At 42.0% G+C, this 72,089-nt stretch overlaps 1 protein-coding gene and 2 long non-coding RNA genes across 5 annotated transcripts; all 3 read left to right on the plus strand.

Moving 5' to 3' along the window:
* Window positions 1–3,338: 3,338 nt before the first annotated feature.
* Window positions 3,339–6,365, plus strand: LOC118364391 (uncharacterized). Of its 2 annotated transcripts, XR_008086368.1 has the most exons (3): window positions 3,339–4,895; window positions 5,004–5,084; window positions 5,139–6,365. It is a non-coding gene; the product is annotated as an uncharacterized LOC118364391 (long non-coding RNA). The 2 variants fall into 2 exon arrangements; XR_008086364.1 differs by having other exon boundaries at window positions 3,339–5,084.
* A 3,646-nt stretch (window positions 6,366–10,011) lies between these two features.
* On the plus strand, window positions 10,012–44,788 carry LOC118364396 (alpha-tectorin-like). 2 transcript variants are annotated; one of them, XM_035745908.2, is made up of 25 exons: window positions 10,012–10,090; window positions 10,206–10,284; window positions 10,452–10,475; window positions 17,761–17,882; window positions 18,882–19,160; window positions 19,345–19,440; window positions 20,009–20,162; window positions 20,408–20,808; window positions 22,251–22,830; window positions 22,943–23,526; window positions 25,278–25,848; window positions 27,777–28,378; window positions 28,800–28,957; window positions 29,211–29,611; window positions 30,439–30,635; window positions 31,918–32,316; window positions 32,643–32,926; window positions 33,448–33,719; window positions 33,917–34,036; window positions 34,216–34,400; window positions 36,314–36,483; window positions 38,313–38,561; window positions 39,395–39,557; window positions 40,020–40,122; window positions 44,090–44,788. In XM_035745908.2, the coding sequence occupies exons 2-25, from the start codon at window positions 10,239–10,241 to the stop codon at window positions 44,194–44,196; spliced, it is 6,267 nt and encodes a 2,088-aa protein (XP_035601801.1). In that variant the 5' UTR covers window positions 10,012–10,090; window positions 10,206–10,238; the 3' UTR covers window positions 44,197–44,788. The 2 variants fall into 2 exon arrangements, with proteins under 2 accessions (XP_035601801.1, XP_035601809.1); XM_035745916.2 differs by having other exon boundaries at window positions 33,920–34,036.
* Window positions 44,789–52,627: 7,839 nt separating this feature from the next.
* On the plus strand, window positions 52,628–63,256 carry LOC118369003 (uncharacterized). The gene is made up of 3 exons (XR_004822490.2): window positions 52,628–52,921; window positions 60,445–60,551; window positions 60,646–63,256. It is a non-coding gene; the product is annotated as an uncharacterized LOC118369003 (long non-coding RNA).
* Window positions 63,257–72,089: the final 8,833 nt, after the last annotated feature.

Here is a 72,089-nt window from a genome sequence, read left to right on the forward strand (position 1 = left end):
GGGTTTCAGGTGTCTCCGGAAGGTGGTGATTGACTCCGCTGTTGAATACCATAATATGAAGGTGTCACACAATCTTTGACAGCTATGAGTTCACATTTATTAATGTTAAGATATAGACCAGACGCTTTGGAAAAGGATTGTATCACATTGATCGATATGGGAATTTGGTTAGCGTCTTTCAGAAAAAGTGTAGAATCTGCCAGCTGGCTTATAATAATTTCTTTACCAGCTATGGAAATACCTTGTACAGGACTATTATTTAAAGAATTTGCAAGAAGTTGGGTGATTAATAAAACGGGTACGGAGAGATAGGCAAGGTTGTCCTAATTCCTCTCTTTAACTCAAATCTAGGTGAGGTGCCATATTTCAATTTGATAGAGCTGTTACCATTTACATAGTGTCTTAATAGCCTTACAGAAAAAAAATCCCTAAAGCCGAGTCTCAAGGGAGTGGAAGAGAAAATGATGCTCTACTGTGTCAAATGCTTTATAAAAATCTTAAAAAATAATATGAAGCTATCCTCAGTTATTAGGTCTGAGTAGTCAAGTATGTCTAATACTAGTCTGACATTGTTAGAAATATGTCTGTTCCTCATGAAGCCAGACTTTCATCAATGATGGGTTCGATTCCCGGGACCACCCATACGTAGAATGTATGCACACATGACTGTAAGTCGCTTTGGATAAAAGCGTCTGCTAAATGGCATATATTATTATTATTATTATTATTATATTAACTACAAATGTGGCGCCATTTTGTAGTTTTTTTACTAACCCTAACCAGTTTGTTTTTAATCAATATCTTTGACCAACATCGTTCTAATTGATGTGTAGAATGATCTGTACATTCATCAGGACATACATAACGCTGTACTGCATCAACACATGCCAATTCAATGTCTGAAGAAGTGCACTTTCTGAAATGTGTTTTTCATCATAACTATTTAAGTTTGACATGTGTGATTCTTTTGATTTAATAAGGACCCCTTACTAAACCTTCATGTCAAATAACGTTCGGATAGGTTTATCGATTGTTGATTTTTTAAAATCATAAACGTTTGGGGGAAAAGTCAACTGTTGGTGGTGCTACTGAGCACTCGATGGCCACCAGGGGTATGGGATTGCATAATTATGTTTAATTCATGCATAGAAAAGCATTTGTTTGGGGTGGGGGGGGGAGGACTCTATGATGAGAGTTGAACTCTTCCAAAAGGTTTCCGAGGGGTGTATAAAGGTTCATGGCAGAGAAGTGTATGTATAGAAATACTTATATTAACATTGTTACATCGATATTGACGCATCTAGAAGTTCAAAAATAGACATTCAACAGTCTATATGTGGCCTTTCAACCCATGACGTACATGGCCGCATAACCGCACCTCTATTGCCATGGTCCTCGGCACATCATATTCCTGTTAAGCAACAATGATGAAAATTAACTCACTGCCTATTCAAAAAAAGCAGTTGTGAAATTATTTGCCTTTCACCTTCATTAAATATTTTCCGTGGACAACTAGCCTAGAGACCGAGCAGATAGACGGTCTGCCTTTATGCGCTAAACATGTTGCATGCCAATATCACTCAGGGGTAGGCCTATATCCAACATATTTAATGCAGGTAAAGTAATATATGTAACAGCATTATATATACTGTATATATAATCTGTTGATTTACACGTAGGCCTATGTATTATAATATATAGCCTAGCTGCGCCTAGCCTCTGGGCCTATAATAAACTTGGATATGAATTGCGAAGTTCATCGTCAGTTGGCCAAAATGCTGTCCCAAAATGCAACATTCTCATCACAAATCTAATCATGCATCTTGTGAAAAAAAACTGCAAAGGAATATACTTTCTGGCCTAAAAGCCTGTTTTCCACATGTTTGTCCAAATACTTATGGCTTCTTCAAATTGGGGGGACTATATACATAAAATGATTTCCTCTCTAAATTGTGAAAAGGTGACCTGTACTATCGCCTCATGAAACATTTGATTTCAAATCCAAATTGCTGGAGTTTAGAGTTAAATTGTACATTTTAACTTCACTGTGCAAATACATATGATGTTGAGTGTACAGTATATCCTCAATACATATGGTGTAGAGTGTTCAGTATATACTCAATACATATGGTGTTGAGTGTACAGTATATCCTCAATACACTATGAGATTAGTTGAAGTAAACATACCATCCAGAGCATGGCTTCCACCTCACTTTTTACTCCTGACCCTTTATTATGAAACAAATAGAAATGTCTGTTTTATTTTAAAGCTGCACTATGCAGAAATCGCTCAACAATGTCATGGTAGCTAATATCAGCTGTTTGAAGCTGTTGTAGAGAAACCAAAGTCTCAATAACGGGAAGCATAGAAATAACACACACTGTAGGACAGATCTACCGCTTCTTAGACTTGCTTTCAAGTAGAATGATGATCTGTAACTAACATTTCTATGTGAATTTGGTCGGGCCACCCAGAAAGTTACATATTGCCACTTTAACTACAAGTTCTATGCACTGCAGGTTAACTACAATTGGTGTTGCACTAGGATGTTAATGTTCTGCAGATTTACCTCCTTTGAAGGTCTTTTGGCAAGAATCTTGAGAATAGGGAAAATCGTTTGCCCCGGATGCACTGGACACTCTGAAACAATAAATGCATTAATATATTTAATCACCACCCACCAGAACATGAATAAAGTTAGCAGGACAGTCAATTGCATTATTCATTTTACATCTATGCCTAGCCTTAAGACTACACTCTTATAAATGGTTATTTGGCTGTCACCATAGGAGAACCCTTTTTGGTTCTGGATAGAACCCTTTTGGTTCCATGTAAAATCCAACAGAGTTCTACCTGGAACCAAAAAGGGTTCTCCTTTGGGGACAGCCGAAGAACCCTTTTGGAACCCTTCTTTCTAAGAGTGTACAGTATGCCTGCCTCCTGAAAAGTAGGGGACCATCAATCACTGGAATGGTTTTATACATGTATTAAAAACATAATTGAAATGATTGTTTATTCATAAATGTTAATGATGTCAATATAAGTTAGATACTAATTTACCTTTTTGCATGTAGTCATATTTCCTCTTCCTTGGTCGGGGTAGGATGGGGTTGGATGGGGTTGACTGTGTCATGCTCAGCGAGTTGGAGGGTTTTTTGAGGGTGACAGGGAGACAGGACTTTCTCCCCATCTTCTTTGGTTTGGTGTGGGTGAAGCTGGTCTCCTGGGTGGTGGGGGATATCAGGGGTTTACCCTGGTTGAGGATGAGGGTGTAGCTGGTCTCCTGGGTGGTGGGGCATATCGGGGGTTCAACCTGTATTGAGGATGAGGGTGTAAAAATCATACAATGTGATTGTCTAGATTTTTGTTTTAGATTCCGTCTCTCACAGTTGAAGTGTACCTATGATAAAAAGTACAGACCTCTACATGCTTTGTTATTAGGAAAACCTGCAAAATCGGCAGTGTATCAAATACTTGTTCTCCCCACTGTATAATGCATGTTAGAACCAGGTATAAACGGGGCAAATAGAGGTAAGAAGGGCTCAAGGAAAGGGTGTGATGTGTGAGTATGTGAGTGGGAAAGCAGGTGAGTGAGCGAGCAGGTGTTGCACGTATGTGTTTGTACGAGTGTGTGAAACAGAAGAGGTGTGTGTGGGAATGGTGGAGGGGGAGGTAAGGGTAGGCCATGGTGAAGAGGTGGGTTTTTAGGCAGGACTGAAAGATGATGATGGGGACTTCCAGAGCCTAGGAGCAACCCTGGAGAAGACCCTGTCACTGAAACTCTGGAGCTTGGACCTGGGGATGACAAGGTGGCCAACTGTGGTTGAGCGGAGAGAGCATGGGGGCTGGTAGGAGAGAATAAGGTCAGAGAGGTAAGGGGTAGCAAGATGGGGGGAGAGATTTTTAGGTCAGGAGGATCTTGTAATTAATGCGGTGGGAGACAGGGAGCCAGTGGAGTTCAAAGGATGGGGGTGATATGCTGCCAGGGTGATTTAGTGGGTTAGAAGACTGGCTGCCAGGGTGATTTAGAAGACTGGCTGCCAGGGTGATTTAGAAGACTGGCTGCCAGGGTGATTTAGAAGACTGGCTGCCAGGGTGATTTAGAAGACTGGCTGCCAGGGTGATTTAGAAGACTGGCTGCCAGGGTGATTTAGAAGACTGGCTGCCAGGGTGATTTAGAAGACTGGCTGCCAGGGTGATTTAGAAGACTGGCTACCAGGGTGATTTAGAAGACTGGCTGCCAGGGTGATTTAGAAGACTGGCTGCCAGGGTGATTTAGAAGACTGGCTGCCAGGGTGATTTAGAAGACGTGCTGCCAGGGTGATTTAGAAGACTGGCTGCCAGGGTGATTTAGAAGACTGGCTGCCAGGGTGATTTAGAAGAAGGGCTGCCAGGGTGGGTTAGAAGACGGGCTGCCAGGGTGGGTTAGAAGACGGGCTGCCAGGGTGGGTTAGAAGACGGGCTGCCAGGGTGGGTTAGAAGACGGGCTGCCAGGGTGATTTAGTGGGTTAGAAGACGGGCTGCCAGGGTGATTTAGTGGGTTAGAAGACGGGCTGCCAGGGTGATTTAGTGGGTTAGAAGACAAGCTGCCAGGGTGATTTAGTGGGTTAGAAGACGGGCTGCCAGGGTGATTTAGTGGGTTAGACGACGGGCTGCCAGGGTGATTTAGTGGGTTAGAAGACGGGTTGCCAGGATGATTTAGTGGGTTAGAAGACGGGCTGCTGAGTTTCTAACCATTTGGAGCTTATCGAGGGAGTTTGTGTTAGTGCCGTGGGGGGAGTGAGTTGCAATAGTCTGAGTAGAAGGGTGGTAGGTGTAGGTCTGAGTAGAAGGGTGGTAGGTGTAGGTCTGAGTAGAAGGGTGGTAGGTGTAGGTCTGAGTAGAAAGGTGGTAGGTGTAGGTCTGAGCAGAAGGGTCGTAGGTGTAGGTCTGAGTAGAAGGGTGGTAGGTGTAGGTCTGAGTAGAAAGGTGGTAGGTGTAGGTCTGAGCAGAAGGGTCGTAGGTGTAGGTCTGAGCAGAAGGGTGGTAGGTGTCGGTCTGAGCAGAAGGGTGGTAGGTGTAGGTCTGAGCAGAAGGGTGGTAGGTGTCGGTCTGAGCAGAAGGGTGGTAGGTGTCGGTCTGAGCAGAAGGGTGGTAGGTGTAGGTCTGAGTAGAAAGGTGGTAGGTGTAGGTCTGAGCATTAAAATGTACTTAATTTGTAAGTGGATTACATCATAAAAAAATAAAGGTGGTGTACAACATTTTAAATGACGTGAATGATGCATAACAAGATGACCATTGGATAGATACACATTCACTGTGGATGGGAGCATTGCTGTCTGGTGGTCCCAATTCATCCATTGTTTGGAATTATTTTCTCCATAAGATCTAAAACGGTCTAATTTAGAAAGGCTTTGCAAAGACAAGTTGAACTAGCTCTATTAGGCAGGGGTGTCAAAATCATTCCACAGAGAACACCTGGACAACCTAACCTAGGTGAGGGGAGTTCCTTAGTCATTTGTAACCTTCATTTATCAATTAAGGGTGGAGCAAAAACCGGCAGAAAATCGGACCTCCCATAGTAGGAGTTTGACCCGTGGATTAAAGTAATTAACCACTCAAACTAGTTTAATCAGGTGTGTAGGTGTTGCCCATGTAGAGGACTGCTAATTCTTATGTAGGTGACATTACACTACTATAGCTGGGACAACGTATTTTCATAGTAAAACAGGTTGGGCCCCATACAGGATATCTCTCACACACACACTCACTTTGATCATCCAGAACACTGTCACAACAGGATTACTCCTAGCCACAGGTGCTAGCCGGCAGTTCGGCCACAACTCCCCTGAAGATAGGGACGCACACACATTACACACGGACTCTTTAGGACAGGACAGGGACGCATACGCTCTTACACACTGACCCCAGAAGACAGGGACGACGCACATACAGTACACACATAGCTGCCGAGGACACCCAGATGAGACACCCACAGATTGGCAGAAAGCCTAGATTTAGAGACAAACTAGCACACACACATAATCTCCCTCCCAGCCGAACATTGTGTGACTGAAGATAGCGCACACACCAGATCTCCTTTTCAGCTGAACATGGTGTGACGACCAAGAACAGGCATGGCAGGATTCTACGATGACGGACAGACAACAGAGCCAATGCCGGATGACTACACCCCAGCCTGATCCAATCCGAAGATCCGATCTCCTAGAAATCAACCTACTTTCTGTTGTGTATATGATGCTTGTACTCACTGTTAGCAAGGTTTATTTCTGCTAGACTCTGATGAGCTAACAGAGGGGCCCGTATATACGCTGTACCAGATATCTTCACTCTGAATAAACCTGTCGCTTGTCGTACAATCTACCACCTTGTCTGCATCGATCCTTGACCGACTCACCCTTTATCTTATCCCATTATCAACACCCAGAACAAAGCCCTGCGCCCACCATGAAACTCCAGACTGTAGCCTAGCTCGCTAAAGCTAGCTGAAACTTCGGCCTATAGCTAAGATTTTAATTGAAAACCTTGACAGATCAGTGAAAATGCATAGTAGTTTGAGAAATGTCGTAAAAAAAAAATCTATCTCCATAACATTACATACTAGCAATTACAACCACATGGTTTATTTGCATACTTCACTTACCGGGAAAGAGAATGATGGCATGGGAGGATCGGGTACGTTCCAAGTTGCCTTCTTAGTTGAAGTTCATGATGCGCATTTGTGTTGTAGGTCAAATTACACCGATTCTGCAAAGAATAAGAATATACATTCAAACTGCCTGGGAAAGCGTTTCTTAGATTCGTTTAATTTGATATTCTTATATAAACTGAACAACACAGAATGTAACCTCCCCTGCAGCCGATTGTGTTGACGAGCTCCGCATTACATTGGCTTGAAGTTGCAGATGTACATTACTGATCTTGGGTCAGTTTTCCGTTATTTTCTCGTACGACTTGGGGAGAGAAAGCAACATCACCTGCAAGGGTTTTGATCGGCAAACATATGTTTTCTGACTGCAATGAGCGCAACACCCAAAAATACTAAGTGAAATCAAGCATAGAAAACAGTATTTGCCATTGATAATGTATTTAAATGTTCCGTGGCAAAGATCCCAAAGACTCCCGTTACTTGGAGTAATCTCTGAACTGTTTCAAAATGCCTACCTGTTGAATATAATTTTGTCTGCAGCAAATAAATGTATCGGAAGAGTGGAGTGGAAGATTAAGTACAGTACACTTCTTTCAATGGAAAAATCACCCTTAAAATAAATCTGAAGACAGACATAGGCTATGTATGTAGGCTGCTATTACACATACTATTGCCTCGTTCAGGTGCAGAGGAGAGGTGTGCGCAACATAGAGGCTCTTCATTTCATGTAACAACTTTGTGCTGCATCTATTCACTGCAGTTATTTCATCTCATCCAATATTAAAAGACAAAAAACGGCAGCAGTGTGTCCCTTTTGTCAACACGCACCACAACACAATGCAGAACCGAAGCCAGAATGCAGTAGCCAGCGCATTCATACATAGGCACCGCCCGGCTACACTAACAATTAAGTTCCATTCATGAACATAGTAGCTTAATTACTTGTGATTGTGTTAGTGTCTGGGAGAAATTGCATTAAATTAAGTCAGATATACATACAAGTAAGTAAGTTATAAAGATATGAATAGTAAGAAACAATGGTGAAACTATTAAGAAAGCAATAGTAATTTACATGATAACAGGAGAATCTTTTCTTTAAAAATACAGTGTCAAAGCCCTGTAAGTAGACTGAAACTATAAAGAAATTACCAATAAGTTACATAAGAATTACTTAACTACAGTGCTGAAATAACAACGACAAGGTAACTAACTACCAGCTACAAGCAAAGACCCAAAAGGTACGTTTTGGGTATCCTCCCCATCCAATACATTTTAAGAAAGTTTAAGCTAATTTGCTGCATTTCTATACCAATTAATAACTCTTAAATGCTATTTGGAGAACAGCAAAAATAAGCAAAAATTACCATAGCCATTATCATATTGGTTGGTGTAGCTTCATTCACCTCAGTTGACACAAACTATACACTACACATTAACTCGGCACCTAAATTAAAAATGGTAATTTACTACATACAGAATGATCTGTTAGTAGAACAAGTATTTTATTAGCAAAAGTGAACAAATACGCTTGCTGTAAATAACTTTTTGTTGTTGTTGCAGTTTTACAATTCATTTCCTGCAATTCTACACATTTTTCCAAGACTTCTGGCATGTTAATAAGATATCTGAGCGAGAGAGTGACTAACAACATATATGGGGGCCCCCTGGATGTCAGGGCCCCTGGGCACGTGCCCTGCGTGCCTGTCCGATAACTCGGCCATGGTTACCACTTAAAGCTGCAATACTTAACTTTTAGGGCAACCAACCAAATTTACATAGAAATGTAAGTTAAAGATCTGTCACTCATTGAATGGATGTCTAAGAAGCTGTAGATCTGTTCTATATGCATTATTTCTATGCCCCCGGTCTTCAGTTTAGTTTTTGCCTCTTTTACTTTAGGTTTTGTACACCAGCTTCAAACCGATGAAAATACAATATTGTTGGTTAAGGGAAAGATATTTTGCAGCGGTTTAGATGTTACAATGATTCTCTACACTATACTTGCTTGTTTTGTCACAAACTGAAATTAGCAAAACTATTATTAAATTTTTTTGCAACGAGAAAATAGCGGAGCGAGTTCTGCATCGTGCATCTTTTTAAGTTTAAATAGCTGTCTAGACTAACTATGTCATGGACATCTTCGTCACCAGATATCAACCCATTTGAACACTTATTCTGATTCTGAAGCGGCACCTGAGATATAATTTCCCCCCACAATTAACAAACGCGCCTTGGAGACCAGATGCTGATAACAGGTTACCTACCCATCAGTTGGTGGGGAGGTGGCAGGTTGTTGGAAGACTGATGACGCAAACAGCAGAGGAGAGACACAAGTGCTGAGTTGACATACAGTATAAATACTCCAGTAGATTTATGTCCATTGTTTGAACGAAAGGGAAGTGATGAGAGCACGAGTGTGCTCATAGGTTAATCAGCAAGCGTGGTGGAATTGCCTTAGGGCGCCATGCACATAGGCTGAATTTGAGGTGAATGGCATTCCACAAACTTGCTAATGGTAAAGAAGAGGAGAGACGTGAAACTATGCTGATGAGTGACATCATTAACACTACCAACACTACAGTCCCTGTGTTCGGCGTCCTGCGGCCGGAGACGAACGCGCTGGGGAGAGGGTATGCTCTCTCTCCAGCCTCTAGATCACCAGGCTGCTCGTTATGGCGCGCGTTTGCACAATAACACTCACCTGGACTCCATCATCTCATTGATTACCTGCCCTTTATTTGTCACTCCCATTGGTTTCTTCCCTAGTCGTCATTGTTTCTGTGCGTTGTTCGTGTATCTTGGTTTCCTTTATTTATTAAACGATTCACTACTTGAACTTACATCCCAACTCCCAGTGCACACGTTACATTGCCCCTAAAAAACAGCTTTAGAATAACACAAAGATTATCCCAACGAATGGACATAGACTACTCATCTTAAACCACATATTTGTGGATACAAATACGTCAGGATTTCTGAACATATGCTCACAAATCATTTGACATTTATTCAAATTGTAATTTTATTTGTGAGCATATGCTGACATATCATATTCATTTTTACATACGGTATTCGCAGATTATGGTTTATCTTGTGAAATATTTGTATATATTCACAGATTTCTTTGAGTTATGTTGAATAGACATTCTTACAGAATAGAGACATCTTGTCAGCTCGGGGATTTGAACTTGCAACCTTCCGGCTACTAGTCCAACGCTCTAACCACTAGGCTACCCTGCCGCCCCATATGAGGAAGCAATTTGTTTTTGCTCTTTGTCACGCGAATGTTTCACATAAATGGTCAATTAATTATTGTCACTAGTGAGACAACCGGTTTGTAGAGCTTTCGATCAAGGTGCATTCCATCACAGAAATGAACAGTATATAAGCCTAGTGTCCAATTGTACCGCATCCATGAGAGGGTAAATCCACAGAAATAGGTGAGCTCATCAATACAACATGTAAAATATGCGTAAAATACATTTTAAGGATGGGATAATAATATTAATAGTTTCTGACGACTATGGTAAAAATGATTATAATCTTTTCTCATAGATTTGAATTATCTTGGCCAAGGAGCTAGTGACAATGGGGAACCAAACCATGCTTTTGGTGCTGCTTTTGTTGATGATGAGTAAGTATTGTCTCTTCTCAATATGACGCTGATGAGAAAAGCTGGTGTTGAATTCCACACGTTTTCCATTGTCCCCACTTCTATTTAGTCTATAAGGCTATAAAACCAACTTATTTTTCCATATTCATTTCCCTTGCGTAAACATTTTATCTTTGGTATCTCAACAGGTAGGGTGACCAATGCTGTTTCTGGTAAGTGTACCATGTCCAATAACTAATTTCAAACCCCCAAAAAACAAATTGTTTGTCAGCAAAACAAACAATTCCCTTTAAAGGATAGTTTCTCAAAATGACGATCTAATCGTAATTGTTTTCTTACCTTGAGTGGAGTTATGCGACTGTATTATATTTTTAATACAAGCTCTATGCGACTGTATTATATTTTTAATACAATCTCTATGGAATGCCCTGTGAAGTAAACTATTCCTACAATGTCATAGTTTACTTCATGTATGAATAGTCACCCTAAAATAGCTCACACACTTCCATTCAATTTATATTGAAACAATATCACTCAAGAAAATCTGTGTTTGACTTTGAATGAAATGTTTTGGAACATAACTGTGTTTAATCATTTTAAAAATCCTGTAAGAAAACAATTAAGATTAAGTGAAAATTTGCTTCAGTAAGAGAACGTTGTTCTGAATGTGCATAATGCTGTCTGCACACTTCGTAATTGTCATTGTTTTATTTTATTTGACAAAAATCCATTATGACAAGGTGTAGATAATGCATGTGATAGAGTAAATACTTGGTCTGTAATAATTAGAATGTGACAAGTGTCACTGATCAAAACTATATTTAATTTATACTGTAGACCGTTGCTGCGACTGTTGGTTTCCTTGTCGTGGTTACTGGGCTGGTACAGCAACAAGACCAAATCCATCTGTTACGAGATAGTGCCGGAGTTCTAAAATCCTCAGAATGAACTACTTTTATTTAGTCACACTCACAGCCATAAGCTATTTTCTGTATGCTCGCCATTACTTTGTAAATAATAATACTTTTATTTCCCTGTAAAATGAAGACTTTATCAGCTACACTTAGGTCATTATTTGAACTGGGTAGCCAGCTAACTTTAGCTAGATGACATGTTTTGTGTTTTATTATGGATCCCCATTGGGGTCCAACAATATTAAGGATATAAAGAAACCAAAACATTGTTTAGAAAGTTGGTTTTAGTTGCCTTGCCAGCTAGTATAGGTTGACATATGGGTTTATTGGTGTTAAAATAGATGCCATTCAGACTGTCACTTTGTATTTATACTTTTTCACAATGACAACGACAAGTTTGATGTCAGATGACAATAGAATGTTCATGATGTCACCACGACAACTGTCTACAGACATGTCGATAGGCCAAACGTAAACCAGCCAAAAAGGTAGAGCAAATGTTTCAGTGCCCCATGCTATCATCGGTGGTCACTTTGATTGAACTCTAGCTCATTGTTGCATGTGCAAGCTTGAATGTTAAAAAAAAAAAAATTATGAACTCAAAACATAGTTAAAATTATAATTTTGATCTCATGGATGATGCATAGCTCTGTCTATTAATTTGAGTGTGGTTACATTTCTCCAGCGCCATCCTTCAACTTTTTACCAAAACAGTGCCGGGGTGTCCACTGTTGTTGTTTGAATAGCAGATTGTAGGATATCACACCACAATACTTAGCATTCAAACTATCCACTGAAAAGATTATTGCCAAAGGTGTTTATTTGTTATAGCAGGTGTTCATTCAATGGTATTAAATGTCCCCTGACAATGACCTGCAATGCTTTTGTTTACTTACCAACCTTCATTGCCCTCTTGGCAAAAGAAGTCTGCAAATATTTTGTTTGCCCAACACATCCTGCCAGGTTGCTCTTGTCAAAGATACTGTATTTTAATCTCAACGATTAGAAATAACCCATTAAAAGAACCTGCATCAGTCCGCAAGACACACCCCTTGTTGTGACACATTCCTAATCTTGCCAGAAACATAGCTGAAAGACTGCCAATAAGGCATGACTTCCTAGAAACATATGTGCTTTCAGGTCATTTGCGGGAGAGTACAATGCAGGACAGTACAAGTATTCAGAGCCCTTGAACTTTTCCACATTTTGTTGCCTTACAGCCTTATACTTAAATGGAATAAATAAAAAATGTTCCTCATCAATCTATACACAAAACCCCATAATGACAAAGCAAAAAATAACAAAAATACCTTATTTACATAAGTATTCAGATCCTTTACTATGAGAGTCGAAATTGAGCTCAAGTGCATCCTGTTTCCATTGATCATCCTTGAGATGTTTCAACAACTTGGAGTCCACCTGTGGCAAATTCAATTTATTGGACATGATTTGGAAAAGCACAACTGTCTATATAAGGTCCTACAGTCGACAGTGCATGTCAGCGTCAAAACCAAGCTTATTAGGTCGAAGGAATTGTCCTTAGAGCTCTGAGACAGGATTGTGTCAAGGCACAGATCTGGGGAAGGGTACACAAATATTTATGCAGCGTTGAAGGTCCCCAAGAACACAGTGGCCTCCATAATTCTCCAAGTTGGCTGTCATGTGCCTCATTACCTGATCGAACATCTCTGGAGAGACCTGAAAATAGCGAATCCTAAAAGGAGTGAATCCTAACCACTCAGTGGAGCCTCGTTTGGCAGCGAAACAATTCATTCAGCCTCATTTACTGACTTTTTAAAACCATAGCTGATATGGCTGACTTGCTTAAACAAATGGCGTTTGTCGCTAACGTTATTGTCCTTCAGTAACAACGAACACCATGAGTTTTGACTTTTGAACCATACACAAACATTAATACATTCATGTTCAGTAAATGTATAATGCTTGTTCTCATATCATCAATACTTAGATCTAAATATAAGCAAATGAAATCAAACTTGTTGCTATGAGGTAGGACTATTTGTTCAGCACTTTCAAAATGGATACCGACAGAAATTCAGTGAGAGATGCAGTTAGCCTACCATCTGAAGTATTTTATTGGGGCTACGTGGTCTAAAAAGGAAGGAAAATACAATCATGAGGATCCACTTTTATAGACAATTTACTGATGCACAGACAGTGCATTGCGCAAACAAAACTCTCGCAATACCAACTGGAATTACATGGGTCTATTACTTTAAAAAAAATATTTGAATGGGAAGACTGTCACTGGCAGACATGGTTACAGACCCAACAACTTTATATAGTGTCCTGTCCTCGTGTAGAAAAGCACATGAGATAATTTATGCAGCAGCATTGCAATACATTTTTGGACTCGTTGTTATAAGGGCACAAGGCGAGACCCAGATGCAGACACAGGAGGCAGATGGTTATAGTCCAAGATGTTAATTAACAATCCAAAAGGGGTAGGCAAGAGAAAGGTCATGGACAGGCAAAAGGTCAAAACCAGTTCAGAGTTCCAGAGGTACAGGATGGCAGGCAGGAATGGATGGATGGATGGATGGATGGATCCAGAAAACAGGGGGAGGACTAGTAGGGGAGGACTAGTAGGGGAGGACTAGTAGGGGAGGACTAGTAGGGGAGGACTAGTAGGGGAGGACTAGTAGGGGAGAATAGAGAAGCAGCAGCACAGGAAAAACCACGCTGGTTGACTTGAACATACAAGATGAACCGGCACAGAGAGACAGGAAACACAGGGATAAATACACCAAGGAAATAAGCGACACCTGGAGGGAGTGGAGACAATCACAAGGACAGGTGAAACAGATCAGGGTGTGACAGTTGTGCTGTGCTCACTTGAACAGGAAGGGGGAGCGGTGGTCCTTCTTGTAGGCAAGTTTTGTCGTCAAAGGTGCTGGGAACCTTGAAAAAAACAAGGTTGAATCATGACATCAGTGATCTTCAGTTTGGAGCTCTAGAAAGAGGCCCGAGTTCCCGACTTGGAATTCCGAGTTGGATAACAGTTCAAAACATATTTTCCCTGTCGGAGCTAGTTTTTTTTCCAGAGTTCCCAGTTGTCTTTAGCTCACTGAAGTCTGACATTCTCCAGTTCCTAGTTCCCAGTTGTCTTTAGCTCACTGAAGTCTGAGATTCTCCAGTTCCTAGTTCCCAGTTGTCTTTAGCTCACTGAAGTCTGAGATTCTCCAGTTCCTAGTTCCCAGTTGTCTTTAGCTCACTGAAGTCTGAGATTCTCCAGTTCCTAGTTCCCAGTTGTTTTAAATGCGACTGAAGTCATGCTGGATTGACAGCATGACCAATGTATTCAACCTTTTCTGGCCCATGGTGTGTTGCGAGGTTATTTCTATCCTTTTAAGCTTGGAAATAAGACCAATTCAGACAGCTGTTTTAAATCCTTAAACCCAGATTTGGACCACACACCCTCTCCACCGAATAACAGGTAGGAGAAGCAAAATAGTAATTGCTATGCAACGCTTGCAGTTAGCCACTGATTCCTTCCAAACCACTCATTGTTGAATTTGCGATTTCCAACTTTGTCACGCCTTGACCTTAGAGATCCTTTTTATGTCTCTATTTTGGTTTGGTCAGGACGTGAGTTGGGGTGGGCATTCTATGTTTTGTGTTCTATGTTTTCTATTTCTTTGTGTTTGGCCGGGTATAGTTCTCAATCAGGGACAGCTGTCTATCGTTGTCTCTGGTTGGGAACCATACTTAGGTACCCTTTTCCCACCTGTGTTTGTGGGAGGTTGACTCTTTTTTTTTGTATGGGAGGTTGACTACTTTTTTTGTATGGGAGGTTGACTCTTTTTTTGTATGGGAGGTTGACTCTTTTTTTGTATGGGAGGTTGACTCTTTTTTTGTATGGGAGGTTGACTCTTTTTTTGTATGGGAGGTTGACTCTTTTTTTGTATGGGAGGTTGACTCTTTTTTTTTTGTATGGGAGGTTGACTCTTTTTTTTTTGTATGGGAGGTTGACTCTTTATTTTTTTGTATGGGAGGTTGACTCTTTATTTTTTGTATGGGAGGTTGACTACTTTTTTTTGTATGGGAGGTTGACTACTTTTTTGTATGGGAGGTTGACTACTTTTTTTTGTATGGGAGGTTGACTACTTTTTTTTGTATGGGAGGTTGACTACTTTTTTTGTATGGGAGGTTGACTCTTTTTTTTGTATGGGAGGTTGACTACTTTTTTGTATGGGAGGTTGACTACTTTTTGTATGGGAGGTTGACTACTTTTTTGTATGGGAGGTTGACTACTTTTTTTGTATGGGAGGGTGACTTTTTTTGTATGGGAGGTTGACTACTTTTTTTGTATGGGAGGTTGACTACTTTTTTTGTATGGGAGGTTGACTCTTTTTGTATGGGAGGTTGACTCTTTTTGTATGGGAGGTTGACTCTTTTTGTATGGGAGGTTGACTCTTTTTGTATGGGAGGTTGACTCTTTTTGTATGGGAGGTTGACTTTTTTTTGTATGGGAGGGTGACTTTTTTTTGTATGGGAGGGTGACTTTTTTTTGTATGGGAGGTTGACTCTTTTTGTATGGGAGGTTGACTCTTTTTGTATGGGAGGTTGACTCTTTTTGTATGGGAGGTTGACTCTTTTTGTATGGGAGGTTGACTCTTTTTGTATGGGAGGTTGACTCTTTTTGTATGGGAGGTTGACTCTTTTTGTATGGGAGGTTGTCTCTTTTTGTATGGGAGGTTGACTCTTTTTGTATGGGAGGTTGACTCTTTTTGTATGGGAGGTTGACTACTTTTTTGTATGGGAGGTTGACTACTTTTTTTGTATGGGAGGTTTACTTTTTTTGTATGGGAGGTTGACTACTTTTTTTGTATGGGAGGTTGACTCTTTTTTTTGTATGGGAGGGTGACTTTTTTTGTATGGGAGGTTGACTCTTTTTGTATGGGAGGTTGACTCTTTTTGTATGGGAGGTTGACTCTTTTTGTATGGGAGGTTGACTCTTTTTGTATGGGAGGTTGACTCTTTTTGTATGGGAGGTTGACTCTTTTTGTATGGGAGGTTGACTACTTTTTTGTATGGGAGGTTGACTACTTTTTTTGTATGGGAGGTTTACTTTTTTTGTATGGGAGGTTGACTCTTTTTTTTTTTTTTTTTTTTTTAATGGGATGTTGACTTTTTTTTATGGCACTTTGCCATTGAGCTTCACGGTTTGGTTTTGTATTGTTTTGTCGGCGTCATTTTGATAAATTAGAAGAAAATGTACAAAAACCACGCTGCACCTTGGTCCTCTCCTTTCATCAGCCGTGACAAACTTACATTTACATTTAAGTCATTTAGCAGACGCTCTTATCCAGAGCGACTTACAAATTGGTGCATTCACCTTATGACATCCAGTGGAACAGCCACTTTACAATAGTGCATCTAAATATTTTAGGGGGGTGAGAAGGATTACTTATCCTATCCTAGGTATTCCTTAAAGAGGTGGGGTTTCAGGTGTCTCCGGAAGGTGGTGATTGACTCCGCTGTCCTGGCGTCGAGGGAGTTTGTTCCACCATTGGGGGGCCAGAGCAGCGAACAGTTTTGACTGGGCTGAGCAGGAACTGTACTTCCTCAGTGGTAGGGAGGCGAGCAGGCCATTTTCCACACAAAATGTGGAACCAAAATGCAATGGGTCATTTTATCAGTCGAAAACTTTGCACATAAACTGATGCCATCTAGTGGACAAAATCTAAATTGCACCTGGGCTGAAATAATATATTATGGCCTCTCTCTTGCATTTCAAAGATGGTACAAAAGAAATACAAAAGAACGGTTGATTCTTTCTTTGTATTATCTTTTACCAGATCTATTGTGTTATGTTCTCCTACATTCCTTTCACATTTCCACAAACTTCAAAGTGTTTCCTTTCAAATGGTACCAATAATATGCATATCCTTGCTTCAGGACCTGTGCTACAGGCAGTTAGACTTGGGTATGTCATTTTTAAAAAAAAGGGGCGGATCCTTAAGAGGTTTTAAATGTCCCCTGACAATGAAGAGGTAATTTGCTAAATGACCTGCAATGCTTTTGTTCACTTATCAACCTACATTGCCCACCAGGAAAAGGAAGTCGCAAACATTTGACTTACTGGTAATAGGTGGGCCTTCAGGTAATTTGCTATACAGTATGTGATTAGCTAGAAATATGAGGATGAGGCTACCAGGCTAAATATATGTCCTCTTTGTTGTGTGAATTGATTGTTGCCAACCAGTGAAGCCATTTCTGTTGATTGGCACATGCATTTAAAAAGTGAAAGAACCAGACTTCTGAGTGATTTAATCACACTTGAATAATTCCTCCAAATATTTATTAAATTCCTACCAGATATAATACAATTAGATATGCTTTGTGAAATCAAATGTAATTTTTTTTTATACTATTAATAGTACTAAAAAACTAATAGTTATCTTGGCTTATTGTTGATCCACTTTGATGGACAGGTTATACTTTGCTGACCTGATCACTGGTTGGTGATCGAATAACTCACTTGAAATAATTGCCAGTGTGGTCAAATATGGCTGGATAATAACTTTTTTATGACAGAGGGGTATTTTGTTCATCTCAGGACCACTCTATCCATTTGGGGCTGGAGACACCATGAGTTCCAGATCAGATGATGGAAGTTCCCCTCTTATTCCCCTGAGCCGGCCATTTGTCTATTTTGGAAACGTGTACCACCAGATATATGTGGGTAGAAATGTATATTTATTTATCTCTGTTGCATGAAACCTGTTGTGTATTTTGAATATCTTTGTGGGCAAAACTGTATGCAATGCATTATGACTTATTTTGCTGGTCAGGTTGAATATTGGTTGTCAAATATCAAGATGCCATTGTTTACCGGGATGTAATCTGGTTCTATGATGTCTGTTCAACCAGTAAACCACTTTACAATCAGAATATGCTGTTAAGGTGTTGCATGCCCCAAAAAAGTATGCTGGGATGCCTCCTGGAGTTGTTAAAGATTATACAACTTGATGTTAGATAGTTCTACACCTTGAATGTAGTCTATGGGCCAGGAGAAACTGTAATCCATGTTTTTCGTTGTTGCTGCTACTAACTTCAGCTCACTATAGCTCACTGTGTGAGCGTGTTTTATTTTTTCAAAGTCCACATCATCTGAAATCAACTCAAATATGAATATTTTGTTTAATGTTACTCAAAGGTGATTTGGCCTTTGAGTAACAATTGAGTACCTTACTGTGCGTGTTTTCAATTAATAGCTTTTTAGCAAGGAGCAATCATTTTGCTAGGATTGTTTGGAAGTGGTCTGAGTGGGGAGGGGAAAACTAGCTCTTATAGGCAGAGAGGTTTTGAACTCTCCTTCTTATTGGTCTATTAACTAATTTACCACCTGGTGATGTCACCAGACAGACCATAACTCCATCTCATCAAAACACGTTGAAATTTGAACTGGTCTTTTCAAACAGCTCTCACACTAAGGACATTATCTGAATTTTCACAATTTCACAGTATTATTCCAACCTCAGAGTTTGGAAATATATACAAAACACAGTTTCTCCTGATCCATAGACTACTTTCAGGGTGAGGAACCATCTAACATCAAGTTGTAAAAGCCTGAACTACTCCTTTAAGCAATGCAAAACCTGTTCTGATATACAGTACAACTAAACAAAATAATTGTGTAATCATTTACCATTTTTCAATGAACTCATTTGATTTAAGGTTAACCACAATGGACACCTGACGTTCAACCAAGCATGGTCCAGCTTCACACCATACAGTTTTCCTGCACATTCCACAATAGATCTAATAGCTCCATTTTGGACCGATTTGGACAACCGAGGGAATGGTAACATCTTTTACCAGCAGTACATCAGCGGTAGTGTTCTTCAACAGGCCACACAAGATATCAATCAGTACTTCCCAAACCTGGGCTTCTCTGCTAATTTGGTCTTCATTGCTACGTGGGATAGGGTGGCATACTACCCCAATTCGGGAACAGTAAGACTTTTCTTGTGGTTCTATATCCATCAAAAGTAATGTTAATTGTAAAGGAAATCGATACAACACCTGTGAAGCAATGATATGAAATATAAATGACATGGGATTTCTTATGGTGGGCAAAATTGTTACATTATGCAGTAGGCTATGTATTAAAATCTTTCTCTCATTTCCTTAATGTAAGGAAACCACCTTCCAAGTGGTTCTGATTGCTGGTGTCCAATACTCTTTTGTCCTGATGAACTATGGGCAGATTGCACTAGCACAACGCAGCATTCAGGTCAGAATACATACTTGAAACGGTCTATCCCAATGGGGGCTTATGTACAAAAGTTTAGATTCAGAGCTTGTATATAATTCATTGTGATTGGAGGAAACATGGGAAAGTTATTCTACTTTAAAAGTTGGTAAACTTGTTATCCCACTCAGGAGACAAGTAGGAGAAAATACCCTTGAAAGATTTTGAGTGCTGGAGAGAATTTAGTTGTTTTACGATCCTTCAGCATCTTCCACACCCTCTTAAGCCATAGATCCACCCATCTCTTTAAGAATTCACATGTCGGCATGGCCAACCGTCAGCATGGTGAACCTCTCCATTGTCTCAGCCAATCATGGCTAGCCAGAAAGGATCCTGTCTTTCTCCCTATATAGCTCAGTGCTTTCTCCTTGGCAAAACTCAATATTTTCTGATCCCATACAAGTTTGTAATTAAGGCACATGAAAGTTCACGTTTAAGAAGGCATTTCTGCAACAACAACAACAAAAATATATATTGTCTGGTGATGTAAATTAGTTTTTTCATAATTCAATTTTTTAAATACATTTGTGTCTATTTTTTTTTTTACTAGGCTGGCTATGACACAATCAACTCCATCCACCACTTCTCGATCCCTGGATCATTTCAAAGCAATTTTACAACGTTCAGCTCCACCAGTAACGTCAATGTTGCAGGTCGCTGGGCCTTTCGCACAGACCATGGATCAAGAGGCTGTACTTTCAATGGTGAGAACGACACAAACAATACAAAACATAGGAGCCCCATTATTTTTGATTTGTGTTAAGAATTACTGTTCTTCTCCAAAATAGACAAACTATATTCAATCTATATTTTTTTAAGTGATGATTGCGCATCATGTTACTGAGAGACTCTGACTAGGTTTAAATTAAATTCATGACATCTTGTCCAGGCTTCTGTCCTTACCCCATAATATTGGCTGCATGAAACATCTTCTATCACTCTCTTTCAGGTTCTCCTGTCCAGTTGGGCGACTCCTTCTGGAGTGACGACAGCTGCAGACAGAGGTGTACCTGCACCAGTACAGGCGTTCAGTGCCAGAGCCAACCCTGCTCCTTTTCCCAAATCTGTCAACCCGACGCCTTCCGGTTCTCCTGCCAAACGATTGAACGTAGCACCTGCACCGTTTCCGGCGACCCCCACTACTACACCTTTGACGGAAGCGTGTTCCACTTCCAGGGCACCTGCACTTATGTCCTGTCAGAGGAGTGTGGCCATGGACTGCCCTACTACCGTGTGGAGGGAAAGAACGAGAACCGTGGTAGCACCCAGGTGTCCTGGACCCGTCTGGTGAGGGTATCTGTTTACGACGTGGAGATAGAGCTGGTCAAAGGTCACCAAGCCGAAGCAAAGGTCAGTGCCGGTACACATGTAAGAGTTTCTTTGTCGCTCAAGCATGGTTGATGTTTATTACTGTTGATTTCACATTGCATTGCACATAGTTGACAAAAATGTGAACTTTCACTTCACTGAATTGTCTCTTCATAATGCTGTAGGAAGTGTTATTTTTACTTTAATGATATACACTACATGACCAAAAGTATATGGACACCTGCTCATTTGAACATCCCATTCAAAATCATGGGCATTAATATGGAGTTGGCCCCCCCTTTGCTGCTATATCAGCCTCACCTCTGCTGGGAAGGATTTTCACTAGATATTGGAACATTGCTGCGGGGACTTGCTTCCCTTCAACCAGAAGAACATTATTGAGGTCGGGCACTGATGCTGGGCGATTAGGCCTGGCTCACAGTCAGCGTTCCAATACATCCCAAAGGTGTTTGATGGGGTTGAGGTCAGGGCTCTGTGCAGGCCAGTCAAGTTCTTCCAAACCAATCTTGCCAAACCATTTCTGTATGGAACTCACATTGTGCATGGGGGCATTGTTATGCTGAAACAGGAAAGGGCCTTCCCCAAACTGTTGCCACAAAGTTGGAAGCACAGAATCATCTAGAAAGTCATTGTATGCTGTAGTGTTAAGATTTATATTCACTGGAACTAAGGGGCCTAGCCCGAAACCATGAAAAACAGCCCCAGACCATTATTCCTCCTCCACCAAACTTTACAGTTGACACTATGCATTCGGGCAAGTAGCGTTCTCCTGGCATCCACCAAACCCATATTTGTTAGACTGCCAAATGGTGAAGCGTAATTCATCACTACAGAGAAAGTGTTTCCGCTGCTCCAGAGTCCAATGGAGGCGAGCTTCACACCCCTCCATATCTTAGGCTTGTGTGTGCGGCTGCTCGGCCAAGGAAACCCATTTCATGAAGCTCCTGACGAACAGTTGTGCTAACATTGCTTCCAGAGGCAGTTTGGAGTAAGTATTGCAACGAGGACAGACAACTTTTATGCACTACGCACTTCAGCACTCGGTGGTCCTGTTGTGTGAGCTTGTGTAGCCTACCACTTCGTGAGCTGAGCAGTTGTTGCTCCTAGACATTTCCACTTCAAAAGAACAGCACTTACAGTTAACCTAGGCAGCTCTGGAAGGGCAGAAATTTGACAAACTGACTTGTTGGAAAGGTGGCATTCTATGACGGTGCCACGTTGAAAGTCTCTGAGCTCTTTCTTCAGTAAGGCCATTCTACTGCCAATGTTTGTGTATGGAGATTGCATGGCTTTGTGCTCAAATTTATACACCTGTCAGCAACAAGTTTGGCTGAAATAGCCAAATCCACTAATTTGAAGGAGTGTCCTCATACTTTTGGAAATATAGTGTAGTAGTGTCCTAATTATGTCCTTCTCTCTCATACTCCTCAATGTTATGATTTCTACTCATTCTGCTCATCCAGGTCAACGGAAGCTTTGCCTCCACCCCGTTCTCTCTCCGTAATGGCACCATCCAGGTCTACCAGTCTGGTTTCTCCCTGGCAGTCAGCACCGATTTTGGCCTGCTGGTGATGTATGACGCCAACCACTATGTGAGAATCAGTGTACCTTTCAACTACTTCAACGCCACCTGCGGTCTGTGCGGAACCTTCAACAGCCACCGTGAGGATGACTTCCGCTCTCGCACGGGACAGATCCTGACCTCTGACGTTGACTTTGCCAACAGCTGGCAGGCGTCTGGGGACAACGACCCTGCCTGTGAGAGGGTCCAGTGTGCTGGGTTGGAATGTGCCTTCTGCACCCCCTCCCAGAGGAGTCTTTATGGCAACACAGCTCACTGCGGTATCCTCCAGGACCCGTCTGGACCATTCGCCCCATGCCACGTTCAGCTGCCCCCCCAGACCTATGAGGAGAGCTGCGTCTATGATCTGTGCGTGGGGGGAGGGTACCAGCCCATTCTGTGCCAGTCCCTCAACGTGTATGCCACCCAGTGCCAACAGCATGGCATACAGCCAGGATTATGGAGGAGGCAAGGCTTCTGTGGTATGTACTGTATGTGCTAATCAATCTTGTAACTATGGTCTCGGTTCCACCGAATTGCACCGTAAAAATAACATATGTTTTCACCATTTCTCTTTCCATTGTATTCCATCAGAAATCTCCTGCCCAGCCAACAGTCACTTTGAGTCCCAGGGCACAAGCTGTCCTGCCACCTGCAGCAACCTCAATGCCTCCCATGGCTGCCCCCTCCCCTCCCAGGAGAGCTGTATCTGTAACCTTGGTTACGTCCTGAGCGCTGGGGTGTGCGTACCCCTCGCCCAGTGTGGCTGCACCTTCGAAAACCGCTATTACAGCTCGGGAGCGACCGTCATACTGGACCAGAACTGCGGCAGGCGTTGCATCTGCAGCCGTGGCTCCATGTCCTGTTATTCCCATGGGTGTGGAGAACTTGAGGCCTGCAGCGTGGAGGATGGGGAGAGGGGCTGCAGACCAACCAGCTACGCCACCTGCTGGGTGGAAGGACCCAGGTCCTATCGCACTTTTGACGGAGTGACCTTCCAGTACCCCGGGGCTTGTGGGCTGATCCTGGCCAGGGTCATGGGGTGGTCCCCCCACACTCACTTTGTGGTGTCGGCAGAGAAAGTACCCAGAGGCCAGCAGGGTTTCACCCAGGTGCTGAAATTTGAAGCGGTGGGGACACAGGTGCACATTGAGATGGGAGGTGGGAGCAGAGTGCAGGTCAGTGCCATTCATCAGTAATAAAATGTAACTACAGATAACTTGCCAACCACAATATGTATTGAATGTGTCATGAATCATGACATTGCTCAAATGTATCAGATATATCAGATTTAGTTTTTGTCTCCCGAATGTATGATTTAATTATTTTTTTATATAAACTCAGCAAAAAAAGAAATGTCCCCTTTTCAGGACCCTGTCTTTTAAAGATAATTCGTAAAAATCCAAATAACTCCACAAATCTTCATTGTTAAGGGTTTAAACACTGTTTCCCATGCTTGTTCTATGAACCATAAACAATTAATGAGCATGCACCTGTGGAACAGTCGTTAACACTAACAGCTTACAGACGGTAGGCAATAAGGCCACAGTTATGAAAACTTAGGACACTAAAGAGGCCTTTCAATTGACTCTGAAAAACACCAGAAGAAAGATGCCCAGGGTCCCTGCTCATCTGCATGAACGTACCTTAGGCATGCTGCAAGGAGGCATGAGGACTGCAGATGTGGCCAGGGCAATAAATTACAATGTCTGTACTGTGAGATGCCTAAGACAACGCATCAGGGAGACAGGACGGACAGCTGATCGTCCTCGCAGTGGCAGACTACGTGTAACAACACCTGCAGAGGATAGGTACATCTGAACATCACACCTGCGGGACAGGTACAGGATGGCAAAAACAACTGCCCGAGTTACACCAGGAACGCACAATCTCTTCATCAGTGCTCAGACTTTCCGCAATAGGCTGAGAGAGGCTGGACTGAGGGCTTGTAGGCCTGTTGTAAGGCAGGTCCTCACCAGACATCACCAGCAAGAACATCGCCTATGGGCACAAACCCACCGTCGCCGGACCAGACAGGACTGGCAAAAAAGTGCTCTTCACTGACGAGTTGCGATTTTGTCTCACCAGGGGTGATGGTCTGATTCGCGTTTATCGACGAAGGAACGAGCGTTACACCGAGGCCTGTACTCTTGAGCGGGATCGATTTGTGCGTTACAGGGAAGACATCCTCCTCCCTCATGTAGTACCGTTCCTATAGGCTCATCCTGACATGACCCCCAGCATTACAATGCCACCAGTCATACTGCTCGTACTGTGCGTGATTTCCTGGAAGATAGGAATGTCAGTGTTCTGCCATCGCCAGCGAAGAGCCCAGATCTCAATCCCATTGAGCATGTCTGGGACCTGTTGGATCGGAGGGTGAGGGCTAGTGCCTTTCTTCCCAGAAATGTCCGGGAACTTGCAGGTGCCGTGGTGGAAGAGTAGGATAGCATCTCACAGCAAGAACTGGCAAATCTGGTGCAGTCCATACGGAGGAGATGTACTGCAGCTGGTGACCACACCATATACTGACTGTTACTTTTGATTTTGACCCCCCCCCCCTTTGTTCAGGGACACATTATTCCATTTATGTTAGTCACATGGCTATGGAACTTGTTCAGTTTATGTCTCAGTTGTTGAATCTTGTTATGTTCATACAAATATTTACACATGTTAAGTTTGCTGAAAATAAACGCAGTTGACAGTGAGAGGATGTTTCTATTTTTGCTGAGTTTATATATACAATTATATTTTAAATACTTTACTGGGAGAGCGATTTAATCTAGAAGCTTTTAAAACCTCTCCTTCATGTACTAAATTCATTTAAAGGGATAGTTCACCCAAATTACAAATCCCTTTAACCAGTTTTTTTGTCAAATCTCAAATCCCACATTTCCTAACGAATTGACCTCATTGAATCCCACCATAGGTGAATGGTCAGCTGATCCGATTGCCCTTTAGCACCGAGTCCGGCCACATCCAGGTCTTCCACAGCAGTGTCAACAGCATCGTCATCCACACCTCCTTTGATGTCACTGTCCAAATTGACTGGCCTCACTTGGTCCGGGTCACCACACCAGGCACCTACAACAGCTCCCTCAGTGGTCTGTGTGGCAACTACAACGGCCACAGGCACGACGACTTTCGAACCCCGAACGGTGTTCTGGTCAACAACTCGCAACTCTTTGGAGACAGTTGGCGGGACGGGTCCCTCTCGGCGCACTGTGTGGAAACGGAAAATAGGGTGCTGCCACAAATTGGACAGAACACCACTGTTTACTATTCTGACCAGTCATGTGGCCTTATGGCTTTGCCTGGTGGGCCGTTCTCTTTGTGCCAGAGCAGGGTGGGCCCATGGGATCGGGTGGAAGAGTGTGTGGAGGATTTGACTGAAGCGGGTGGGGCCCCAGGGGTCCTGTGTGAGGCTCTTCGTGATTACGCCCTAACGTGCCAACAGAGTGGCATCACAGTGGGAAACTGGAGGGATGTCACTGATTGTGGTGAGCAACAGTAGCATTATTGCATAAGCTGCACGTCAACAGAACCCCTACATTAAAATGCACATGTATCACAAGCTGGTTCATGTATACTTATTATGCCCTTCAATGCCAGTATAGTATAAGAAGTATAGTGTAGTATAATTAAGTATAGAATACTAGCATTGACGAGCATAATACATATAGCCTGAATCTAAAAACAAGCACTTCGATCACACAATCACTCGATATGAGCATTCATGACTCAATCAGGTCAATCTCACTGCGCCCTGCGTCCTTCGGAAGCCTATTTATCGAGTTGGCATCCTATTGTGACTCAGTGCCCTTGGAAGCAACTTGTTCCCATGAATCTTAGCATGTTAACTAGCAACAACAGTTATTACTACGTCACCCTCAAAAATAGTCTGAATAAATCAAGAAATCTGTAATTAATTTTGAACTTTGATTTGGAGGAGGTCTCACTCGCGCAATTTTAAATCTAGCTAAGGAGTTTCATGTTTCTGAAGCTTGTCTATTATTAACATGTTAGCTAAGCTTGAGCCAGCCACTTCATATGAAACCTAAGAAACCTTCCAACCAGCTAGTGTTTACAGTAAATCAGGGGGTTAAAGTTCCCTGTCACTGTGACGGATTTCTGTCATATGGATTCTGGAGAGGTTGTTCTATTGCGGATCTACACTGATCGTAAAAAACGATCTCAGGGGGATTGGGTTTGGAGATGACAGCCTAATACAGAAGCATGTCTGTTCTACGAAATATTTGCGCTGAACTGACATACATGATTGTTGCTTACACTCCTATGTTCCGAAGAAGGAAGGGAATACTCCATAACGATAGTCTATAATGCGCTCAAATCAAACAGCAGTGTACTGTAGCTCTTGGCAAGGTAATTCAAAGCCTAAAGTTTATTACTCAGGATGAAACTTTCCAGCGCCATGTAATGTTGTTAGACAACCCCATATTAGGATAGTTTCCCTATTTACCTAGTCAGCTTGTTATTGTGTGTTCTATGTGAGATAAATATTCCTCTCGAGGTGCATTCAAGTTGCGAGAGGGAAACATGTATTCTGACAAGCAGTCAATGCACAACAAGTCTTAATGTTATCAAGGGAAAATGCTTTTCAAAGCATTGCTTTGCTACCACATTCTTTTCTGTACACCTTCAATTGCGTGAGTTGGCCTCCGATAATCAATCTGAGATCGACTTGAGTTTCTGTCATATAATTTTTTTGTTTGTTGCTTTAACCCCTGCATTAAATACAATGCTCATTCCATAAGCAGACTAGCTAGTTACCTAGCTACTGTATTAACATTATTTTATCACAATGAACGGGTTTTTAATGAATTAGCAAACAGCTTGCTCTGCCCTTTATCAGTGCAATGCCTAACTAGCTAGCGCTAGTTCAAATTCCATCCCTGTTTTTGTCAGTGAATCTAGCTAGCAGCAGGCTACAACAAACTAAAACCAGCTGATGAAATCACTGGCAACCGTTATACAATGCTTGCACTTATTTTGTGCAGGAGTAGAGATGCTGTTTTTACAAGTTTCTCACTGTCTATCGGAGTATCTGTGTCTGCCTCAAGTCTCCAGTACCCGTGTTTCATAGCAAGTGAGTCATGCCCCAAGACAGGTTGTGAAAGACAGTGCTCGCAAATGGTTTTAGAATTTTTGAATATTGATAAGTGGCAGTTGGGACGTCGTGTGCAAATTTTGGCCAAAGCAATTTCAGACTTGAGTGATCACTATAGTACACAACAGCAAGTGGCCAATCTATAAAGGGCTTAGGGGCCAAGTGTTTGGTTTGAGATTCAGCTATGATACATGTGTGCAATCATGATATGGTTCAGCTTTATAGCCTATTAATGGTATTATGTTAGTGTTGTGTCTGAAAGGGTTCTTCAATGAAATCCACGTTTTTTCCCCCCCTCAGAACAAACCTGTCCCCCCAACAGCCACTACGAGCTGTGTGGCACTTCCTGTCCCGCCTCCTGCCCTAGCCTCTCCTTCCCCTTCCTCTGTGTCACTGCGTGCCAGGAAGGATGCCAGTGCAATGATGGCTACCTACTCAGCGCCAATCAATGCGTTCCGCCAGTGGCCTGCGGATGCCACCACCAGGGACGCTACCTCCAAGGCGGTGAGCGCTTCTGGGAAGGTGGGGAGTGCCAGAGCCTGTGCACCTGTAACGGCACCACTGGAGCAGTCCGCTGCACCCCATATGCCTGCAACCCCCAGGAGTCCTGCCGTGTGGTGGAGGGTGAGTACGGGTGCCACCCCAACCCCCATGGCACCTGCTCCGCCTCTGGAGACCCCCACTACCTCACATTTGATGGAGGGGCATTCGATTTCCAGGGCACCTGCCGCTATGTCCTAGCAACCCTGTGTGGTAACACCACGAGAGGGTTGCAGCATTTTCTGGTGGAGGCCAGGAATGAGCCATGGAACGGGTTGACAGTTTCTATCACAGCCGAGGTGTTTATCAATGTGTGGGGCCACTGGGTGCACATTTCCAGGGAGAGGCATGGAGTGGTACAGGTAAGGTAACAAGCTTTGATAAAGACTATGTCAAATTACATTTTTCAGTTTGTGGTACTCCTTTTTTCCAAAACGCACCAGCTTTTTCAACAGATATGAACTGAAACATGTCAAAGTTGTGGTCCATATTTTTTGTTTTATCTTCTTTTTTTTGAAAGAGTACCATGTCTTTTTACCCAGACTAGCAGAACAGCGGAAATACTTGAACAAAGGCATGATGAAGTTGATAGACGGTATTCACTTCAGGTGTTATGATGGCCATGGGGAATACAAACGTTATCTACCACATCTCTGTTGATTACATTCATCATCTATTTGACAAATACCAGAGATGATGATGAACAACATTGACAAATACTATTGCTGCTATGCCACATTGTAAACAATGTCGAAAGACTGATTACTTCAAATGTCTTTTCAGATTGATGGAGTGACCAGCAACCTGCCTATACTTTTGCATGGTGGACGGGTGTCTATCTACGCGAGTGGACTCCGCACGTTTGTCAACTCCGATTTTGGCCTGAGGGTCAGTTACGACGGCTCGAGTGTGGTGTCTATCTCTGTCCCCTCCAACTACAGGTGTGTGTTTAGGTACACATTGGTGGTAGTGGTGGCGAATGTCAAATTGATGGATGTAATAAACGGATTGATGTTTAAAATTCTTAAGTCAGGGTTGTGGTCAATTTAGTTTTCAATTCAGAAAACTAAATTGACCCCAACTCTGCCTAAAGTACGTAATAAAACCTAACGATGGAAATGTTTGTTTTTAACCACTTTAAACAGTTCTTTCTTAAATCTGTAATTCACTGTGTCACTATTATCATTACAACAGCGGAATGACGTGCGGCTTGTGCGGAAACTTTAATGGCAATCGCAACGACGACTTCCTCACCCCCTCCGGAACGCTGGCGTCCACTCCCTCCCAGTTTGGGAATTCTTGGAAGGTGGAGGGCAACTACACCTGCAGCGATGGCTGCGGAGCCTCCTGTCCACAATGCCACAACCCGAGTCCCGCCCGCGCCCGGTGTGATGTCATCAAGGACGTTGAGGGACCCCTGAGCTTCTGCCACGGCCAGGTGGACCCCGAGCCCTACTTCCGGGACTGCGTGTTTGACGTGTGTCTGTCGGGGAACAGAGAGCAGGATGTTCTTTGCAGGGCTATCCAGACGTATGTGAGCACCTGTCAGTCAACCAACGTCAGGATCTACCCCTGGAGACAGAACACCACCTGTAGTGAGTGACAAATTGTCTTCACTTTAGATTGGTAGACAGGACCTAACATATTCTGTGGTGTAACCTTTGTGGTAATATGGTAAGACCCAAGGCCTCATACAGTACTGTATATACGTCATTCTGCATTTTATTTAGAGTGAAAAGCCTCATACAGTTTCATGTAGGTTTTTTTTCTCTGAAGAATGTACTTCATGCACAATTGCAAGTTTGATTGTATTCTAAAGACAGCCCCGTGAGTTTTAATAAGAAAGTCTCAAGTTGTGAAGCTTTCACATGATCAAATTTGTAGAATGTCTGGTATTTATCTAATGTACATTGGGGACAATAAAATATCACACATATTTCAAAGTATCACATAAGCTCCAAGACTTAAGAGAAACTGCTGGTGGTGCAGTTAAACACGCATTGTAACAATTGTTTTGTCAACATCACGCAGTGTGGAAACCTTTTCAGTGATTGCAACTGTACGACTAAGGCTTTACGTAGTCTCCAGGTGATTTTCTCATTCTCTCATTCTCTCTCTCGCTCTCTCTCTCTCGCTCTCTCTCGCTCTCTCTCTCTCGCTCTCTCTCTCGCTCTCTCTCTCGCGTGCTCTCTCGCGCGCTCTCTCGCGCTCTCTCTCGCGCTCTCTCTCTCGCTCTCTCTCTCTCTCTCTCTCTCGCTCTCTCTCTCTCTCTCTCTCTCGCTCTCTCTCGCTCTCTCTCTCTCTCTCTCTCTCTCGCTCTCTCTCTCTCTCTCTCTCTCTCTCTCTCTCTCTCTCTCTCTCTCTCTGTCTCTGTCTCTGTCTCTCTCTGTCTCTCTCTGTCTCTCTGTGTGTGTATGTGCAGATATTGAGTGCCCAGCAAATAGCCACTATGAGCTCTGTGGATCAGACTGTGGGCACACCTGTGTCAGCAGCATTGATGCCAGCTGCGAGCAGAGCTGCACCGAGGGATGCTTCTGTGACAACGGTTACCTCAGGAGCGGGAGGCACTGTGTCCCCGTAGAGAGCTGTGGCTGCCAGTACGATGGCTTCTACTACGATGTGAGTTACTCATCTCATAGTTTATGCCAGGGGAATAGGGAATAGCGCGTACGGTACCACCATAGCGCGTACGGGACCACCATAGCGCCTACGGGACCACCATAGCGCGTACGGTACCACCATACCGTGTACGGTACCACCATACCGCGTTCAAAGACACTTAAATCCTTGGTCTTACCCATTCACCCTCTGAATGGCACACACACAATCTATGTCTCAATTGTTTCAAGGCTTAAAAATACATTTTTAACCTGTCTCCCTTCATCTACACTGATTGAAGTGGATTTAACAAGTGACATCAATAAGGGATCATAGCTTTCACCTGGATTCACCCGGTCCGTCTATGTCATGGAAAGAGCAGGTGCTCCTAATGTTTTGTACACTCAGTGTAATAGAAAAAGTACCATGCCTGCATAAGCAGGCTTTCAGTTCAGTGTCTCAACTGCATCCGTGCCTGTTGGATGGTAAAGTCATATAACCCTCAGTCAGTGTCTGACCAGTGAGAATACAATGTCTGCTCGTTTTCCCAAAGGAAATAGCTTACAGCATAGCTAATATACTAACATGGGGCGGCAGGGTAGCCTAGTGGTTAGAGCGTTGGACTAGTAACCGGAAGGTTGCAAGTTCAAACCCCCGAGCTGACAAGGTACAAATCTGTCGTTCTGCCCCTGAACAGGCAGTTAACCCACTGTTCCTAGGCCGTCATTGAAAATAAGAATTTGTTCTTAACTGACTTGCCTAGTTAAATAAAGGTAAAATAAATAAAAAAGAGAGAAAGGTTGCAACAGGTTCATTGGAAATTCATGGGAAATGGAACAAACCATTCTGATTCTATCATTCTTATTGTCATATTTTCTCATATCAACTCTGTTACACTCAGGGGACAGATGGATTTGCACTGCAGTGCTTTTTGAAATAATATACCAACATAGCTCTAGTCATGGTAAAATATTAACACAATATTACAGTAGAAAATGTATTCAGAAATAAATTATAACCCCCTAAAGTGACCTGATTGACCCAGGCCAGTCCGTTAGATCACTGCTGAATCATTAATAAAAACAGTACCTTGCTACATTTTCGAAAGGAAATCATCAGTATTTTTATGTCGTTTATTTTATGCAAGTAGGCCTACTTCATTCATTTAACTGTTATTACTCTTTGATTTAATCCCTTTGTAATTTTAAATAGCTAGGTGTACCTGTAGAGACCTTGTTATATGAACATGGTGTACTGTTGCCTATATTTTGCAACGCATCCACACTGTTTTTTTGTACTTCAGGTTAGTGAGTCTTTCTGGACCCAAGGCTGCTCACAACACTGTGAGTGCTACGCCCCAAATGACCTCCGCTGCTCTGCCGCATCCTGCACCCCCAACCAGGAGTGCGCCATAAAAAATGGCCGCCTGGGCTGCTTCAACGCCTTGTCCACTTGCACGGTCTGGGGCGACCCCCATTACATCACTTTTGACGGGGCCGTGGCCCATTTCCAGGGCACCTGCTCCTATGACATCGCTAGGACCTGTTCCAACCACTCCATTAATGGCCTCACGTTCCGTGTGGTGGCCACCAACCGTCACCGTGGCAACAACCTTGTCTCGTTTGTGTCGCTGGTGGATGTGTGGCTGTCCCATGGAGGGGAGGAGACCCATATCTCCATTGGACAGAGCAAGAGCGTGATGGTAAATGCACTAAAATCCAAATAACACTTTTAAAGTTGATGCAAATGTGACAAATCTCTCAGTTTTTAGCAATGATATGAGACTTTTATTATAGAGCCCTTCAAGATGGTAGTCGCCAAGCCTTCCCCAACCACAAGATTTTGTCCTCGTGCTTTTGCATTGTTCACACTACCTACAAATACTTATTGTCTTGCTTACAAGGACAAAGGCTTCTTGAGGTCTCTTTGTCGTTAACTGTCCTCTATCAAACTAGTCAAGTCTAGGCCTGAGGTCTTTTCCAACAACCTCAAATCTCTTTCCGACATTCCCCCTTTTTTCTCGGTCAGGTGGACGGGAGCGAGGTCTCTATCCCCTCCTCCATCGGCTCCATTGCCGGAGTGGTGCGGGAGCGGGGCTTCGTGATGCTCAACTCCAGTGACCTGACGGTCCAGTTCGACGGCCGTAGCACCCTGATGGTCAGGCTGGGCCAGAGCCACCACGGTGCAGTGTGCGGGATGTGTGGCAACCACAACGGTGACCCGGAAGATGACAAAGTCCTGCCCAATGGCACGCCGGCACGGAGTGACAATGACTTTGGTGACGGTTGGAAGGCAGACACTAGCCGGCCAGGGTGAGCTGCTGCTGCTGCTTTGAAACAACTTAGGCTTCTGGGGAAACAACCTCTATTGAAATTCAGTTTATTCACAATATGCCATAGAATGTATAATTTCATAAAAAAACACAAGATGATTCAGAAGCAAAGTTTTCGCAGAATGAAAATACATACTTTCATCCATAATGGAAACACAAGGGATTAGATGATTGTACAGTGACTGTTATTCCCATGCAATGTTTAAAAGTGCTATGCTATGCTATACTCACTCACTCACTCACTCACTCACTCACTCACTCACTCACTCACTCACTCACTCACTCACTCACTCACTCACTGCCTTCCGACTCTCTACCCTTCTCCGGAAGTGTGCTCTCGTTCACTCGCCCTCATGTATTTAAAACCATTGGATTTGTGCAAGCATGGCTGGAGGGAGTTTCAACCATATTCTTCACACTAGTCGGAGAAGGGTACAGAATCGTAATGTCGCCACTCACTCACCAGGTAAATAACTAACTCTTCTACGTGTCCTTTTCCAGATGTGGGGCTTCTGATAACAGAGGCGGCGGAGACAACTGTCCCTTCAGTGTGGAATACACAGACCTGTGTAGCATCATCACCAACACTACCGGCCCCTTCAGCGCCTGCCACCTGCACTCTGACCCCCAGCCCTACTTCACTTCCTGTGTCTACGACCTTTGCTTATACACTCCAGCCAATGGGATGCTGTGTTCTGCCGTGGCGGCCTATGAAGAGTCCTGTTCCGTCCTGGGTCTTGATATCCCAGAATGGCGTGCGGTTCTGCTGTGTGGTGAGTGTCCGGGTGTCTTTGGGGGCATTTTGTCTAAATGGAAAAATTGAGAAATTGGCAATTAGTAGGCATTACTGTTCTTTTCCAAATGTCTGTCCATACTATTTCTAGTTAACCCTGTAGTGGTTACTGTTGCCAATTGTCCCTCTTTCTCTATCACTCTCTCCCTCCCTCTCTCCCTCCCTCTCTCTCTCTAGCAGAGTCGGACCCCTGCGATGATCTGGACTGTACTGATGATGAGTGGTGTGGGGATCAGGACGGCGTCTACGGCTGTTTCTGTGACGAGAACCACCATCGGCCCAACAACGAAAGCTACGGTAAGACTTCCCTAGCACTTCGCCAATGTGACCGACGTCGTCCGAAACCCACGTCTCCTGTGCAAATTCACCTCCCTCTGATGTTTCGAAAAGAAGGAAGGATGAGTATAGAGGATACGAGAAACTGAGGACGGACGTTTAGAGATTAATCCGTAATCTTTGTCCATCTCCGCCCTTAGATTCGGTCACGTCTTGCTCCAGCAGTTCAGGCATCATGTCTCTGTCCCGGTGCCAGCTATTTGAAGCCGGTTTCCCACCCCACGCCCTGCACCTCACTGACTCCACCTGCAACGGGTCTGTCCGGGATGGACGCCTGGAGTTCCACTTTGACAACGACAACCAACTCTGTGGGACAACTCTTATGGTACTGTATTTTCACAGTTCAATCATGATATTATCACTTGGGATTATGTAGTCTCATAGTGCACTTCACAGACAACCCCATGCTCAAAAAAGGCTCAACAAATCATAGTCCAAATAATGATTCATATTATAAAATATTTGTCAACTTTTCATTGTCGAGTGTTGCTGACTTCTTACTGCATAAATGCAGTATACTGTAGTTTATGAATGTGCTATGAAATCCTTACATACAGTAGGTGCCCATCAAGTGAAGATTTTATAATATTCTATATCAAATCAAATCAAATTTTATTTGTCACATACACATGGTTAGCAGATGTTAATGCGAGTGTAGCTAAATGCTTGTGCTTCTAGTTCCGACAATGCAGTAATAACCAACAAGTAATCTAACTAACAATTCCAAAACTACTGTCTTATACACAGTGTAAGGGGATAAAGAATATGTACATAAAGCTATATGAATGAGTGATGGTACAGAGCAGCATAGGCAAGATACAGTAGATGGTATCGAGTACAGTATATACATATGAGATGAGTATGTAAACAAAGTGGCATAGTTAAAGTGGCTAGTGATACATGTATTACATAAGGATGCAGTAGATGATAGAGTACAGTATATACGTATGCATATGAGATGAATAATGTAGGGTATGTGACATTGTATTAGGTAGCATTGTTTAAAGTGGCTTGTGATATATTTTACATCATTTCCCATCAATTCCCATTATTAAAGTGGCTGGAGTTGAGTCAGTGTCAGTGTGTTGGCAGCAGCCACTCAATGTTAGTGGTGGCTGTTTAACAGTCTGATGGCCTTGAGATAGAAGCTGTTTTTCAGTCTCTCGGTCCCAGCTTAGATGCACCTGTACTGACCTCGCCTTCTGGATGATAGCGGGGTGAACAGGCAGTGGTTCGGGTGGTTGATGTCCTTGATGATCTTTATGGCCTTCCTGTAACATCGGGTGGTGTAGGTGTCCTGGAGGGCAGGTAGTTTGCCCCCGGTGATGCGTTGTGCAGACCTCACTACCCTCTGGAGAGCCTTACGGTTGTGGGCAGAGCAGTTGCCGTACCAGGCGGTGATACAGCCCGCCAGGATGCTCTCGATTGTGCATCTGTAGAAGTTTGTGAGTGCTTTTGGTGACAAGCTGAATTTCTTCAGCCTCCTGAGGTTGAAGAGGCGCTGCTGCGCCTTCTTCACGATGCTGTCTGTGTGAGTGGACCAATTCAGTTTGTCTGTGATGTGTATGCCGAGGAACAACTTGCTACCCTCTCCACTACTGTTCCATCGATGTGGATAGGGGGGTGTTCCCTCTGATGTTTCCTGAAGTCCACCAGTTTTTCACATTTGTGTTTTTCCACTACAAATGACTGCTTATGGGTACCTTCATGTGTGTTTAAAATATGAATATTCTCAGATTTTTAATTCATCGATTTAACGTGTATTCAAATGTTTTTTTTGTTAAGATCAATGCACTAACTGTAAGTCCCTCTGGAGAAGATCATAAGATCTGCTAAAATGTCAAATGTAAATGTTTTACATTCAGATCTCATATTACTGCATAGATCTGTTTTTAACGTTGACTTCACAAATGTGTACAGTTATTTATAAAAAAATGTTGTTGTTTGTCACATTTAACTGTGTAAAACCAAGCAGGACTACTTATTTCTCTGAGAGTGAGAGAGCTACTGTACTGTATATAGCGGTTTGCAAAAAAACATGCTTATTTGTCTCTGATAGATATCAAACAAATACATGTCTGTCATTGAACAACCCCATGATTAGATAGTGAAAAAACACACCATTTTTTTTCATAAGCTAATTTACCAACATTTCAGAAAAGGGACATAGAGCGTTTTGGAATGAGACTCTTTGGAATGAGACAAATGTTCTTATTTTGTTTGTTTTTTTCTCCGCAGAGCAACGGGACTCACTTCATCTATCAGAACTACATCCAGGGTGAGGTGGAACCCCACGGAGGGGCGATGGGGGTCATCAGCCGTGCAAGGCACCTCAACCTGCGCTTCTGCTGCGAGTACCCCCTCTACCAGTCCTTGTCCATGACCATGGATCTCAACCCTCTAGAGAGGTCAGAGCACCCTCTCAAACAGCCTATTATGACTGGAATTGAATTGATTTTAGCATTAAAGTTCTCCTCCAGTCTCCTTTTCACCTCAAGTAACACCTTATTTACTTAACAAAGGACACATCAATAGGTGGTCCAGGTCAGACATGACATGACACAAGTTGTATCTCAAGCAAGGGGGAGGCTGATGACATCACATCAGACCAACTCCTTGAATGCCCTATTCCTTGAAGTTTGCAGTTGTGTAAAAAAAAAAGTATTTTGCTCAAAACATTGTTTTTTTCTTTACCCTTTAGTGTGTGCACTGTATTTATACTTGGGATATCGCTTTTCAACAGGAAAAGTAAAAAATATCGCTGGAGGATGTATTTAAGTGCTATGTGTGCTAGTACAGTATATCATTGTTAATATTCTGTAGTCAGTGCGTGAAACTCTGTTTTATGCTCATTTTATCCTATTATCAAAATGATCATTTTATATTAAAAGTCTCTTTTTATGATCATTTTATAAACGTATACTTTTTTTTATGTACAAGAATTTGGGTTGTGATTCACCTGTATAAAATGTGCTCTACAAATAACCTTTATTGTAGGCCTTTTTAGGCGGGATTCTAGCCATTTTTCTATTTACCCAGAGTAGATGAACGCGTGGATACCATTTTTATGTCTCTGCGCGCTGTATGTCGGAACAAGTTTCGCGAGACAATACTAACTAGTGTTAGCGCACTGACTTGAAGTCTACAGTTACGGTAGCCAGAATCTCGCAGTATCCGTTAATTATGACAAATGAGCTGAATAGTCTTACAAGGGTTAAAGTTCTCTGTCACTGCGGGGAAGAGAATTCTGGGGACTTCAGTGCATACGCTGTGAAATGCATGATTGTTGCTGACACTGATGTTCAGATGAAAGGAAATAAACAGTCTATAATGCGCACCACCCCAGCGCTCAACTCAAATAGTGGTGGGTAGCCTACTGTAGATGCTGGCAAAGTAATCCAAAGCCTGTATTTCATCACTAACGATGAAACCTTCCAGTGTTATTATTTAAACAAAATCAGACAACCCAATAGTTGACATATTCACCCTGTCGGCTTGTTGTGTGTTCTATGCAATATAAATATTATTCTCGAGGCTCATTCAGGTTGCGAGAGCCATAGGGAGGGAAACGTATTCTGACAAGCAGTCAATGCACAATAATGTTTTATGCAATTATGTTTTGAAAGCAGTTTTGGGGGATCCCAGCTTTCCATTGCTACCACGTTTATTCTTGTTTTCTTAAAATGTGTGGCATCATTTAAACAGAGCTCTTAAAGAGGCAATGTCATCTTAAAAGGGCAATGACATACTTCGTAATAGAAACAAAAAAATATATAACTTTGAGTGTGTAATAATAATTAATAATATTAACAATCAGGATGTTGTGTCCAATCGGGTAAATGCATATGGACAAACCCCATGCTTCAGCATATGTATTTATAGCACGTGATAATATAGACATATGTTAAAAATAATACTTTTTACCAATATGTTATTGGGCTCATTTCTGGAGGTGGAAATTATATTTTATTTTAGAGTAGAAACTACTTCTAAAAAGTCACCAGAACTGAGCTCCTCAGACCGTCTACACAAAACAAATCCCAGAAGAGGAAGCTGGAACCCCCTAAGCAAGGGTACTGGAATAGATCAAACTTACAGTTTATGTACAATACATGTACTCTTCCCCTAAAAGTATGATGGTCATCGACTTCTGTTTCAGTCATGGGATTTTTAAAATCTTCAACCCCTGAGTTTTTGTCTAGTTATTTGAATAACCTTTTGTTCCTCTGCTCCATAGCATTGTGACCAGGAAGCTTCCTTCCGGCAAGGGCCACTACCAAATGCGGATGATCCCATACCAGGATGCCGGCTTCCGCTACCCGTTATCTGGTTCTCACATCAACGTGGAGATTGACCAGCAGATCTATGTGGCCGTGCAGGTGGACGGAGTGGACGGTCATCAGATCTCTACTGTGCTGGACTCCTGTTGGGCCACGCCTGTGAACGACCCAAACTACGCCGTCCGCTGGAATCTTATTGCTAGAGAGTATGGAGACATTATGTTTACCAGGGAAATGTTAGCATGTTCAAAGCCACAAATTGTCCCCATGATGGGAATAAGAGATTTGAAAGTGTAGGTTTGATATAAAAAATGTCACCAATTACCATTCCAAAAGGATCAAAACTAAACAAAAATGGTCATAACTTTTACCTTATGGTGGCGCCATAGCTACGGGAAGTAGGGGTCCTGAATAATCAGAATTGAACAAAACATTCTCAGCAACCCAACCCCCCACCCCCTGACAAACTACTTCCTGCAGCTATGGGTGGCGCTCTTAACATGCACATATTCCAATGGGAACACAGCCATTTTAAAAGTGCGGGACTTGTGCAACGTCCCATGCTTTCATTTTTGCTTTACAGGAATTATATACATGAAATGAGAAAGCTTTAGTCATAACCTTTTTGCTGATGTAATCAGATCTCATGTCTGCTTCTCAATTCATCCACTAGATCGCAGTAGAATATCACATGATGTGACTTGGCCAGAGTCTGGTTTGATCTAGTTTGGGTAGTGGCTTGCTTATTTTCAAGCCAGACATCTTAAAATGACGCTAGCAATTGGTACCAGGTCCAAAACAACCGCGTAGTTTAACAGGTTGTCGTTTCCTGGTCAACTAAAATTGTATTTATTTAACAAGGAAACTACACTTGATGGAACAAAATAGTTGAGATATTGATAAATGCTTGACTGTTAAACATCCTAATGTAATCGCATGTAATCACCAAAATGACATTTAATTTAGAAACAAAAATAACAGCATAATTTATCATTTACTTCCTCCTTCACTTCCTCCCCTGCTTCCTTGTTTACTCCAGGTGCCCTAACCCTGAGGACAGCACGGTGGAGCTTGTCCAAAATGGCGTCTCCACATCGGCCCACTTCTCCTTCCGGATGTTCACCTTCACCAGGAACTCCTCCAGTGTCTTCCTGCACTGCCAGGTCCACCTGTGCCTGCTGCACCTCAACGACTGCACCACTGTGAGTCTCCTACCCTTATATTCGTAAAGAACCAATGGTAATAAGTGATATTCGTAAAGAATCAATGGGTACATATCATTCATTTATAAATCCTAAAATGGATGTAGCAACTGGAGATTGCCCCTTTAAAATGCAACTAAATGATTTGATTTGTTAATTTAGCCAGGTCTGCCCTACACACACCGGAAGTCAAGCATCCTGTTGATGCCTTTGATGTTTTTTTAAATTGGAACTTTGACATTTTTCTCTAAAATCAGCCGATGTTAGCTTATCCGCTCACTTTTGTGAGTTAATGTCAAATAGCCAAGACAACCACTTATAGTTAAATGTAAAAAATGTGTTCTGGAATCATCCTAGATAAGTTGAACTTGTTTACAAACAGTAGTCATTTGGAGGAAACTCTAGTAGTCCATAGCCTAAACATGGTAATACAGTCTTCCGTCGTGTTTCTGTGTCCTGCAGCACTGCTACCCTGGGCACCACCACAGAGGACGCAGGGACGTGTCCTTCCACGACAGCGCTGCCATTTCCATGGGACCTCTGGTTTCGAATGGAAAAGACAGAGGTAATATTTACCACAGTGTATTTCTGGCCTTAAAATATGATATTTTATACAGAATACACTATGGTATACTGTACCAACTGCACAAATTGAAAATAACCACAGCCTTGTTGAATACTCGTTTCTGACTGGCGAGAAGGGCATTCTAGAATGCACATTAAAACCAGATAACAGGACGGTTAGAAAAGATTTTGGGACAGTTGGAAAAGATATCGGGACACCTTGCAATCATGACGCAATATGCGTCTACACATGCAGACCGTGCTTGCTATAAATTTACAGAAAGCTAAACCAACAACCACACAAAACTAAATTGCAAGTCCAACAAAGAAAAATGTAGCTAGCTAGCAATTGATTTGTTTTTGCAGAGAGATATTTTTTTGGAGCATCTGATGACATAACGTTGTGAGTGATGAACATGAATTTAGAGGTAATTTGTACATGTAGGTATGGGTGATGTGACTATGCATAGATAATTAACAGCAATGACCAGTGTCGACGAGTGTCCAGGCAAAATTGGGCATCATCAGCTCATTGTTATGGATGTCTCCAAATGAATGTCAATAGAAAACCGCTTAATCCTTAAGAGTCTATTGATGCCACAGGAGGTTGGTGGCACCTTGTTTGGGGAGCACGTGCTCGTGGTAATGGCTACAGCGTGTCTTTGATGCCATTCCATTTGCTCCGTTCCAGCCATTATTATGAGCCATCCTCCCCTCAGCAGCCTCCACTGATTGCCACACCCGTGCATCAATCTAAGTAACATAATAAAAGAATCCTACTAAAAGAATCCTTAGACTACTCCGCTTTGCTATAATGACCTCGCAAGTGTCACGGGACGCGTCTGAAGGTGACCTATACAAATGAATGCAAGTATGGAGGTGTTTTTCTGCCCCCAAAAATATGGGGTTAAGTATGTGTAGAAGAAAATTATAATATATACAGTTCCAGTCAAAAGTTTGGACATACCTACTCATTCTAGGGTTTTCTTTATTTTTTACTATTTTCTACATTGTAGAATAATAGTGAAGACATCAAAACTATGAAATAACACATATGGAGTCATGTAGTAAACAAAACAGTGTTATACAAATCAAAATATATTTTGAAATCTTTAAAGTAGCTTCCCAATGCCTTGTTGACAGCTTTGCACACTCATGGCATTCTCTCAACCAGCTTCATGAGGAATGCTTTTCCAACAGTCTTGAAGGAGTTCCCACATATGCAGAGCACTTGTTGGATGCTTTTCCTTCACTCTACGGTCCAACTCATCCCAAACCATCTCAAATGGGTCGAGGGCAGGTGATTGTGGAGGGCAGGTCATCTGATGCAGCACTCCATCACCCCCCTTGGTCAAATAGCCCTTATACAGCCTGGAGGTGTGTTTGGGTCATTATCCTGTTGAAAAACAAATGATAGTCCCACTAAGTGCAAACCAGATGGGATGGCGTATCGCTGCAGAATGCTGTTGTTCCATGCTGGTTAAGTGTGCTTTGACTTCTAAATAAATCACTGACATTGTCACCAGCAAAGATGCCCCACACCATCACACCTCCTCCTCCATCCTCCAACCCAAACTTGACCAGGACATCCCATCCAACTACAGGTCCAACTCCAACCATCTCTTCCTATCAAAAGTTCTGGAGAAAGTGCAGTTTTACAAGTTTTTCCAGTCTGGCTTCCGGCTCTTGCATGGCACTGAAACAGCTTTGGATAAAGTTACCAACGACCTACTGATGGCTGACGATTATGGATCAGCATCCTCCTCCTCTTAGATCTCAGTGCTGCTTTTGACACCGTAGACCACGTCATCCTCCTGCGGCTTATCAGAGAGCATACTACTGTCTCTGGAACAGTTCTGAACTGGTTCTCCTCCTACCTCTCCCATAGGAAACAATACATCCCTTTTAGAGAGTCCAGATCATAGGAGTCTACAGTCACATGGGTCAGTGCTGGTCCCTATCCTGTTTTTAATGTACATGCTCCCTCTTGGCCAAATCGTCAGATATTATAACATTAACTTCCACTGCTACACTGACGAAACCAGGTTTACAACAAAAAACTAGACACCATCTCTGACCCTAGCAAGACTCAGCGGCTGCCTAAAGGACATCAGGGCATGGCTGAAACAGAACTTCCTCCAGTTGAACAGTAGCAAGACTGAGGCTATGCTTATTGGGAAACCCAAGCAGGTCACCAGTACTGGAAACATCTCCCTTACAATCAACGGCCAGGCCATCCACCTGTCCTCTGTCATCTCCTACTTAGGAGTCAAGTTTGAGCCTTCTCTGTCCATCGATGCACATGTAAAACATAATTGCCTGGGTCATACCATCACTCTCCCATCCAGATGCAGAGGAATTCATCCACACCTACACCACCGTTCAAATTAGAGTGTCTAGTTTGAGAAACAGACGCCTCACAAGTCCTCAACTGGCAGCTTCATTAGTAGTACCCGCAAAACAACAGTCTGGCCTTCTAGGCAGAGTCTCAAAGAAAAAGCCATATCTCAGACTGGCCAATAAAAAGAAAAGATTAAGATGGGCAAAAGAACAGACACTGGACAGAGGAACTCTGCCTTGAAGGCGAGCGTCCCAGAGTCGCCTCTTTACTATTGACGTTGTACTGGTGTTTTGTGGGTACTATTTAATGAAGCTGCCAGTTGAGGACTTGTGAGGCGTCTGTTCCTCAAACTAGACACTCTAATGTACTTGTCCTCTTGCTCAGTTGTGCACCGGGGCCTCCCACTCTTCTTTCTATTCTGGTTAGGGCCAGTTTGCACTGTTCTGTGAAGGGAGTAGTACACAGCATTGTACGAGATCTTCAGTTTCTTGACAATTTCTCAGATGGAATAGCCTTAATTTCTCAGGACAAGAATAGACTGACGAGTTTCAGTAGAAAGGTCTTTGTTTCTGGCCATTCTGAGTCTGTAATCAAACCCACAAATGCTGATGCTCCAGATACTCAGCTAGTCTAAAGAAGGCCAGGTTTAATGCTTTTTTTAAATCAGGACAACAGTTTTCAGTTGTGCTAACATAATTGCAAAAGGGTTTTGATAAATTAGCCTTTTAAAATTAAAAACTTGGATTAGCTAACACAAAGTGCCATTGGAACACAGGAGTGATGGTTGCTGATAATGGGCCTCTGTACGCCTATGTAGATATTCCATAAAAAAATCTGCCGTTTCCAGCTACAATAGTCATTTACAACATTAACAATGTCTACACTGTATTTCTGATCAATTTTATGTCATTTTAATGGACAAAAAAGGTGCTCTTCTTTCAAAAACAAGGACATTACTAAGTGACCCCAAACATTTGAATGGTAGTGTACATCGTTTCTCGGATCTACTACGGCAATGCGCTGTTTGGGTGCTCCCCAGCCAAATTATTACAGAGGCTCAAACTAGTCAAGAACAGTGCTGCCAGGGTCCTGACCAGGACCAAGAAGTCAGACCACCCCCTCGCCCAACTCCACTGGCTACCTGGTCAACTACAGGATCAACTTAAAAATGGTCATGCTTGTATTTAAAGCCTCAAATGGATTGAGCCTCACTACATCAGTGACCTTGTCTAAATCAGCGAGCCACCTGACACTCTACATTCCAGCCACTCTCTACTATTTCAAGTCCCCAAGACATGTCTCCAAACTATGGGGGACCGAGCCTTCTGCTCCCTTGCCCCTCACCTGACCATCTGAGTTTCTCTCCATCACTCAGAACTTCTATAACTGGCCTTAAAACCCACCCTTAAATGTATTTAGCACCAAGCTCACTGTTGATATTTTACTTGCCTTGATTCTAAATGTTGTTTTTATTCTGTATCATTATTTATTTTTCCTCAGTAGAGCTTTGCGATAACTCTAATGAAAAGCGCTATACAAATAAATGTATTATTATTATTACTATTTTGTTCAGTGCTCTTATTTTTTTGGACTAACTGATCTCTGATCTGTTTTGATTTCTCCTCAGATATGTGGATTCCAATATCAGAGAGAGTGAGTGGAGCCCCAGGTCAGATTGGCTCCCTGGTGACCCTGCTGCTCTCTGTCCTCCTGAGTGTCACAACACTGATCTAGGACCAATCTGTCTCTATGGCAAACCCAGGCTTGGGTCTGTCCGGTTACAAAATAATCCGAATATGACTGTATGACTGAAGAGACATTGTAGAGTGTGTGTTGAGGTGTACAATGAAGTAGACCAACCTTCACAGTGATATTGTTAATGGTGATATAGTGATCATGTTCGAGTAAAGGGATATAGTGTGTGGTGAGGTTTACAATGACGTCGATAAAACTGTACAGTGATATTGTGAAATATTGTTAATTAATAGTTTGATTTAGTGCAATTCCCCCTCCTGCAATTTTAAAATGTGTTTACCTGTTCAACTTTTTGGTCTCTGGATATAGGCTATCAATATTCTCAACTCCGGAGCATTGCAAATTCAATGTTTTGCTAGGCCAACCATGAAACCATGTTATCCCAATGTAGAAAGTGATGTATGGTTCATGTCTACTTGCCAGGAGAGGATGTAATCATTTCATAGAATAAGTCTTGGGAAAAGGTTATTGGAGTTCATGCATGTTCCCAGGCTGTCTTTGAACTAGCCTTTTAATGTATGACATGTTTTATGTGGAACTAGCAGTTGGAAATTAAATATGAATCATTGAAGACAGAAGTTGTTCGGCTCATCTTTATATCCATGCCTTTACATAGTTGGTGACAGTTGGTTCTGTTAGGAATTACAGACTTTTATGCTGTTTTGCATCAATAGCTACCTACTAAAGCATTGACTTAGTTAGCAAATGGAATATGAATGAATGAGTCTCTGCTGTGAAGCTTGCTATTCATGACCAAGAACAATAAAACTAAACAAACTAACCAACAGACTATACAACTACAAGTGAGTGGAATTAACAAACAGACAAAACGGCTAAAACGAGAATGTCGGACTCTGAGGAGGTGCGTGAGGACGTCGTTGCACCGCTGAGAGGACCCGAGGGACGAGCAGAAACCACTGGAGCCCCTGTGAGTACTGCCTGGTACCCGGCGCATCCCACTGTTAACAACGTGATACATTACAAAGTGGATCTGCCCCCACCATTTCATGGCGATGCAAAGGACAAGGAGAGTTTTACTCAAAGGAAAAAACGTTTGGGAATTAGCTGTCAAAGCTTGTGCTGGCACAACAGACAATTGTTTAGCCACAAGTCTTCCAACTAAACTGAGTGAGGATGCACTGTCTTGCTGGATTTCCCTGCAACAAGCAATTCAATTGGACTATGGAAAAGTGGAGTGATGTTTTTGGTGGAAAGCAATACTCCTTTTCAGAGCTTTGTTAAATGTTAGGCCCAGACTCCCAAGATCAGCATTAGAGGTGTATGCAGCTGAAATCACATGTCTAACACAGGAAGCTTTTCCAGGCTACAATGATGCTGCCATCCAAATGAAACGTTTTGAAGCTGGACTGTACCCAGTGCTTCAGGCTTACACGCCACGAACATGGGGGCTGCTACTCTGAAACAGGCATTTGTAATTGCTGGGCGCGAGCACAGAAGAAAATGCATTTGAACTCCCCAAGTCTAATGGTTAACATGTCTACCACATCTAACCCCTTGTGCCAGGCTCAGGTGCTGCAACCACTTAATGTGATGAGCGGCTCGTGAAAATAATAGAGGACCTTACAACCGACATGAAATCGGTGCGAAGTGACATTCTCCGGACTACGTAAAGGACAACAGGTGATGGGACAGGGATCTGTCAATGCAAAGACAGAGGCAGGATGATCCACACCATGATTCAAAAGGCAGTCCAAGTTGACAGGTTTCTTCTTACTCCACAGGCAGAGTAGGTTGCTCACCTACTCCAGACTACAGCTTGTCTCATCAGAGGAACCGCTCCCCTAGCCACCCGAGGTACAGTTGAAGTCGGAAGTTTACATACACCTTAGACAAATACATTTAAACTCAGTTTTTCACAATTCTTGACATTTAATCCGAGTAACAATTCGCTGGCTTAGGTCAGTTAGTATCCACACTTCATTTTAAGAATGTGAAATATCTGAATAATAGTAGACAATGAAATATTTCAACATTTATTTCATCACATTCGCAGTGGGGCTGAAGTTGACATACACTCAATTAGTATTGGTAGCTTTGCCATTAAATTGTTTAACTTGGGTCAAATGTTACGGGTAGCCTTCCACAGGCTTCCCACAATAAGTTGGGTGAATTTTGGCCCATTCCTCCAGAGCTGGTGTAACTGAGTCAGGGTTGCATAGGCCTCCTTGCTCGCACACGCTTTTTCAGTTCTGCCCACAAATTCTCTATAGTATTGAGGTCAGGGCTTTGTGATGGCCACTCCAATACCTTGACTTTGTTGCCATTTTGCCACAACTTTGGAAGTATGCTTGGGGTAATTGTCTGGCTGGTGTGATTACGGACATATTCAATCGCTCCCTATCCCAGTCTACCCATGAAGGCAAAGATAACTGAACTAAATTACTACTGCCCTGTAGCACTAACTTCTGTTTTCATGAAGTGCTTTGACAGACTAGTCAAGGATCATATCACCTCCACCTTACCGGCCACCCTAGACCCACTTCAGTTTGGTTTGCATACCGCCCTAACAAGTTCACAGACGATGCAATCGCCATCCCACTGCCCTATCCCATCTAGACAAGATTAATACCTAAGTGAGAATATTGTTCATTGACTACAGCTCAGCATTCAACACCATAGTAACCTCCAAGCTCATCATCAAGCTGGAGGTCCTGGGCCTCAACTCCGCCCTGTGCAATTGGGTCCTGGACTTTCTGACGGGCCACCCCCAGGTGGTGAAGATAGGAAACAACGTCTCCACTTCGCTGACCTTTAACACTTGGACCCCACAAGGGTGCGTGCTCAGCCCCCTCCTGTACCCCTGTTCACCCATGACTGCGTGGTCATGCACACCTCCAACTCAATCATCAAGTTTGCAGACGACACAACAGTAGTGGGTTTGATTACCAACAACGACGAGACAGCCTACAGCGAGGAGGTGAGGGCATTTGGAGTGTTGTGTCAGGATAACAACCTCTCACTCAACATCAACAAAACGAAGGAGATGATGGTGGACTTCAGGAAACAGCAGAGGGAGCACCCCCCTATCCACATCGAAGGGACAGCAGTGGAGAAAGTGGAACGTTTTAAATTCCTCGGCGTACAAATCAATTAAAAATTACCATTCCGTTACCCACTATATCTCCCTGTCTGGTCACAAAAAATAAAGGGAAAGGGGTGTGAAAAACATCTCTATTCTGTTGGTGTGAATTATCTGCAAGTGTTCTGTGTTGACATATTCTAGCCACAGTCTGGTGACGATGTGGATTACTCTCATGTTTTATCCTCTAACAACTAACTGTGCTAAGGTAACATGTTCTTCTCATGCTTTACGTTTTTTTTTTTACATTTATAAGTAACTGTAAAACAGGGATGTTTGTTTTTTGAGCAGGGATGGTATATACTGTAGAAAGTGATATACTGTTCATGTCTCCTTGCCAGGAGAGGGCAGAATCTCCCTATGGAATACTTACTGGGTTTCATGCATATTCCCGAGTTGCCTGTGAACTAGCCTCAATGTATGACATGAAAGGCTATTTTGACCCCACGGGGTGAGATCTTGCGTGGAGTCCCAGATCGAGGGAGATTATCAGTGGTCTTGTATGTCTTCCATTTCCTAATCATTGCAGATATGGCTTATTAACCTATACGGTCCAAATAATGATGATCCAAGCTTCTTTGAATATATATATATAAGAATGTATCAACTCTACAAGCAACACTAGACTCTATTATTATGGTGGGAGATTTGAATACGGTCTTAAATACCTCTATGGACCGTAAAGGAAATCACACTACAATCTATCACTCTATCACTCTATCACACAAATCCTGAATGTCATGGATATATTGGAATTAGTGTATATATGGAGGCTTAAATACCCTGACCTAGTGAGATATACATGGCGGAGTCTTAATCAAGCTAGTCGTCTTGATTACTTTCTTATGCCGTTCTCTCTGGCACCAAAAGTGAAAAAAGTGATAGGGGACAAAATGTGGTCGGATCATCACATAATTGGCATATATATTACTCTTACAGAATATCCACGTGGGCGAGGATATTGGACATGTCATGAAAGCTTACTAGATGATAAATTGTTTTATAACTAGGACAGAATAATTTATAACTGACTTTTTCAGACATAACATACAGTTGAAGTCAGAAGTTTACATACACTTAGGTTGGAGTCATTAAAACTTGTGCATGACACAAGTACATTTTCCAACAATTGTTTACAGGCAGATTATTTAACTTATTTAACTTATAATATAACTTATAATTCACTGTGGGTCAGAAGTTTACATACACTAAGTTGACTGCCTTTAAACAACTGGAAAATTCCAGAAAATGATGTCATGGCTTTATAAGCTTCTGATAGGCTAATTGAGATCATTTGAGTCAATTGGAGGTGTACCTGTGGATGTATTTCAAGGCCTACCTTCAAACTCTGTGTCTTTTTGCTTGACATCATGGGAAAATCAAAAGAAGTCAGCCAAGACCTCAGAAAAAAATTGCAGACCTCCACAAGTCTGGTTCATCCTTGGGAGCAATTTCCAAATGCCTGAAGGTACCACATTCATCTGTACAAACAATAGTACGTAAGTATAAACACCATGGGACCACGCAGCCGTCATACCGCTCAGGAAGGAGACGTGTTCTGTCTCCTAGAGATGAATGTACTTCGGTGCGAAAAGTGCAAATCAATCCCAGAACAATAGCGAAGGGCCGTGTGAAGATGCTGGAGGAAACAGGTAGAAAAGTATCTATATCCACAGTAAAACGAGTCATATATCGACATAACCTGAAAGGCCGCTCAGCAAGGATGAAGCCACTGCTCCAAAACCACCATAAAAAAGCCAGACTACGGTTTGCAACTGCCAATGGGGTCAAAGATTGTACTTTTTGGAGAAATGTCCTCTGGTCTGATGAAACAAAAATTTAACTGCGTGGCCATAATGACCATAGTTATGTTTGGAGGAAAAAGGGGGAAGACTTGCAAGCCAAAGAGCACCATCCCAACCGTGAAGCACAGGGGTGGCAGCATTATGTTGTGGGGTTGCTTTGCTGCAGGAGGGACTGGTGCACTTCGCAAAATATATGGCATCATAAGGAAGAACATTTTGTGGATATATTGAAGCAGCATCTCAAAACATCAGTCAGGAAGTTAAAGCTTGGTCGCAAATGGGTCTTCCAAATGAACAATGACCCCAAGCATACTTCCAAAGTTGTGGCAAAATGGCTTAAGGACAACAAAGTCAAGGTATTGGAGTGGCCATCACAAAACCCTGACCTCAATCCTATAGAAAATGTTATTTTGGGCAGAACTGAAAAAGCGTGTGCGAGCAAGGTAGCCTACAAACCTGACTCAGTTACACCAGCTCTGTCAGGTGGAAGGGGCCAAAATTCATCCAACTTATTGTGGGAAGCTTGTGGAAGGCAACTCTCACCGTTTGACCCAAGTTAAACAATTTAAAGGCAATGTTACCAAATACTAATTGAGTGTATGTAAACTTCTGACCCACTGAGAATGCGATGAAAGAAATAAAAGCTGAAATAAATAATTCTCTCTACTATTATTCTGACATTTCACATTCTTAAAATAAAGTGGTGATCCTAACTGACCTAAGACAGGACATTTATACTAGGATTGAATGTCAAGAATTGTGAAAAACTGAGTTTAAATGTATTTGGCTCAGGTGTATGTAAACGTTTGACTTCAACTTGACGTTTGATCCCCTTATTGTATGGTACACTTTTAAATGTGCCTTTAGAGGCCATGCAGTTCAGTACTCATCTATAAAACAAAAGCAATTTAGATCAGAAGAGTCCATATGAACAAAATAAATTGAAGAACTAACAGTACAGTTATAAAGTAATAAAAACTGTACCATGGAGGCACAGAATAAGTTAGAGAAAAACATAAAGAAATGGAGGAACTTCTTCAAGGAACATCCAGTGTAATCTATTATAAAAATAAAGCGAACTGAATGGAATATTGGGAAACATGCACCAAATTATTTTTCAATCTTCAATATAGAAATACTACTAATGTTTTTTTTAAAATTGAAACTGAAAGAGGAAGTAAAGTACATTAAGAATTTGTTTTCATTTCAGTCTCCTCCATCTCCACTAACCGAAGCTAATTGTATGGATTATTTTTCTAATAATAATGTAAAATTAACATCTGTACAGATGTGATGGCCAAATTACAGAGGAGGCACTTCTTGATGCAATTAAAGCCTTTAAGGATGGGAAAACTCCAGGGCTGGATGGCATACCAGAGGAAGTATACCAAAGCTTTTTTGATATACTCAGAGGACCATTATTAGCATGTTTTAACCACTGAGTGTATGTAAAATGTATATAGGTTGAGACATTTTGTGAAATAGCATAGTTACAAATAGAAATCAAACTGGATGGACATCAGAAATCGAGGAATGAATATAAACAAACAAAATATAACTATTGTAAAATAGATTGTGTCTGTAAAATGTGTATAATATGTATAAACTGAAGGTAGAAACCTAAGTGTTATTGTTTATTAGTTTACTCCAATTGGGGGAAAGGTGGTAGGGTTTGCAGGAATAATAAAGGTATATTTGAAAAAAAAACTATATATCTATGTGGGTATGTGTATGTATGTATATATGTGTATATGTATGAATGTTTATGTATGCATATGTATATGTATGGGCATGTACGTGTATGTATATGGATATATATATATTTACCCAAAAAAGATATGGGGGATTGGAAATTATGCAGACAATTACAACAATCTTTCCTCAATATTAAGCTGATCCACCCCTATTAAGAAAAAAGAAACATGTTCACTCCCTGTACTTACTTCACGTCTCCCAGTGTCTGTCCCCACAACAAATGCTTACATCATTTTAATTATCACAGCATCATCTCCCATAGTAACCTGTCAGGATTTGCCCAGGGTTGTTCCGGTTTTGGCCACTAGATGCCCCCATTGTGCTTTTTCACCCTTTTGTTTTCCCTTGTTCCCAGTTATTATTTGCACCTGTGCCTCGTTTCCCTTGATTGTATTTAAACCCTTAGTTTTCCCTCAGTTCTTTGCTCTGTGTTTGAATGTTAGCACCCAGCCCCAGTGATGCTGTGAACATTTGTTGCGCCAGTTGGACTCACTTGTGGTACTCTGTTTTTGTTCATTTATTTTTGATTATCTTTTGAGGCTTTTTTCTGCTGTACCTACCACCTTGTGGATTTACCTTTTTGACTTGGAGGATTACCTTTGTTCTCTTGGAGTTACTATTGACGTTGTGGACTTATATTTTTGCCTGAAGAACTTTCCTTTTTACTTTATTAAAACACCGTTTCAAGTACTGCTGTGTCTGCCTCATCTACTGAGTTCTGCTGACTATTCGTGGCTCAGTTTGCTAAGTGACTGTTTCTCACACTGGAGACCCGGGTTCGTAACCAGATCCTGACAGTAACCGTGCCATTACAAACATAAAAACAGACCTCTATACTACACATCGTGGAATATAAAGTGGCATGTAAGAAGAAATGAAAACCCTCCTGCAGTTGAGAGGCTTAAAGTATTTTAATATAAATGGTTATATAATGGTAATGTATTAGAAATTGGGCATTATAGAGTGTGTGTTGAGGTGTTTTCAGTGAAGTAGACCAAATTTTATTGGATGTCAGGCTTATAAGACTTGTGACCTTTGTTTTTGTGCAGTAGGTGTGAGGCTATATTGAAAAGGCGATACAATACAATAAAATACAGTATGACCACTGATACAGTACAGTATGCTGCCAATATATCAGCAATAAATCAATAATGTTTTGTTTCCTGCACTGTGTTGGTGTCAATGATCCTACAGCTTCAAGCTGTTTGCACTTTATGTTTCTAATGAAGGAAATGATTTATAATGGTTTTAATTTATACTCTGATGTTTGAGATTATTAATCAAGGCACAGCAGGCACAAAGACAATGAACTAACACAGTCTGCCATCTTGTTTTATCATAGGGAAGTACAATTGTTGCAATAAGCACATAAGGCATTTCTAAGTTATATTCGTCAAGAATCAATGGGTATATCAATATCCAATTTGTAAGTCGCTCTGGATAAGAGCGTCTGCTAAATGACTTAAATGTAAATGTAAATGTAAATCACTTATTGAAATGCTAATTGAACAGCATGTCAAATGACAGAATGTGGCTTTAATCACTAGAGGGCAGCAAAAGCCCATTAGTCACTGCGAGTGTGTTTTGTCTCCGCTCATTCTGAGGTAAAATTTCCCCTAGGTACAGATCTAAGATCAGCTTTCCCTCCCGTAGTACTAACCTGAACCATTAGTGGGGGAAAATGCAAAAATGACCCAAGATCAGTGTCTAGAGTTAACTTCACCCCACTCCAGGGTGTTCGCCTTCACTCACCACCTCTTTGTGCACTTTGTATGTGACGTTTATCAAATGTTTAGCTGAGGTCAAATGAGGTTCCATTGCCTACTCATAGAGTTATTCTTTGCATAGTCTGAAACCTCTAAACGTGTTTCTATTTATCGCCATTCAGCCAAAGGTAACGACATGCCAGGACTTTCTCTCTTTGTCCTGGAATAGATTACCCTCTATTGAACGTTCTCTTAAAGAGCATTGAAAGGGAACAGTTTCAGTTGCTCTATTGAGCATTGACAATGGTCAGACCAATGGGGACATGATTAAACCAAAGGTGAGTTCACAACAGTTCACCTGACACGACTGAATCAAAACATTATGCTGTTACGTTGTGTGAATTCACGTTTTACATTTAAGCCGTATTTCTTGATAACCAAATCTGAAAATATTGATGTTAATTACTGTTCTACTGCCAAAATGATTAGCTACGTTATAAATATGATCCGTGTCAGACTTTCGCAGGGCAATTCAGAAAAACAGTGACATGTCGGAGAGCATAGAAAGGAGTCAGGAGTGTATTGAGGCGCATGTGCGCCAGCGAATGTGTTTTACAACAACAAAACTTAGGCTCATTCTGTTCAGAACAACCCTGGGTATGACGCCATGTCATCTCGTAACTGTACATCAAAGATAGTGATCATAATCATTGCCTCTGTACATGACGAGTTTTATGATTAGGAAATGTGCACTTTTGGCTTTCTTGCATGACATCAAAGCGGTAATTAAATATAATCCTGAACGTCTAATATTTTTTTCAAAATACATCGATTAATCTTTAATTTATTGCATTTCTCTCACTCAGTCAACAAAAAAATGGGCAGAAATATCCCTATTACCGGGATGGGGGCAACTTCTTGTTGCGCTCGGGATTTAAGTTCAGAATGCCTGTCACCAAAACCCATACAGTGCTGTGAGGCCAGAGCTCTAACTGCATGTATAGGATGTTACTGTACAGCCACTACGGCCCAATTTAGGCAATTATAAGTGCCCAGATCTGCCATTTTCAACCAGTGTACGGGTATGAGTGTCAAGGGCTACCAAATATATTTATGATTGTGGAGCTGTTAACAAGTGACAACCTAATTTTCAGATTCTAGAATAGAATATACAGAATAGAATATCCAGAAAATGTACAGTTGAAGTCGGAAGTTTACATACACGTTAGCCAAATACATTTAAACTCAGTTTTTCACAATTCCAGACATTTAATCCCAGTAAAAAGTTTCCTGTCTTAGGTCAGTTAGGACCACCACTTTAATTTAAGAATGTTGAAATGTCAGAATAATAGTATAGAGAATGATTTATTTCAGCTTTTATTTATTTCATCACATTCCCAGTGGGTCAGAAGTTTACATACACTCAATTAGTATTTGGTAACATTGCCTTTAAATTGTTTAACTTGGGTCAAGTGTTTCGGGGAGCCTTCCACAAGCTTCCCACAATAAATTGGGTGAATTTTGGCCCATTCCTCCTGACAGAGCTGGTGTAACTGAGTTAGGTTTGTAGGCCTCCTTGCTCGCACACAACTTTGTTGTCCTTAAGCCTTTTTGCCACAACTTTGGAAGTATGCTTGGGGTCATTGTCCATTTGGAAGACCCATTTGCAACCAAGATTTAACTTCCTGACTGATGCATTGAAATGTTACTTTAATATATCCACATAATTTTCCTACCTCATGATGCCATCTATTTTGTGAAGTGCACCAGCAAAGCACCCCCACAACATGATGCTGCCACCCCCGTGCTTCACGGTTGCTTCACGGTTGCTTCACGGTTGCTTCACGGTTGGGATGGTGTTCTTTGGCTTGCAAGCCTGCCCCTTTACTCCAAACATAACGATTGTCTTTATGGCCAAGCAGTTCTATTTTTGTTTCATCAGACCAGAGGACATTTCTCCAAAAAGTACAATCTTTGTCCCCATTGGCAGTTGCAAACCGTAGTCTGGCTTTTTTATGGTGGTTTTGGAGCAGTGGCTTCATCCTTGCTGAGCGGCCTTTCAGGTTATGTCGATATATGACTCGTTTTACTGTGGATATAGATACTTTTCTACCTGTTTCCTCCAGCATCTTCACAAGGTTCTTTGCTGTTGTTCTGGGATTGATTTGCACTTTTTGCACCAAAGTACTTTCATCTCTAGGAGACAGAACACGTCTCCTTCCTGAGCGGTATGACGGCTGCGTGGTCCCATGGTGTTTATACTTACGTACTATTGATTGTACAGATGAACATGGTACTTACAGGCATTTGGAAATTGCTCCCAAGGATGAACCAGACTTGTGGAGGTCTACAATGTTTTTTTCTGAGATCTTTCGAGAGATCTTTTGAGTTTCCCATGATGTTCAAGCAAAGAGGCACTGAGTTTGAAGGTACATCCACATGTACACCTCCAATTGACTCAAAGGATGTCAATTAGCCTATCAGAAGCTTCTAAAGCCATGACATAATTTACTGGAATTTTCCAAGCTGTTTAAAGGCACAGTCAACTTGTGGCACATGTAAGGCACATGCAAACTTCTGACCCAATGGAATTGTGATACAGTGAATTTTAAGTGAAATAATCTGTCTGTAAACAATTGTTGGAAAAATGACTTGTGTCATGCACAAATTAGGTGTCCTAACCGACTTGCCAAAACTATAGTTTGTTTAACAAGACAGTAGTGGAGTGGTTGAAAAACGAGTTTTAATGACCACAACCTAAGTGTATGTCAACTTCCGATTTCAACTGCATATGTGTCTTATGGAGGGAGGAGTTGGGTTAAAAGCGGAAGTCAAATTTCTGTTGGACCGTGTGTGCAATTGAACAATCAAATGATCATATGAGCTAACATAAATGCTATTGTAGCGTCTGTCAACAGACTGTGGGATGTGACGACTAACAAGGAATTTTGTTCCCCTGCCCTGATTTTTCGTCATTGATCAATTGGACAAATTACAATTTCGCAAGTGGTCGCATCTTTTGAATTTTGGAAGACGAGGGGACATTTGGTCCATATATTTGCCTCAAACCTGCAGATAGTGTGGGTGAGCTACCACCCTGTATCCACTCCTCGTTCTAGTATCTTTGATACTATACAGACTATCAGTAACATTTCAACTAACTTTCTACTAACCCTATCCCTTATCCTAACACTAAACCTAAGCCTTACCCTAACTCTAGCCCTAACTCTTAATTAGGCTAACCCTATCCCTTATCCTAACACTAAACCTAAGCCTTACCCTAACTCTAGCCCTAACTCTTAATTAGGCTAACCCTAACCTTAGCAAGCAGTTGCTTATCAACAGATAGTTTGTTGATTGTACGACCATCTGAAGAGCATCTACAGATGGACTATCCAAATAAAGTGTCACTATCTTTTTCTAACACATCTCCCCCAGACCTTAATCTGACACAATTATGGAGCTTTAGTTTGGGGTTTCCGGGATGAATGCAAAACTGACCCAAGATCAACAATCTAGGTTGCAACTTCTCCCTACACCTGACAAAACCACCATCCTAAAGCATTTATCTAGTTTCCATATGGAAGTTGAGAGACTGACAAAAGTTGTGGGGTTGAATTTCCCAACTTTTCTTGAAGCTTCCTTTGTTGCTAGGTCCAGGAAGTGGGAGACAATACTGATATCCCTAGTGTTTCTTTGGTGAAGGTGAAGTTAATCATTCAGTGTTCGTGGACGTGTCCCTCGCGGTGTTAAGGTGAGACTCTAGACATAACCGTTGTTATCGCACACCCATAACATGTGATTTGTCATCTATGTTACGCTACAAAGGCTTCAAATAAAGAAAAGGTGTCAAATGCCTCTTGTGTATAGGGTCATCTAGTTTAGAAACCATAGTTTCAGCATAGGTTGTATTATACTCCCTGGTGCAAGAACAATTAAGACAACAAATCCCCTTTCTACGTCCATGTATCCTATTTGGATAGGTTTCTGTAGCTGATCAACATATAGTATCTGTGTGATGTATCTGTGTGATGTCATACTGTGTGATGTCATACTGTGTGATACGATTACTTTGCTTTGGTCTCATGGTCAAAACAATCATTTCATGGTCCCACATCTGTTAGTGCTCTTGCCAACTCCATGCTGTCATTGTCAAGTCAATCAATTGTAGCTACAGTAAGTGTGTTATTATTGGGTTGACAAAAGCTAGGTAGTGGCCCTCATAAATGTTAGTTGTAATATTCTTATTTATGTGCCATTTAGCAGATGCTTTCATCCAAAGCAAATGACATTAGTGCGCGCATACATGCTTGTATGGGTGGCCACAATGGGAATCAAACCCACTATCACGGCATTGCAAGCACCATAGCCTGCAAACTGAGCCTCACAGGACCACCATTGTTTCCAAATGTGTATTTATCTATTTGTGGATTTGTTTTGAATTGTGGTGGGGTGCTTTATGACAGATATAATACCCAAGTTAGTACAAGGGTTTACTTAGATCTTCTATGACATCACCGTGAGCCAGATCTGTACTGATGCACATTGTCACCCAGAATTTGATTGTGATGTCATGATTCAATAACACAATGTAACACCCTAGTCCTTGGCACACTTCTCAAATTTCAATCAAACGGTTCATATGTCTCTCTGAAAATATGGATATGTTTGCTCATTCTTTCGTTGTGCAGTTCCTGACACTCAATTTGGGCTTCCTTGTCCGTCGTGCTCTCTCGGACGACATGGACAAAGGCCCCGGGACCACCAGCTATTGGTAACCTACAGGTGTTTATCTCCTCCCTGGTGCTGGTGATCCCTCTGACCCAGCTAGTCTATTATGTGCATACCTCATGGCCCATACTGCCCCCTTCAGGAGAGGTTCTGGAGGTTGCTCTGCTCTGAGCTCCGCTTCTGGACCAGCCTCTGCCCAGTGCTGCCGAAGCCTGTGGTGGCAGATCCAGGCACCACAGATATCAATGCCAGTTCCAGGGACCCATATCTGGTCCTTAACCCAGGAGAAGTAAACACCGTGGCTGTTTCTGAAAGTGCATACTCGTGTGCTCCGATCATGCAAATTGGAGCACAAGTGTATGAGTCCAACCGGTCTGTCAGGTCCTCGCGCTTCAGCCGTCGATAGGATCCACGCACAACTACTGAGCACAACTAATGACCACAGCTTCTGACTGCAAGTACTGACCACAACCAACTACTTACAACAACCAGCTATTGCTCACAAAACTACTGACCAACACAACTACTGACCACAATCACACAACCACTAAACACAACCACTGACTACAGCTACTGACCACAATCACACAACTACTGACCCAAATGACTGACCACAACTACTGAACACAACTGGGGAACACAACTACTCCCGCAACAACAGATCTACTGGACACACCTACTGACCACAATATAACTAACCACTGCTATTGAATACAAGTACTGACCGAAACCACACTATTACTGACCACAATTACTGACCACAGCTACTAACCACAACCACATAACTACTACCACAATTATTGACCACAGCCATACAACTACTGACCACAAAAACTACTAACCACACATCTGCTGACTACAACTACTGAGCACTTAACTACTGACCAACACGACTGACCACAACCATGCAACTACTGACAAATACACAACTACTGACACCACAACCAGTGACCACAACTACTGACATAACACCTGACCACATACACCTAAATACTGACCACAAAACAACTAACCAAAACTATTGACCACAAAAAGCACTGACTTATATATATTATATATTTAAATGAATGATTACTATTAACCAAAATCGCACAACTACTTACATCTATTGACCACAAATACAACTGATCACAACTAATGACAACACAACTACTGACCACATGCACACAACTGACAACAACAGACGACTGTCTACAAAACTACAGACCAACACAACTACTGACTACAACCACATATCTACTAACCACAACCTCTGACCAAAAGGGCTGACCACAAAAACGGACAACCCAGAGAACAATAATGAGTCGTTAGGACATCCCCGGGATGTCATGAAATGGTCGCCTAAAGTCATCAGGATATTGTGTACGGGTCCCCTGGAGGTTTGTCTCCTAAACGTCCCCTGAACGTTCTTGGGACGTTGTGTCATTGCCCCCTGTATCATGTAAACATCTTCCCAGCGTGAAATAGTTCCCAATCGTTCTGATTGTGTTGTGATTGTGACGTCATGTAAACTTCCTCACAGCGTGAAAATGTTCCCAGTTCAATAACCCTCGTCTCTTTGGGGATGGCTGAGCTCGTGCGGATGTGCATTGATAAATCTAACTGAACTGTTAACAGGCATTACCCTTGGAATATGGGTAATATGGGTGGGTCCCTGCTATCAATCAATCAGCATCCAGGTTCCAAACAACTTGTTTTATAACTTTGCTATTATAAATGACATTGAAAGAGTGTTTGCGTTTGTTGTATCTAACGTACTATGTTTTCACATTCTCTAAGGTTGAGTGCAGTGTGTCAACTATATGATAACATGTAAACGCGGGCCCCTGTGATGCATCCTATCGAAGTTAGACGGGCATGGTCTAGCCTGGGCATTGATCTCATAGGCCCTTTTGAAAAGAGAACCACGGCTGGAAACCAGTATGCCCTAACCTAACCACCTCTTCAGCAAATGGGTAATTGCTGAACCCTTGAAGGGCTAATCTTTTCAATGGTCACCAACATAATTCTTGATTTGGGACTTTCGGACAGCATCACTGACCGGGGAGTGTGGTATATTAACCCTTTACACTCGTGGGAATTGACCTATATGGATAGGGATAAATTGAAAGGTTTCTTACAGAAGAAATATGAAAATCCATAACCATGGTAGCAATTGAAAGAGGACAGTTTGTAGATTATGGGGAAATTATTAGACCAAATGTGAGGACACAACAATAGCAGAAGCAGAAATATTAAGGAAATCTGAAAATACTCTGAATACAATCAGTAACAAAAGAATGTTCCTGGAAAATATGGGGTAGGTGCAACATAATATACAACAGAATTACAAGGGTTAGAGTGAGAGAACTAACTGCTTTCTCCAAGTGGCCACACCTCTACAAAGTGTGCACGGTTGCTAAGTCATTTCAATACACTTTTATGACTCAAAGAAGAGTCTTCAACTATAAGGTTGTTGTTGTTTTTTGCTCTCCTAGCTGTGCCGTTGAGGAACTAGAGCAATCACACCTGTAGTTGTTTTTGTTTGGAACACAACTCTGCGTCCTCGCCAATACACAATTACTGTTGTTGTTTACGCTGTTGAGAAACGGTCCATTATAAATCACAATCTGGGTCAGGTGGGCATCATTTGAAAGCTTGTTTTATTATCAACATGACTAATGAAGTTATAAAATATGATGTTCGTGTTAGGCTTTCACAATGCAATTCAGGGTAGCAGATCGTCATTTTGGTGCGCATAGAAAGGAGTCTTTATGAGTGCATTCAGGTGTGTTCCACTGTGGATTTTCTTCCCAACAGACAAATAGGCTCATTATGTTCAGAATAATCCAGAGTATGGCGCCATGTCATCTTGTAACTGTACATACAACAGAGTGATCATACATGTTGACACTGTGTATGACATAAGTTTTATGATGTAGAAATGTGCACATTTAGACTCGTGGGTGTTTTTGTTTGCTTGCATGACATCAAAGTGGTATTTATTGTAATCCTCAACGTCTCACCTTTCGAAATACATCGTCCTCTTAAATTTACAGCATTTCCCTCTCGGACTACAAAACATTTTTCAAAAGTTGTCGGGTACGAATGTCAAGGGCTATATTACAAAATCTTATTTTTTTTTTTGCAGCAATGGCTTCAGGAACGTTTGGGATTTGAGTGAATGGACCGTCGTGTACTCATCACAATGGCGCCAGGCTCAGACGGATTCTGACAACTGGAGTTTTTGTTTGCTCTGTAAGTCGTTGCCTCACTTAAATACGCAACATGTGTGTTCCAGGTTCTCAACCAAGATGCTCAACTCAATCATATTGTTGCTTACGTATTACAGATGGCAGAAGTCGAGGTTCACGGCCTTGTGGCGGAGACACGGGAACTCGATGAGTGTGCCGCTTCTCCCGCAGAGTATGTGGTTCCGAAGATGACATCATTTTGCAATTGGAATAGAACGTTTGATCAATAAAAAAAATGACTTTATTTCTTGGAATTGCTCTCCACCACCACCTCGGAGTTCATGCCCTCACTGACAAGACAGAGGTCATTTTCTTGTCTGAAGAAATGATGATTGTCTTGATGTGTCTCTCAACGACAATTTGCTTACAATTCACAAGACTAACAGTACCCTTCCACTTAACTATACCCGAGAGCTTTCCGACGGATGTGCTTCGTGTTTAATTGTAATCATCCTCAGTGTCGTTAGGTAGGCTCAACCTAAAATGTATCGTTACTGTATCATATCGAAGCCCCTGTATCTAGATATGTATCAAATCATCTTGAAAGGGAAAGATGCACATCCCTATTAACATGTATGCTTTTTATTTTGTATGCATGCAATGCCACCATCATATTGTAACACCAGCACACCGTTCTTACAATATGTCTCGCTCAGCATGTCAAGTAAATCTCATCAATGTGTTATACAGTGGCAAGAAAAAGTATGTGAACCCTTTTGGAATGACCTCGATTTCTGCATAAATTGGTCATCAAATTTGATCTGATCGTCATCTAAGTCACAACAATAGACAAACAATAGTGTGCTTAAACTAATAACACACAAATGATTGTATTTTTCTTGTCTATATTTAAACATTCACAGTGTAGGTTGGAAAAAGTAGGTGAACCCCTAGGCTAATGACTTCTCCAAAAGCTAATTGGAGTCAGGAGTCAGCTAACCTGGAATCCAATCAATGAGACGAAATTAGAGATGTTGGTTAGAGCTGCCTTGCCCTATAAAAAACACTTGCAAAATGAGAGTTTGCTATTTTCAAGAAGCATTGCCTGATGTGAACCATGCCTCAAAACATAAGAGATCTCAGCTGGAAAGGGTTACAAAAGTATTTCTAAAAGCCTTGATGTCCATCAGTCCACAGTAAGACAAATGGTCTATAAATGGAGAAAGTTCAGCACTTTTGCTAAAAAAAAGGCACAGCACACCAACATCAAAACCTCATCCCAACTGTAAAGTATGGTGGAGGGAGCATCATGGTTTGGGGCTGCTTTGCTGCCTCAGGGACTGGACATCTTGCTATCATCGACGGAAAAATGATTTCCCAAGTTTATCAAGACATTTTTGCAGAAGAATGTCCGCCAATTGAAGCTCAAAAGAAGTTGGGTGATGCAACAGGACAACGACCCAAAACACAAAGTGAATCAACAACAGAAGAAAATATGCCTTCTGGAGTGACCCAGTCAGAGTCCTGACCTCAACCTGATTGAGATGCTGTGGCATGACCTCAAGAGAGCAGTTCACACCAGACTTCCCAAGAATATTGCTGAACGGAAACAGTTTTGTAAAGAGGAATGGTCCAAAATTCCTCCTGACCGTTGTGCAGGTCTGATCCGTAACTACAGAAAACGTTTGGTTGAGGTTATTGCTGCCAAGGAGGGTCAACCAGTTATTCAATCCAATGGTTCACACACTTTTCCCACCCTGTACTCTGAATCTTTACACTGTGTGTTCAATAAAGACATGAAAATGTACAATTGTTTGCATGTAATTAGAAGACTGTGTTTGTTTATTGTTGTGACCTAGATTAAGATCTGATCAAATTTTATGACCAATTTATGCAGAAATCCAGGTATTTCCAAAGGGTTCACATACTTTTTCTTGCCACTGTAGTTGCACACAGGATTTCTTAACTGTTTTATCTTAAATAGCCTATTTCTTATTGTCCTTTTAATGTTTATAGGTCTGCTTCTTGTTACTTTGTTAGCACTTACTCTTACCTCATAGTAGCCTGTGACTTTGTTTACTTATATAATAAAGTCAGACACGCGCTGTATAGGGTAATCATTTAACGCACGTGTCAAACTCATTCCATGCAGGGCTAAGTGTCTGCGTGTTGTAGGCCTAACCCCTTGCCGAGCATCTGAGTTTTTTTCCTTTTAATTAAGACCTAGACAACCAGGTGAGGGGGGTTATTTACTAATTAGTGACCTTAATTCAACAATCAAGTACAAGGGCGGAGTGAAAACCCACAGACACTCGGCCCTCCGCGGAATGAGCTTGACACGTGCACGGAGGCCCTCCATGGTATGAGTTTGACACCCCTGATTTAATGAAAATAAACTACATTTCACCACCTTTTTCAGGGAGGGTTGAGGAACCCACATAGGCTGTGTTTACACAGGCAGCCCATTTCTGTCTCGCCCAATTGTTTATGCCAATAGTTCAGAATTGTGCTGCCTGTGTAAAGACAGCCATAGTTCATTCTATTACCCTAAATGGTTGGAAGTATACAGAAATGTATGACTTTGTTTTTGTTGGTATCTAATAATTTGATTTGCTTTTTAAAGTGTCACACTTCCTATAAGATAGCAGATGGCAGAGACGTGACTTGTTTATGCTGGTTTTACATGCTTTTGGTCTGATATCTGTTACTTCTCTGTTGGATAGCATGTAAATGTCTCTTCCCCTTATACCATGGAATAAATTCTGTTCACTCAAATATTTCACTGTCAATTTCTGTTATCAACCTACTAATTAAGCCATAAGGCCATATTGCCATAAATTACATCAAGGACTTGCTTTCTCCTCGGTAATATTCTGGCGACAAACTTGGAAGACACACTCGCAACACAGTCTTCAATTCCACATTACGACATTAGAGGCCACTCAAGTGACAAATGACAGCAAAAACAGATTATTTTGGCGAACTTGCAGTACCATGGGTTATTTATATAAGTTTTGGGTGGTAGTGTTGATATTTCATGGTAAAACCAAATCAACTATTACTGCCATTTACTTTCCACTCAAGGATTGCTCCAGCAGAGGCTACCGTGGTACTGTTGGCTTTGGGTAATGTGAGAGGCGGTGGGTAAAGTTATAGTCTAGCTAGTTGTGCTAGCTACTGCAGCCTGTCATGTTATGCCCGGAATGGCAGATATCTAGCTATATGCATTTGGATATCAATCAAACATATTAAGACTGTTTCAAGGACAGCTTTTTTCCATCTACGTAACATTGCAAAAATCGGACATTTTCTGTCCAAAAATGATGCAGTTAAATTCATTCCCTACACTGGTTTCCTGTTAAGGCAAGGGCTGATTTCAAGGTTTCACTGCTAATCTACAAAGCATTACATGGGCTTGAATTACCTATCTTTCTGATTTGGTCCTGCCGTACATACCTACACGTACGCTACGGTCACAAGACGCAGGCCTCCTAATTGTTCTTAGAATTTCTAAGCAAGCAGCTGGAGGCAGGGCCTTCTCCTATAGAGCTAAATTTTTATGGAATGGTCTGCCTACCCATGTGAGAGTCGCAGACTCGGTCTCAACTTTTAAGTCTTTATTGAAGACTCATCTCTTCAGTAGGTCCTATGATTGTGTGTAGTTTGGCCCAGTAGTAAAAAGGTGAACGGACAGGCACTGGAGCAACAAACCGCCCTTGCTGTCTCTGCCTGGCCGGTTCCTCTCTCTCCACTGGGATTCTCTGCCTCTAACCCTATTACAGGGGCTGAGTCACTGGCTTACTGGTGCTCTTCCATGCCGTCCCTAGGAGGGGTGCGTCACTTGAGTGGGTTGAGTCACTGACGTGGTCTTCCTGTCTGGGTTGGCGCCCCCCCTTGGCTTGTGCTGTGGCGGAGATCTTTGTGGCCTATACTCGGCCTTGTCTCAGGATGGTAAGTTGGTGGTTGAAGATATCCTTCTAGTGGTGTGGTGGCTGTGCTTATATCCTGCCTGTTTGGCCCTGTCCGGGGGTATCATTGGATGGGGCCACAATGTCTCCTGACCCCTCCTGTCTCAGCCTCCAGTATTTATGCTGCAGTAGTTTATGTGTCGGGGGGCTAGGGTGAGTCTGTTATATCTGGAGTATTTCTCCTTTCTTATCTGGTGTCCTGTGTGAATTTAAGTATGCTCTCTCTAATTCTCTCTTTCTCTCTTCCTTCTTTCTCTCTCTCGGAGGACCTGAGCCATAGGACCATGCCTCAGGACTACCTGTCATGATGACTCCTTGATGATGCCCAGTCCACCTGGTCGTGCTGCTGCTCCAGTTTCAACTGTTCTGCCTGCGGCTATGGAACCCTGACCTGTTCACCAGACGTGCTACCTTCCCAGACCTGCTGTTTTCAACTCTCTTAGAGACAGCAGGAGCAGTAGAGATACTCTCAATTACCGGCCATGAAAAGCCAACTGACATTTACTCCTGAGGTGCTGACCTGACAACTACTGTGATTATTATTATTAGACCATTCTGGTCATTTATGAGCATTTGAACATCTTGGCCATGTTCTGTTATAATCTCCACCCAGCACAGCCAGAAGAGGACTGGCCACCCCTCATAGCCTGGTTCCTCTCTAGGTTTCTTCCTAGGTTTTGGCCTTTCTAGGGAGTTTTTCCTAGCCACCTTGCTTCTACACCTGCATTGCTTACTGTTTGGGGTTTTAGGCTGGGTTTCTATACAGCACTTTGAGATATCAGCTGATGTACGAAGGGCTATAGAAATCAATTTGATTTGATTTGATCCAGAGTAACTAGTGGCGATGTGAAACAGTTTTTTTATACTTTGGCTTAAACCGAGCTTTTATATTTGTTTATTTAGCTATACAAATAAGCAACAACTGCACACCCCTGAGAATGAAGCTATCTCGACCAACTGACAGCTAATGGTTAGCTAGCTAGCTAAATCAAGGGCGAGGGAGGGTGTGCGAGACCCGTATGAACTCAGCCATCCGCACAAAGAGACGCACGTGCAATGATTAAACTGGGAACATTTCCCCGCTGTGAACAATTTTACAACATGACGTCACAATCAAAACACAATCAGAATGATTGGGAACTATTTCATGTTGGGAAGATTCTTACATGACACCCTTGAGGTTTTTGTCAAGTTCCCGGTGACGTCACCTAATGGTGACAAAGAAACGTTCCCACCCATACAATTGAATTACTTTACGAATAATGGTTTGGGACACCTGGTAGCATCAAGAACATCCAGGGGACCAAGACACAAGGTCCCAATTATGTTTAAGGGACCTTCTGGGGACTATGACACAATGTCCCAAGTATGTCTTAAGACCTTCCTCAGGGACGTCCCCGGGACAAACAGGGAACTAGACAAAACCTTCACGGTACCATGACACAACATCCAAAGAACATCCTAAAAATGTAATTGCGGTACAATATTTATATTAGTATTCATTCATATTTTGTTCGGATATTTTCAATGAATCATTTCCCACATTGCACCCGCGGGCTGCCACTCAGAAGAAGAAGAAAGAAAAAAAGGCACATACACTACATGACCAAAAGTATGTGGACACCTGCTCATTGAACGTCTCATTCTACAAGGATTGGCATTAATATGGAGTTCGTCCCCCCTTTGCTGCTATAACTAATATGGAGTTCGTCCCCCCTTTGCTGCTATAATTAATATGGAGTTCGTCCCCCCTTTGCTGCTATAATTAATATGGAGTTCGTCCCCCCTTTGCTGCTATAATTAATATGGAGTTCGTCCCCCCCTTTGCTGCTATAATTAATATGGAGTTCGTCCTCCCTTTGCTGCTATAATTAATATGGAGTTCGTCCCCCCTTTGCTGCTATAATTAATATGGAGTTCGTCCCCCCCTTTGCTGCTATAATTAATATGGAGTTTGTCCCCCTTTGCTGCTATAATTAATATGGAGTTCGTCCCCCCTTTGCTGCTATAATTAATATGGAGTTCGTCCCCCCTTTGCTGCTATAATTAATATGGAGTTAGTTCCCCCTTTGCTGCTATAATTAATATGGAGTTCGTCCCCCCCTTTGCTGTTATAATTAATATGGAGTTCGTCCCCCCCTTTGCTGCTATAATTAATATGGAGTTCGTCCCCCCTTTGCTGCTATAATTAATATGGAGTTCGTCCCCCCCTTTGCTGCTATAATTAATATGGAGTTCGTCCCCCCCTTTGCTGCTATGTCCGTCGGACTGCCAAATGGTGAAGTGTGATTCATCACTCCAGGCGACGTGTTTCCACTGATCCATAGTCAAATGGTGGCGAGCTTTGGTGGCCAGCCCGACGCTTGGCATTGCACATGGTGATCTTAGGTTTATGTGAGGCTGCTCGGCCATGGAAACCCATTTCATGACGCTCCCGACGAACAGTTATTGTGCTGACGTTGCTTCCAGAGGCAGTTAGGAACTCTGTAGTGAGTGTTGCAACCGAGGACAGACAAATTATTTACGAGCTAATGCGGTCCCGTTCTGTGAGCTTGTGTGGCCTACCACTTTGCGGCTGAGCCGTAGTTGCTCCTAGACGTTTCCACTTCATAATAACAACACTTACAGTTGACTGGGGCAGCTCTAACAGGGCAGACATTTTACGAACTGATTTGTTGGAAAGGTGGTATCCTATGACGGTGCCACATTGAAAGTCACTGAGCTCTTCAGTAAGGCCTTTCTGCTGCCAATGTGTGTCATTGGAGATTGCATGGCTATGTGCTCGATTTTATACACCTGTCAGCAATGGGTGTGGCTGAAATAGCCAAATCCACTAATTTGAAGGGGTGTCCACATACCTTTGTATAAATAGTGTAACTACAAAGCATTGGTCATTTTGATCACATTATAAAGTTTGAGCAATAATAAATGAAATATATACAGGAAAATAAAAAGATTAGTGGGCCTACAACCCCAACCTCCCAAACTGCCGTTTGCACACACTGTATATAGACTTTATTTTTTCTACTGTGTCATTGACTTGTTTATTGTGTTATTGGCTTGTTTATTGTTTACTCCATGTGTAACTCTGTGTTGTTGTCTGTGTCACACTGCTTTGCTTTATCTTGGCCAGGTCGCAGTTGCAAATGAGAACTTGTTCTCAACGAGCCTACTTGGTTAAATAAAGGTGAAATAAAAAAAAATAGCTGACCTCATTTGTAAATATAGAACAAAATAGTTGCCTGGTATGTTCAAATCTTGGAATGTTCTCAAACCATTACTGTCCGTGATATCGGCAGGGGTATGAATTCCACATTTGGACCATTGGTGGGACCATTGGTGGGATGTAAAAGGCCGCTCTCCAGATTGCAAGGAGTATGTGCATGCCATTTTGATTCCTAGTTACATTGTTTTAACATTTTGCGCCAAATAGAATTTGTGTGAGCAATAATAGGACGAAAGCATAGTTTACATTGTTTAAAGGATATATCAGTGAAGACCACCTCTTCTAGGGCAATAGGAGACACCATATTTCTCTCAATATTCAGCAAGGTGGCAGAAGAATCATGTCTTAATCAATTTCCGTCGGAGCGAAATGCTAGCGCCTGGAAATGCAATTTAAAGTTTGGTACGGAAAGTTCCTACGTCTTTCCCTCTTTGTAAGTTAGTTAATTTAATCTGGGATCGCTTACCTTTCCATATACATTTTGAAACCGCACTATGCATTTGATCCCAATAGCCAGAAGGGGGTGCTATGGGAAACATTGAACTACAGAAATTCAGCCATGGTTGTATATTCATTTTGACAATAATATCTGAACTCAGGATAAGACCCAGATGCAGACAGCTAGAATTACAGATGTTTATTGACCAAACAGGGGACAGGCAAAAGGCAGGCCAAGGGTAGGCAGAGGTATGCAATCCAGGGCAAAGTCATTTAGGTAGAGAATTGCAGGCAGGCTCGGTGTCAGGGCAGGCAGAATGGTCAAAACCAGGTAAACTAGGAAACAGAATCTTGAGATAACAGGAAGACAGGAAAACATACTGGTAAGACCTGACAAGACGAACTGGCAACAGACAAACAGAGAACATAGGTATAGTTGCACAGGGGATGATGGTAGAGATAAGCAGAAAGACAGGTGAACCCAATCAGGGTGTGACAAATAGATATTCTGCCAGTTTTTATTTATTTATCCATTATTTTTCCAGGTAAGTTGACTGAGAACACATTCTCATTTGCAGCAACAACCTGGGGAATAGTTACAGGGGAGAGGAGGGGGATGAATGAGCCAATTGTAAACTGGGGATTATTAAGTGACCATGATGGTTTGAGGGCCAGACTGGCAGTTTAGCCAGGGTTAACACACCTACTCTTAGTATAAGTGCCATGGGATCTTTAATCATCTCAGAGAGTCAGTACACGCATTTAACATCCCCCTACACAGGGCAGTGTCCCCAGTCATTGCCCTGGGGTATTGGGGTATTTTATTTATTTTAGACCAGAGGAAAGGGTGCCTCCTACTGGCCCTCCAACACCACATCCAGCTGCATCTGGTCTCCCATCCAGGAACAAACCTGCTTAGCTTCAGATGCAAGCCAGCAGTGGTATGCAGGGTGGTATGCTGCTGGTTAAAGCAACAGGGATGTTATTGCAACTAATGAGGTTGGATTGAATTGATTTTAGCATTCTGTTAAAGTTTCTAGCAATGGTTTGATCGAAGGAAGTATTTATAAATATTTAAAATGGGAGATCAGTAGATTTTAGGGAGATTGGTGTTATTTCCTTCGATTGACAAATTGCCTGGGCCAGGGGTTCCATGGATAATAAAAATAGCAAATATTGTCCAGTATTTCAAACTTTGCACACACACTGCTGCTATCTAGTGGCCAACATCAAAATTGCGCATAAACGGCAATATTATATTATGGCTTTTTTTCTTGCTTTTCAAAGATGATGGAGAATTGTTTTTTAGAAAAAGCATTTTTTTTTGTTTTTATTATCTTTTACCAGATCTAATGTGTTATATTCTCCGGCATTTTATTTCACATTACCATACACAAGTGTTTCCTTTCAAACGGTATCAAGAATATGCATATCCTTGTTTCAGGTCCTGAGCTACAGGAAGTTAGATTTGGGTATGTCATTTTAGGCATTTAAAAAAAAATGGGTCCGATCCTATTAATCATATTAATTGGAGCAAATTCCCATATGTTCCAAGACAGATCAGAGATATGTGACCCGTTTCAAGAAACTAGGCGTATGTTGCACCTCACTACTTCACAAGAGGCTTTAAGTTAAAAAAAATTAAATGCGTTTTTTTTTTGCAGAAATTCCTTCTCAAACATGTGAACTTTCATGTGCCTTAATAACAAACTTGTGTGCCATCTGTAAATACAAATACCCATTTTTTATTACGTGCCTAGTTGGTTTAGCCAAAAATAAAGGAACCTTCCCGCTAGCTATGTTTGGCTGAGATAATGGATGGGCTGGACATGCCGAGAGATGAGTTCAGATTGGTCTACCATGTAGCATGCTTCCGTCTATAACATGAGCTGCTCACTATGTGTGTATAATCATGTCTAGAGCGGCTTAACAAAAATACAACAATGTGATATCATAAAGAGCTGAAAAAGTGTTGCTACTGCTCTCAACATTACTGCCCTGTAGTTAATAGTGCTATCGACAAAGCTCAGTTGGAAAATGTTGTGATAGACTACTTTCTGGAGGATGCTCATGCCATGCTGATTCGCTCTGAAAATTAATCAGACAGTGAGAAAATCCCTGATTTAGGTTTAAAACATTTTTTAAACCAGATTGTAGTCTTCTGGTGACAATGGTGGGGAAGAAACGGTGTCATTGTCACTGAATACGGTTTTTTGAAATCAGTGGAATGGCCGAGGAAAGCAGAGAGATGATTGACAAATGCGTAGAGTCCAAAAAGAGAACACAGAAAGAATGCTGTTGTATAAAGCACCTGTCTCCGGATTACATCTTTAAATTAAGGTCAACCATGGCATCCATGAGAGAGGGAGAAGTGTTTATCCATGTACATGGTTAAGAGTCTAGCTGCATTTTCAGATATATGTTTCTCATTTTGTCAGAAATTAGTCTGAAATTGTCAGAAATTCATTGCAAGTTAATTAAAGCGTCCTGTTAGCTAGCTAACGTTAGCTGGCTGGCTCGCTAGCTTACATTACGTGTTTGATCTGTATAGTAATATTATGGCTCATTGTTTTGCTAGCTAGCTAGCTACATGCCTTAACAAAATACTCCACTATGCAAGTAACCATTTTACTGTACCGTTTACACCTTCTGTATCCTGTGCATGTGACAAATAAACCCCGATTTTATTTGATATAGTGTGTTTACCAGAGACAGTAATGTGAAGAACAACATAACCTGCACCAAAGTCAGATTAAGATATAGGCCAAGGACTAGATAAAGTTTATTTTTACTACTACTTTTGATACTACTTTCACCATTTTTAGTTTTGGAATCTTTGGTTGTGTACTACACTGAGAATCCTTAACCTTTTCACATGTCAGTTCCAAATATCTATAATGGTCCACCCCAGTGTGAATTGTTTCAACTTGTAAATGTCAAGGTGTGAGGTGTGATCCACCTCCTCATTAATTCACATAGAAGTAGCCCATTTCATTATCGTGAACAATTTATGTTTGACGCTTTACTAAGCCGGACAATTCATTGCAAGTTAAAACTTCTCTTTTCAAGGAGAGCACAAGCACTTTCCCAGTATTTCCACAGATCAAGAATGCAGAAATTTGCGCAGTCTTTGCACAAACATTTTTCCCCTGGCCAATTTTCTGGCTTGCGCACACATTGCCTTCATTGTTGTTTTCCTTACAAATAATAACTTTGGACATATCAAAGTAAGTGTCTTATTTTCTGTATATCATCTTTCTACTGTAGCATACAGTATGTATGTATGGCACAATGTATTTACAGTTATATTCACATGTTTTCAAGTACTGGTGACAAATCATGCATTCCGATTATTGCATAGATTATACACTTTTTTAAAGGTTGTACTGCTATTTGTCATCTATGGGTAGTGCCATGTTTGTTGACAATATACTATTCTGGGTATTACGGCCGACAAAATGTCATGAGTACCACAGCCCTAACCAAAACAACCAGAAACAGGATGTTAGCCAACCTTGAATGCTTTGTTAAATGTTGGTCTCCACTGTATGTGGAGTGGTGAATACATGTGGACATTTAATATGCGTTTTTAATGAGGGGATCCCTTGTATGTTGCTTTAACAAAATGCAGTTTCTGGTAGATTAAGTGTCTCCACAGTGTCTCCTGACCCCTCCTGTCTCAGCCTCCAGTATTTATGCTGCAGTAGTTTATGTGTCGGGGGGCTAGGGTCAGTTTGTTATATCTGGAGTACTTCTCCTGTCCTATTCGGTGTCCTGTGTGAATCTAAGTGTGCGTTCTCTAATTCTCTCCTTCTCTCTTTCTTTCTCTCTCTCGGAGGACCTGAGCCCTAGGACCATGTCCCAGGACTACCTGACATGAGGACTCCTTGCTGTCCCCAGTCCACCTGGCCATGCTCCTGCTCCAGTTTCAACTGACCTGAGCCCTAGGACCGTGCCCCAGGACTACCTG

The sequence above is a fragment of the Oncorhynchus keta genome, chromosome 3 (genome assembly GCF_023373465.1).
Source record: "Oncorhynchus keta strain PuntledgeMale-10-30-2019 chromosome 3, Oket_V2, whole genome shotgun sequence".
In the NCBI taxonomy this organism is placed as follows: domain Eukaryota; kingdom Metazoa; phylum Chordata; class Actinopteri; order Salmoniformes; family Salmonidae; genus Oncorhynchus; species Oncorhynchus keta.

Coding starts and splice junctions, on each gene's coding strand:
- LOC118364396 (XM_035745908.2), top strand. CDS start 10,239: ATGGGGAACCAAACCATGCTTTTGGTGCTGCTTTTGTTGATGATGA. Junction 17,883..18,881: donor ACGTGTACCACCAGATATAT/GTGGGTAGAAAT, acceptor ATTTGATTTAAG/GTTAACCACAATGGACACCT. Junction 38,562..39,394: donor TGGAATCTTATTGCTAGAGA/GTATGGAGACAT, acceptor TGTTTACTCCAG/GTGCCCTAACCCTGAGGACA.